Genomic DNA, 67,744 nt, shown 5'->3' on the forward strand with positions numbered 1-67,744 from the left:
AGGCCTGCCACAGATGGATTTGCATATGGTGATGTCATCCAAGCAGTGGGTCAAAGTTGGCTTCAACCCTCGTCTGCATATGAAAATAAAAAAGGGGTGTGCAGGGCATGGCGGCCTTTTGCGGTGCTTGGATGACCCCTAGTTCGCATTAAACACCTCCACCCTCCTTCGGTGTGGGGCTCATGTTGGCTATGCCCCAGCCCCTGAAGCATTCAAGCTGATTTCTTGCAGCAGCTGGGCACTGTAACAGCTCCAGAGCTGCTCTGTAAGGCAAGTAAAAGGGTGTGGGCCCTGCAGCACTACCTGTAGTTTGCATTGTGCGTTGGAAGGCACGAAGTAAGCAGACGGGAGAAGTCAGGATAGTGCGCAAGGGCATAGAAGGGAGCGGCTCAAGAAAAGAGAAGTGGAAACAGACAGCAAACTAGGCTGGAGAGAGACCTGAGACAAAGAGATCTGAATTATACGAGAGATGACCAAGGGAAACACAAATTATGCAGTCAAGTTTCCCACATTTGGGGAAATCGTAGGAGCAGCACACCCAGAGTGCAATGGGTGAGCCTTGCCCTGGGAGAAGCACCTTCCTGATCATAGTATCTCACCTGGCAGGTAAGTAGGAGTTGGGCTAGAGCTGGGGAGGGTCGCTGTTCGGGCACCCCCCTGCCAAGTGAAGGAGATCCAACTGAGGCAGCACAAGGAAACTCTCGAAAAAAGAACAAGGCTAGAGGAAGATCTGAGACAAAGAAATCTGACTTTTACCAGAGCTGACCAGAGGAAAGCACAAACACAGTCCCCCACTACCACAAATAATGCAGTCGAGTTTCCCACATTTGGGGAAATCACAGGGGTCAGCATACCCAGAATGCAATGAATGAACCTCACCCTGGGAGAACAATCTTCATGATAATGGTATCTCCTATGCAAAATAAGTATGATTTGTGATAGGGCTGGGGAGGGCCGCTGCTCAGGCACATCTCTGTCAAGTAAAGGAGATTCAACTGAGGCAGCACAAGGGAACTCTCATCTGGGGACAACAACTGCAGGGAGAACACATATTTTCAGATGAACATGGGAGGGCAGAAGGCTGCCTAATACTGAAGCACCCCCAAACAACAAACCAAATGCAACAACTAGTGCAAGCATTCCTGGGAGAAGGCATGCAGCAGATGGATTTGCATATGGTGATGCCATCCAAGCAGTGGGTCAAAGTTGGCTTCAACCCTCGTCTGCATCTGAAAAGAGAAAAGGGGCGTGCAGGGCATGGCGGCCTTTTGCGGCGCTTGGATGACCCCTAGTTCGCATTACACACCTCCACCCTCCTTCGGTGTGGGGCTCATGTTGGCTATGCCCCAGCCCCTGAAGCATTCAAGCTGATTTCTTGCAGCAGCTGGGCACTGTAACTGCTCCAGAGCTGTTCTGTAAGGCAAGTAAAAGGGTGTGGGCCCTGCAGCACTACCTGTAGTTTGCATTGTGCGTTGGAAGGCACGAAGTAAGCAGACGGGAGAAGTCAGGATAGTGCGCAAGGGCATAGAAGGGAGCGGCTCAAGAAAAGAGAAGTGGAAACAGACAGCAAACTAGGCTGGAGAGAGACCTGAGACAAAGAGATCTGAATTATACGAGAGATGACCAAGGGAAACACAAATTATGCAGTCAAGTTTCCCACATTTGGGGAAATCGTAGGAGCAGCACACCCAGAGTGCAATGGGTGAGCCTTGCCCTGGGAGAAGCACCTTCCTGATCATAGTATCTCACCTGGCAGGTAAGTAGGAGTTGGGCTTGAGCTGGGGAGGGTCGCTGCTCGGGCACCCCCCTGTCAAGTGAAGGAGATTCAACTGAGGCAGCACAAGGAAACTCTCAAAAAAAGAACAAGGCTAGAGGAAGATCTGAGACAAAGAAATCTGACTTTTACCAGAGCTGACCAGAGGAAAGCACAAACACAGTCCCCCACTACCACAAATAATGCAGTCGAGTTTCCCACATTTGGGGAAATCACAGGGGTCAGCATACCCAGAATGCAATGAATGAACCTCACCCTGGGAGAACAATCTTCATGACCATGGTATCTCCTATGCAAAATAAGTATGATTTGGGATAGGGCTGGGGAGGGCCGCTGCTCAGGCACATCTCTGTCAAGTAAAGGAGATTCAACTGAGGCAGCACAAGGGAACTCTCATCTGGGGACAACAACTGCAGGGAGAACACATATTTTCAGATAAACATGGGAGAGCAGAAGGCTGCCTAATACTGAAGCACCCCAAACAACAAACCAAATGCAACAACTAGTACAAGCATTCCTGGGGGAAGGTCTGCAGACGACGGATTTGCATACGGTGATGTCATCCAAGCAGTGGGCCAAAGTTGGCTGGAACCCTCATCTGCATATGAAAAGAGAAAAGGGGTATGCAGGGCATGGCGGCCTTTTGCGGCGCTTGGATGACCCTTAGTTCGCATTAAACACCTCCACCCTCCGTCGGTGTGGGGCTCATGTTGGCTATGCCCCAGCCCCTGAAGCATTCAAGCTGATTTCTTGCAGCAGCTGGGCACTGTAACAGCTCCAGAGCTGCTCTGAAAGGCAAGTAAAAGGGTGTGGGCCCTGCAGCACTACCTGTAGTTTGCATTGTGCGTTGGAAGGCACAAAGTAAGCAGACAGGAGGAGAAGTCAGGAGAGTCCACAAGGGTATAGAAGGGAGGGGCTCAAGAAAAAAGAAGTGGAAACAGACAGCAAACTAGGCTGGAGAGAGACCTGAGACAAAGAGATCTGAATTATATGAGAGCCGACCAGGGGAAACACAAATTATGCAGTCAAGTTTCCCACATTTGGGGAAATCGCAGGGGCAGCACACCCAGAGTGCAATGGGTGAGCCTTGCCCTGGGAGAAGCACCTACATGATCATAGTATCTCACCTGGCAGGTAAGTAGGAGTTGGGCTAGAGCTGGGGAGGGTCGCTGCTCGGGCACCCCCCTGTCAAGTGAAGGAGATCCAACTGAGGCAGCACAAGGGAACTCTCGAAAGAAGAACAAGGCTAGAGGAAGATCTGAGACAAAGAAATCTGACTTTTACCAGAGCTGACCAGAGGAAAGCACAAACACAGTCCCCCACTACCACAAATAATGCAGTTGAGTTTCCCACATTTGGGGAAATCACAGGGGTCAGCATACCCAGAATGCAATGAATGAACCTAACCCTGGGAGAACAATCTTCATGACCATGGTATCTCCTATGCAAAATAAGTATGATTTGGGATAGGGCTGGGGAGGGCCGCTGCTCAGGCACATCTCTGTCAAGTAAAGGAGATTCAACTGAGGCAGCACAAGGGAACTCTCATCTGGGGACAACAACTGCAGGGAGAACACATATTTTCAGATGAACATGGGAGGGCAGAAGGCTGCCTAATACTGAAGCACCCCCAAACAACAAACCAAATGCAACAACTAGTAAAAGCATTCCTGGGAGAAGGTCTGCAGAAGACGGATTTGCATACGGTGATGTCATCCAAGCAGTGGGCCAAAGTTGGCTGGAACCCTCATCTGCATATGAAAAGAGAAAAGGGTTATGCAGGGCATGGCGGCCTTTTGCGGTGCTTGGATGACCCCTAGTTCGCATTAAACACCTCCATTCTCCTTCGGTGTGGGGCTCATGTTGGCTATGCCCCAGCCCCTGAAGTATTCAAGCTGATTTCTTGCAGCAGCTGGGCACTGTAACAGCTCCAGAGCTGCTCTGTAAGGCAAGTAAAAGGGTGTGGGCCCTGCAGCACTACCTGTAGTTCGCATTGTGCGTTGGAAGGCACAAAGTAAGCAGACAGGAGAAGTCAGGAGAGTGCACAAGGGCATAGAAGGCAGGGGCTCAAGAAAAGAGAAGTGGAAACAGACAGCAAACTAGGCTGGAGAGAGACCTGAGACAAAGAGATCTGAATTATACGAGTAGCCAACTAGAGGAAACACAAATTATGCAGTCAAGTGTCCCACATTTGGGGAAATCGTAGGAGCAGCACACCCAGAGTGCAATGGGTGAGCCTTGCCCTGGGAGAAGCACCTTCCTGATCATAGTATCTCACCTGGCAGGTAAGTAGGAGTTGGGCTAGAGCTGGGGAGGGTCGCTGCTCGGGCACCCCCCTGTCAAGTGAAGGAGATCCAACTGAGGCAGCACAAGGAAACTCTCGAAAAAAGAACAAGGCTAGAGGAAGATCTGAGACAAAGAAATCTGTATTTTACCAGAGCTGACCAGAGGAAAGCACAAACACAGTCCCCCACTACCACAAATAATGCAGTCGAGTTTCCCAATTTGGGGAAATCACAGGGGTCAGCATACCCAGAATGCAATGAATGAACCTCACCCTGGGAGAACAATCTTCATGACCATGGTATCTCCTATGCAAAATAAGTATGATTTGGGATAGGGCTGGGGAGGGCCGCTGCTCAGGCACATCTCTGTCAAGTAAAGGAGATTCAACTGAGGCAGCACAAGGGAACTCTCATCTGGGGACAACAACTGCAGGGAGAACACATATTTTCAGATGAACATGGGAGGGCAGAAGGCTGCCTAATACTGAAGCACCCCCAAACAACAAACCAAATGTAACAACTAGTGCAAGCATTCCTGGGAGAAGGTCTGCAGAAGACGGATTTGCATACGGTGATGTCATCCAAGCAGTGGGCCAAAGTTGGCTGGAACCCTCATCTGCATATGAAAAGAGAAAAGGGTTATGCAGGGCATGGCGGCCTTTTGCGGTGCTTGGATGACCCCTAGTTCGCATTAAATACCTCCACCCTCCTTCGGTGTGGGGCTCATGTTGGCTATGCCCCAGCCCCTGAAGCATTCAAGCTGATTTCTTGCAGCAGCTGGGCACTGTAACAGCTCCAGAGCTGCTCTGTACGGCAAGTAAAAGGGTGTGGGCCCTGCAGCACTACCTGTAGTTCGCATTGTGCGTTGGAAGGCACAAAGTAAGCAGACGGGAGAAGTCAGGATAGTGCGCAAGGGCATAGAAGGGAGCGGCTCAAGAAAACAGAAGTGGAAACAGACAGCAAACTAGGCTGGAGAGAGACCTGAGACAAAGAGATCTGAATTATACGAGCGCCGACCAGGGGAAACACAAATTATGCAGTCAAGTTTCCCACATTTGGGGAAATCGCAGGAGCAGCACACCCAGAGTGCAATGGGTGAGCCTTGCCCTGGGAGAAGCACCTTCATGATCATAGTATCTCACCTGGCAGGTATGTAGGAGTTGGGCTAGAGCTGGGGAGGGTCGCTGCTCGGGTACCACCCTGTCAAGTGAAGGAGATCAAACTGAGGCAGCACAATGGAACTCTCGAAAGAAGAACAAGGCTAGAGTAAGATCTGAGACAAAGAAATCTGACTTTTACCAGAGCTGACCAGAGGAAAACACAAAAACAGTCCCCCACTACCACAAATAATGCAGTTGAGTTTCCCACATTTGGGGAAATCACAGGGGTCAGCATACCCAGAATGCAATGAATGAACCTCACCCTGGGAGAACAATCTTTATGACCATGGTATCTCCTATGCAAAATAAGTATGATTTGGGATAGGGCTGGGGAGGGCCGCTGCTCAGGCACATCTCTGTCAAGTAAAGGAGATTCAACTGAGGCAGCACAAGGGAACTCTCATCTGGGGACAACAACTGCAGGGAGAACACATATTTTCAGATGAACATGGGAGGGCAGAAGGCTGCCTAATACTGAAGCATGCCCAAACAACAAACCAAATGCAACAACTAGTACAAGCATTCCTGGGGGAAGGTCTGCAGAAGACGGATTTGCATACGGTGATGTCATCCAAGCAGTGGGCCAAAGTTGGCTGGAACCCTCATCTGCATATGAAAAGAGAAAAGGGGTATGCAGGGCATGGCGGCCTTTTGCGGCGCTTGGATGACCCTTAGTTCGCATTAAACACCCCCACCCTCCTTCGGTGTGGGGCTCATGTTGGCCATGCCCCAGCCCCTGAAGCATTCAAGCTGATTTCTTGCAGCAGCTTGGCACTGTAACAGCTCCAGAGCTGCTCTGTACGGCAAGTAAAAGGGTGTGGGCCCTGCAGCACTACCTGTAGTTTGCATTGTGCATTGGAAGGCACAAAGTAAGCAGACGGGAGAAGTAAGGATAGTGCGCAAGGCCATAGAATGGAGCGGCTTAAGAAAAGAGAAGTGGAAACAGACAGCAAACTAGGCTGGAGAGAGACCTGAGACAAAGAGATCTGAATTATACGAGAGCCGACCAGGGGAAACACAAATTATGCAGTCAAGTTTCCCACATTTGGGGAAATCGCAGGAGCAGCACACCCAGAGTGCAATGGGTGAGCCTTGCCCTGGGAGAAGCACCTACGTGATCATAGTATCTCACCTGGCAGGTAAGTAGGAGTTGGGCTAGAGCTGGGGAGGGTCGCTGCTCGGGTACCCCCCCTGTCAAGTGAAGGAGATCCAACTGAGGCAGCACAAGGGAATTCTCGAAAGAAGAACAAGGCTAGAGGAAGATCTGAGACAAAGAAATCTGACTTTTACCAGAGCTGACCAGAGGAAAACACAAACACAGTCCCCCACTACCACAATTAATGCTGTCGAGTTTCCCACATTTGGGGAAATCACAGGGGTCAGCATACCCAGAATGCAATGAATGAACCTCACACTGGGAGAATAATCTTCATGACCATGGTCTCTCCTATGCAAAATAAGTATGATTTGGGATAGGGCTGGGGAGGGCCGCTGCTCAGGCACATCTCTGTCAAGTAAAGGAGATTCAACTGAGGCAGCATAAGGGAACTCTCATCTGGGGACAACAACTGCAGGGAGAACACATATTTTCAGATGAACATGGGAGGGCAGAAGGCTGCCTAATACTGAAGCACCCCCAAACAACAAACCAAATGCAACAACTAGTGCAAGCATTCCTGGGGGAAGGCCTGCCACAGATGGATTTGCATATGGTGATGTCATCCAAGCAGTGGGTCAAAGTTGGCTTCAACCCTCGTCTGCATATGAAAATAAAAAAGGGGTGTGCAGGGCATGGCGGCCTTTTGCGGTGCTTGGATGACCCCTAGTTCGCATTAAACACCTCCACCCTCCTTCGGTGTGGGGCTCATGTTGGCTATGCCCCAGCCACTGAAGCATTCAAGCTGATTTCTTGCAGCAGCTGGGCACTGTAACAGCTCCAGAGCTGCTCTGTAAGGCAAGTAAAAGGGTGTGGGCCCTGCAGCACTACCTGTAGTTTGCATTGTGCGTTGGAAGGCACGAAGTAAGCAGACGGGAGAAGTCAGGATAGTGCGCAAGGGCATAGAAGGGAGCGGCTCAAGAAAAGAGAAGTGGAAACAGACAGCAAACTAGGCTGGAGAGAGACCTGAGACAAAGAGATCTGAATTATACGAGAGATGACCAAGGGAAACACAAATTATGCAGTCAAGTTTCCCACATTTGGGGAAATCGTAGGAGCAGCACACCCAGAGTGCAATGGGTGAGCCTTGCCCTGGGAGAAGCACCTTCCTGATCATAGTATCTCACCTGGCAGGTAAGTAGGAGTTGGGCTAGAGCTGGGGAGGGTCGCTGTTCGGGCACCCCCCTGCCAAGTGAAGGAGATCCAACTGAGGCAGCACAAGGAAACTCTCGAAAAAAGAACAAGGCTAGAGGAAGATCTGAGACAAAGAAATCTGACTTTTACCAGAGCTGACCAGAGGAAAGCACAAACACAGTCCCCCACTACCACAAATAATGCAGTCGAGTTTCCCACATTTGGGGAAATCACAGGGGTCAGCATACCCAGAATGCAATGAATGAACCTCACCCTGGGAGAACAATCTTCATGATAATGGTATCTCCTATGCAAAATAAGTATGATTTGTGATAGGGCTGGGGAGGGCCGCTGCTCAGGCACATCTCTGTCAAGTAAAGGAGATTCAACTGAGGCAGCACAAGGGAACTCTCATCTGGGGACAACAACTGCAGGGAGAACACATATTTTCAGATGAACATGGGAGGGCAGAAGGCTGCCTAATACTGAAGCATCCCCAAACAACAAACCAAATGCAACAACTAGTGCAAGCATTCCTGGGAGAAGGCATGCAGCAGATGGATTTGCATATGGTGATGCCATCCAAGCAGTGGGTCAAAGTTGGCTTCAACCCTCGTCTGCATATGAAAAGAGAAAAGGGGCGTGCAGGGCATGGCGGCCTTTTGCGGCGCTAGGATGACCCCTAGTTCGCATTACACACCTCCACCCTCCTTCGGTGTGGGGCTCATGTTGGCTATGCCCCAGCCCCTGAAGCATTCAAGCTGATTTCTTGCAGCAGCTGGGCACTGTAACTGCTCCAGAGCTGCTCTGTAAGGCAAGTAAAAGGGTGTGGGCCCTGCAGCACTACCTGTAGTTTGCATTGTGCGTTGGAAGGCACGAAGTAAGCAGACGGGAGAAGTCAGGATAGTGCGCAAGGGCATAGAAGGGAGCGGCTCAAGAAAAGAGAAGTGGAAACAGACAGCAAACTAGGCTGGAGAGAGACCTGAGACAAAGAGATCTGAATTATACGAGAGATGACCAAGGGAAACACAAATTATGCAGTCAAGTTTCCCACATTTGGGGAAATCGTAGGAGCAGCACACCCAGAGTGCAATGGGTGAGCCTTGCCCTGGGAGAAGCACCTTCCTGATCATAGTATCTCACCTGGCAGGTAAGTAGGAGTTGGGCTTGAGCTGGGGAGGGTCGCTGCTCGGGCACCCCCCTGTCAAGTGAAGGAGATTCAACTGAGGCAGCACAAGGAAACTCTCAAAAAAAGAACAAGGCAAGAGGAAGATCTGAGACAAAGAAATCTGACTTTTACCAGAGCTGACCAGAGGAAAGCACAAACACAGTCCCCCACTACCACAAATAATGCAGTCGAGTTTCCCACATTTGGGGAAATCACAGGGGTCAGCATACCCAGAATGCAATGAATGAACCTCACCCTGGGAGAACAATCTTCATGACCATGGTATCTCCTATGCAAAATAAGTATGATTTGGGATAGGGCTGGGGAGGGCCGCTGCTCAGGCACATCTCTGTCAAGTAAAGGAGATTCAACTGAGGCAGCACAAGGGAACTCTCATCTGGGGACAACAACTGCAGGGAGAACACATATTTTCAGATAAACATGGGAGAGCAGAAGGCTGCCTAATACTGAAGCACCCCAAACAACAAACCAAATGCAACAACTAGTACAAGCATTCCTGGGGGAAGGTCTGCAGAAGACGGATTTGCATACGGTGATGTCATCCAAGCAGTGGGCCAAAGTTGGCTGGAACCCTCATCTGCATATGAAAAGAGAAAAGGGGTATGCAGGGCATGGCGGCCTTTTGCGGTGCTTGGATGACCCTTAGTTCGCATTAAACACCTCCACCCTCCGTCGGTGTGGGGCTCATGTTGGCTATGCCCCAGCCCCTGAAGCATTCAAGCTGATTTCTTGCAGCAGCTGGGCACTGTAACAGCTCCAGAGCTGCTCTGAAAGGCAAGTAAAAGGGTGTGGGCCCTGCAGCACTACCTGTAGTTTGCATTGTGCGTTGGAAGGCACAAAGTAAGCAGACAGGAGGAGAAGTCAGGAGAGTCCACAAGGGTATAGAAGGGAGGGGCTCAAGAAAAAAGAAGTGGAAACAGACAGCAAACTAGGCTGGAGAGAGACCTGAGACAAAGAGATCTGAATTATATGAGAGCCGACCAGGGGAAACACAAATTATGCAGTCAAGTTTCCCACATTTGGGGAAATCGCAGGGGCAGCACACCCAGAGTGCAATGGGTGAGCCTTGCCCTGGGAGAAGCACCTACATGATCATAGTATCTCACCTGGCAGGTAAGTAGGAGTTGGGCTAGAGCTGGGGAGGGTCGCTGCTCGGGCACCCCCCTGTCAAGTGAAGGAGATCCAACTGAGGCAGCACAAGGGAACTCTCGAAAGAAGAACAAGGCTAGAGGAAGATCTGAGACAAAGAAATCTGACTTTTACCAGAGCTGACCAGAGGAAAGCACAAACACAGTCCCCCACTACCACAAATAATGCAGTTGAGTTTCCCACATTTGGGGAAATCACAGGGGTCAGCATACCCAGAATGCAATGAATGAACCTAACCCTGGGAGAACAATCTTCATGACCATGGTATCTCCTATGCAAAATAAGTATGATTTGGGATAGGGCTGGGGAGGGCCGCTGCTCAGGCACATCTCTGTCAAGTAAAGGAGATTCAACTGAGGCAGCACAAGGGAACTCTCATCTGGGGACAACAACTGCAGGGAGAACACATATTTTCAGATGAACATGGGAGGGCAGAAGGCTGCCTAATACTGAAGCACCCCCAAACAACAAACCAAATGCAACAACTAGTAAAAGCATTCCTGGGAGAAGGTCTGCAGAAGACGGATTTGCATACGGTGATGTCATCCAAGCAGTGGGCCAAAGTTGGCTGGAACCCTCATCTGCATATGAAAAGAGAAAAGGGTTATGCAGGGCATGGCGGCCTTTTGCGGTGCTTGGATGACCCCTAGTTCGCATTAAACACCTCCATTCTCCTTCGGTGTGGGGCTCATGTTGGCTATGCCCCAGCCCCTGAAGTATTCAAGCTGATTTCTTGCAGCAGCTGGGCACTGTAACAGCTCCAGAGCTGCTCTGTAAGGCAAGTAAAAGGGTGTGGGCCCTGCAGCACTACCTGTAGTTCGCATTGTGCGTTGGAAGGCACAAAGTAAGCAGACAGGAGAAGTCAGGAGAGTGCACAAGGGCATAGAAGGCAGGGGCTCAAGAAAAGAGAAGTGGAAACAGACAGCAAACTAGGCTGGAGAGAGACCTGAGACAAAGAGATCTGAATTATACGAGTAGCCAACTAGAGGAAACACAAATTGTGCAGTCAAGTGTCCCACATTTGGGGAAATCGTAGGAGCAGCACACCCAGAGTGCAATGGGTGAGCCTTGCCCTGGGAGAAGCACCTTCCTGATCATAGTATCTCACCTGGCAGGTAAGTAGGAGTTGGGCTAGAGCTGGGGAGGGTCGCTGCTCGGGCACCCCCCTGTCAAGTGAAGGAGATCCAACTGAGGCAGCACAAGGAAACTCTCGAAAAAAGAACAAGGCTAGAGGAAGATCTGAGACAAAGAAATCTGTATTTTACCAGAGCTGACCAGAGGAAAGCACAAACACAGTCCCCCACTACCACAAATAATGCAGTCGAGTTTCCCAATTTGGGGAAATCACAGGGGTCAGCATACCCAGAATGCAATGAATGAACCTCACCCTGGGAGAACAATCTTCATGACCATGGTATCTCCTATGCAAAATAAGTATGATTTGGGATAGGGCTGGGGAGGGCCGCTGCTCAGGCACATCTCTGTCAAGTAAAGGAGATTCAACTGAGGCAGCACAAGGGAACTCTCATCTGGGGACAACAACTGCAGGGAGAACACATATTTTCAGATGAACATGGGAGGGCAGAAGGCTGCCTAATACTGAAGCACCCCCAAACAACAAACCAAATGTAACAACTAGTGCAAGCATTCCTGGGAGAAGGTCTGCAGAAGACGGATTTGCATACGGTGATGTCATCCAAGCAGTGGGCCAAAGTTGGCTGGAACCCTCATCTGCATATGAAAAGAGAAAAGGGTTATGCAGGGCATGGCGGCCTTTTGCGGTGCTTGGATGACCCCTAGTTCGCATTAAATACCTCCACCCTCCTTCGGTGTGGGGCTCATGTTGGCTATGCCCCAGCCCCTGAAGCATTCAAGCTGATTTCTTGCAGCAGCTGGGCACTGTAACAGCTCCAGAGCTGCTCTGTACGGCAAGTAAAAGGGTGTGGGCCCTGCAGCACTACCTGTAGTTCGCATTGTGCGTTGGAAGGCACAAAGTAAGCAGACGGGAGAAGTCAGGATAGTGCGCAAGGGCATAGAAGGGAGCGGCTCAAGAAAACAGAAGTGGAAACAGACAGCAAACTAGGCTGGAGAGAGACCTGAGACAAAGAGATCTGAATTATACGAGCGCCGACCAGGGGAAACACAAATTATGCAGTCAAGTTTCCCACATTTGGGGAAATCGCAGGAGCAGCACACCCAGAGTGCAATGGGTGAGCCTTGCCCTGGGAGAAGCACCTTCATGATCATAGTATCTCACCTGGCAGGTATGTAGGAGTTGGGCTAGAGCTGGGGAGGGTCGCTGCTCGGGTACCACCCTGTCAAGTGAAGGAGATCAAACTGAGGCAGCACAATGGAACTCTCGAAAGAAGAACAAGGCTAGAGTAAGATCTGAGACAAAGAAATCTGACTTTTACCAGAGCTGACCAGAGGAAAACACAAAAACAGTCCCCCACTACCACAAATAATGCAGTTGAGTTTCCCACATTTGGGGAAATCACAGGGGTCAGCATACCCAGAATGCAATGAATGAACCTCACCCTGGGAGAACAATCTTTATGACCATGGTATCTCCTATGCAAAATAAGTATGATTTGGGATAGGGCTGGGGAGGGCCGCTGCTCAGGCACATCTCTGTCAAGTAAAGGAGATTCAACTGAGGCAGCACAAGGGAACTCTCATCTGGGGACAACAACTGCAGGGAGAACACATATTTTCAGATGAACATGGGAGGGCAGAAGGCTGCCTAATACTGAAGCACGCCCAAACAACAAACCAAATGCAACAACTAGTACAAGCATTCCTGGGGGAAGGTCTGCAGAAGACGGATTTGCATACGGTGATGTCATCCAAGCAGTGGGCCAAAGTTGGCTGGAACCCTCATCTGCATATGAAAAGAGAAAAGGGGTATGCAGGGCATGGCGGCCTTTTGCGGCGCTTGGATGACCCTTAGTTCGCATTAAACACCCCCACCCTCCTTCGGTGTGGGGCTCATGTTGGCCATGCCCCAGCCCCTGAAGCATTCAAGCTGATTTCTTGCAGCAGCTTGGCACTGTAACAGCTCCAGAGCTGCTCTGTACGGCAAGTAAAAGGGTGTGGGCCCTGCAGCACTACCTGTAGTTTGCATTGTGCATTGGAAGGCACAAAGTAAGCAGACGGGAGAAGTAAGGATAGTGCGCAAGGCCATAGAATGGAGCGGCTTAAGAAAAGAGAAGTGGAAACAGACAGCAAACTAGGCTGGAGAGAGACCTGAGACAAAGAGATCTGAATTATACGAGAGCCGACCAGGGGAAACACAAATTATGCAGTCAAGTTTCCCACATTTGGGGAAATCGCAGGAGCAGCACACCCAGAGTGCAATGGGTGAGCCTTGCCCTGGGAGAAGCACCTACGTGATCATAGTATCTCACCTGGCAGGTAAGTAGGAGTTGGGCTAGAGCTGGGGAGGGTCGCTGCTCGGGTACCCCCCCTGTCAAGTGAAGGAGATCCAACTGAGGCAGCACAAGGGAATTCTCGAAAGAAGAACAAGGCTAGAGGAAGATCTGAGACAAAGAAATCTGACTTTTAACAGAGCTGACCAGAGGAAAACACAAACACAGTCCCCCACTACCACAATTAATGCTGTCGAGTTTCCCACATTTGGGGAAATCACAGGGGTCAGCATACCCAGAATGCAATGAATGAACCTCACACTGGGAGAATAATCTTCATGACCATGGTCTCTCCTATGCAAAATAAGTATGATTTGGGATAGGGCTGGGGAGGGCCGCTGCTCAGGCACATCTCTGTCAAGTAAAGGAGATTCAACTGAGGCAGCATAAGGGAACTCTCATCTGGGGACAACAACTGCAGGGAGAACACATATTTTCAGATGAACATGGGAGGGCAGAAGGCTGCCTAATACTGAAGCACCCCCAAACAACAAACCAAATGCAACAACTAGTGCAAGCATTCCTGGGGGAAGGCCTGCAGCAGATGGATTTGCATATGGTGATGTCATCCAAAGCAGTGGGTCAAAGTTGGCTTCAACCCTCGTCTGCATATGAAAAGAGAAAAGGGGCGTGCAGGGCATGGCGGCCTTTTGCGGCACTTGGATGACCCCTAGTTCGCATTAAACACCTCCACCCTCCTTCGGTGTGGGGCTCATGTTGGCTATGCCCCAGCCCCTGAAGCATTCAAGCTGATTTCTTGCAGTAGCTGGGCACTGTAACTGCTCCAGAGCTGCTCTGTACGGCAAGTAAAAGGGTGTGGGCCCTGCAGCACTACCTGTAGTTTGCATTGTGCATTGGAAGGCACAAAGTAAGCAGACGGGAGAAGTAAGGATAGTGCGCAAGGCCATAGAATGGAGCGGCTTAAGAAAAGAGAAGTGGAAACAGACAGCAAACTAGGCTGGAGAGAGACCTGAGACAAAGAGATCTGAATTATACGAGAGCCGACCAGGGGAAACACAAATTATGCAGTCAAGTTTCCCACATTTGGGGAAATCGCAGGGGCAGCACATCCAGAGTGCAATGGGTGAGCCTTGCCCTGGGAGAAGCACCTTCATGATTATAGTATCTCACCTGGCAGGTAAGTAGAAGTTGGGCTAGAGCTGGGGAGAGTCGCTGCACGGGCATCCCCCTGTCAAGTGAAGGAGATCCAACTGAGGCAGCACAAGGGAACTCTCGAAAGAAGAACAAGGCTAGAGGAAGATCTGAAACAAAGAAATCTGACTTTTACCAGAGCTGACCAGAGGAAAGCACAAACACAGTCCCCCACTACCACAAATAATGCAGTTGAGTTTCCCACATTTGGGGAAATCACAGGGGTCAGCATACCCAGAATGCAATGAATGAACCTCACCCTGGGAGAACAATCTTCAAGACCATGGTCTCTCCTATGCAAAATAAGTATGATTTGGGATAGGGCTGGGGAGGGCCGCTGCTCAGGCACATCTCTGTCAAGTAAAGGAGATTCAGCTGAGGCAGCACAAGGGAACTCTCATCTGGGGACAACAACTGCAGGGAGAACACATATTTTCAGATGAACATGGGAGGGCAGAAGGCTGCCTAATACTGAAGCACCCCCAAACAACAAACCAAATGCAACAACTAGTGCAAGCATTCCTGGGGGAAGGCCTGCAGCAGATGGATTTGCATATGGTGATGCCATCCAAGCAGTGGGTCAAAGTTGGCTTCAACCCTCGTCTGCATATGAAAAGAGAAAAGGGGCGTGCAGGGCATGGCGGCCTTTTGCGGCGCTTGGATGACCCCTAGTTCGCATTACACACCTCCACCCTCCTTCGGTGTGGGGCTCATGTTGGCTATGCCCCAGCCCCTGAAGCATTCAAGCTGATTTCTTGCAGCAGCTGGGCACTGTAACTGCTCCAGAGCTGCTCTGTAAGGCAAGTAAAAGGGTGTGGGCCCTGCAGCACTACCTGTAGTTTGCATTGTGCGTTGGAAGGCACGAAGTAAGCAGACGGGAAAAGTCAGGATAGTGCGCAAGGGCATAGAAGGGAGCGGCTCAAGAAAAGAGAAGTGGAAACAGACAGCAAACTAGGCTGGAGAGAGACCTGAGACAAAGAGTTCTGAATTATACGAGAGATGACCAAGGGAAACACAAATTATGCAGTCAAGTTTCCCACATTTGGGGAAATCGCAGGGGCAGCACAACCAGAGTGCAATGGGTGAGCCTTGCCCTGGGAGAAGCACCTTCATGATCATAGTATCTCACCTGGCAGGTAAGTAGGAGTTGGGCTAGAGCTGGGGAGGGTCGCTGCTCGGGCACCCCCCTCTCAAGTGAAAGAGATCCAACTGAGGCAGCACAAGGGAACTCTCGAAAGAAGAACAAGGCTAGAGGAAGATCTGATATAAAGAAATCTGATTTTTACCAGAGCTGACCAGAGGAAAGCACAAACACAGTCCCCCACTACCACAAATAATGCAGTCGAGTTTCCCACATTTGGGGAAATCACAGGGGTCAGCATACCCAAAATGCAATGAATGAACCTCACCCTCGGAGAACAATCTTCATGTCCATGGTATCTCCTATGCAAAATAAGTATGATTTGGGATAGGGCTGGGGAGGGCCGCTGCTCAGGCACATCTCTGTCAAGTAAAGGAGATTCAACTGAGGCAGCACAAGGGAACTCCCATCTGGGGACAACAACTGCAGGGAGAACACATATTTTCAGATGAACATGGGAGGGCAGAAGGCTGCCTAATACTGAAGCACCCCCAAACAACAAACCAAATGCAACAACTAGTACAAGCATTCCTGGGGGAAGTTCTGCAGAAGACGGATTTGCATACGGTGATGTCATCCAAGCAGTGGGCCAAAGTTGGCTGGAACCCTTATCTGCATATGAAAAAAGAAAAGGGGTATGCAGGGCATGGCGGCCTTTTGCGGCGCTTGGATGACCCTTAGTTCGCATTAAACACCCCCACCCTCCTTCGGTGTGGGGCTCATGTTTGCTATGCCCCAGCCCCTGAAGCATTCAAGCTGATTTCTTGCAGCAGCTGGGCACTGTAACAGCTCCAGAGCTGCTCTGTACGGCAAGTAAAAGGGTGTGGGCCCTGCAGCACTACCTGTAGTTTGCATTGTGCATTGGAAGGCACTTAAGAAAAGAGAAGTGGAAACAGACAGCAAACTAGGCTGGAGAGAGACCTGAGACAAAGAGATCTGAATTATACGAGAGCCGACCAGGGGAAACACAAATTATGCAGTCAAGTTTCCCACATTTGGGGAAATCGCAGGGGCAGCACATCCAGAGTGCAATGGGTGAGCCTTGCCCTGGGAGAAGCACCTTCATGATTATAGTATCTCACCTGGCAGGTAAGTAGAAGTTGGGCTAGAGCTGGGGAGAGTCGCTGCACGGGCACCCCCCTGTCAAGTGAAGGAGATCCAACTGAGGCAGCACAAGGGAACTCTCGAAAGAAGAACAAGGCTAGAGGAAGATCTGAAACAAAGAAATCTGACTTTTACCAGAGCTGACCAGAGGAAAGCACAAACACAGTCCCCCACTACCACAAATAATGCAGTTGAGTTTCCCACATTTGGGGAAATCACAGGGGTCAGCATACCCAGAATGCAATGAATGAACCTCACCCTGGGAGAACAATCTTCAAGACCATGGTCTCTCCTATGCAAAATAAGTATGATTTGGGATAGGGCTTGGGAGGGCCGCTGCTCAGGCACATCTCTTTCAAGTAAAGGAGATTCAACTGAGGCAGCACAAGGGAACTCTCATCTGGGGACAACAACTGCAGGGAGAACACATATTTTCAGATGAACATGGGAGGGCCTAATACTGAAGCACCCCCAAACAACAAACCAAATGCAACAACTAGTGCAAGCATTCCTGGGGGAAGGCCTGCAGCAGATGGATTTGCATATGGTGATGCCATCCAAGCAGTGGGTCAAAGTTGGCTTCAACCCTCGTCTGCATATGAAAAGAGAAAAGGGGCGTGCAGGGCATGGCGGCCTTTTGCGGCGCTTGGATGACCCCTAGTTCGCATTACACACCTCCACCCTCCTTCGGTGTGGGGCTCATGTTGGCTATGCCCCAGCCCCTGAAGCATTCAAGCTGATTTCTTGCAGCAGCTGGGCACTGTAACTGCTCCAGAGCTGCTCTGTAAGGCAAGTAAAAGGGTGTGGGCCCTGCAGCACTACCTGTAGTTTGCATTGTGCATTGGAAGGCACGAAGTAAGCAGACGGGAAAAGTCAGGATAGTGCGCAAGGGCATAGAAGGGAGCGGCTCAAGAAAAGAGAAGTGGAAACAGACAGCAAACTAGGCTGGAGAGAGACCTGAGACAAAGAGATCTGAATTATACGAGAGATGACCAAGGGAAACACAAATTATGCAGTCAAGTTTCCCACATTTGGGGAAATCGCAGGGGCAGCACAACCAGAGTGCAATGGGTGAGCCTTGCCCTGGGAGAAGCACCTCCATGATCATAGTATCTCACCTGGCAGGTAAGTAGGAGTTGGGCTAGAGCTGGGGAGGGTCGCTGCTCGGGCACCCCCCTCTCAAGTGAAAGAGATCCAACTGAGGCAGCACAAGGGAACTCTCGAAAGAAGAACAAGGCTAGAGGAAGATCTGATATAAAGAAATCTGATTTTTACCAGAGCTGACCAGAGGAAAGCACAAACACAGTCCCCCACTACCACAAATAATGCAGTCGAGTTTCCCACATTTGGGGAAATCACAGGGGTCAGCATACCCAGAATGCAATGAATGAACCTCACCCTGGGAGAACAATCTTCATGACCATGGTATCGCCTATGCAAAATAAGTATGATTTGGGATAGGGCTGGGGAGGGCCGCTGCTCAGGCACATCTCTGTCAAGTAAAGGAGATTCAACTGAGGCAGCACAAGGGAACTCTCATCTGGGGACAACAACTGCAGGGAGATCACATATTTTCAGATGAACATGGGAGGGCAGAAGGCTGCCTAATACTGAAGCACCCCCAAACAACAAACCAAATGCAACAACTAGTGCAAGCATTCCTGGGGGAAGGCCTGCAGCAGATGGATTTGCATATGGTGATGTCATCCAAACAGTGGGTCAAAGTTGGCTTCAACCCTCGTCTGCATATGAAAAGAGACAAGGGGCGTGCAGGGCATGGCGGCCTTTTGCGGCGCTTGGATGACCCCTAGTTCGCATTACACACCTCCACCCTCCTTCGGTGTGGGGCTCATGTTGGCTATGCCCCAGCCCCTGAAGCATTCAAGCTGATTTCTTGCAGCAGCTGGGCACTGTAACTGCTCCAGAGACGCTCTGTAAGGCAAGTAAAAGGGTGTGGGCCCTGCAGCACTACCTGTAGTTTGCATTGTGCGTTGGAAGGCACGAAGTAAGCAGACGGGAGAAGTCAGGATAGTGCGCAAGGGCATAGAAGGGAGCGGCTCAAGAAAAGAGAAGTGGAAACAGACAGCAAACTAGGCTGGAGAGAGACCTGAGACAAAGAGATCTGAATTATACGAGAGCCGACCAGGGGAAACACAAATTATGCAGTCAAGTTTCCCACATTTGGGGAAAACGCAGAAGCAGCACACCCAGAGTGCAATGGGTGAGCCTTGCCCTGGGAGAAGCACCTTCATGATCATAGTATCTCACCTGGCAGGTAAGTAGGAGTTGGGCTAGAGCTGGGGAGGGTCGCTGCTCGAGCATCCCCCTGTCAAGTAAAGGAGATTCAACTGAGGCAGCACAAGGGAACTCTCATCTGGGGACAACAACTGCAGGGAGAACACATATTTTCAGATAAAAATCTTGGTCATGCTCTGGTTTCTCTTCAGAACGAACAAATCTTTCGCCTTTTACTAAAGATTTCCGTGGAGAGGAGCAAAACCGAGTTTTATCTCAATTTTTGCATGCCCCATCTTTTTGGGGTTTCTTTTATCGGTTTAAAGATAGAATGAGTGTGCTTTAATGTAAGCTCATTTGCATAGAAATGACAGTAAATGTTTGTTTCTTTTCAAACAGAACTTTCTTGACCATGCTACTTGCTTGAAAGATCTGGGAGCACATGGAATACAGTACAAACCATGCTTATAGCAAGGAGAAGACAGGTGAGAAATCTGCTTTCTTTCAAATTGGGCGCTCACTTTGATCTGAATGAGGACTGCTGGCACGGCACTCAGGCGACAGGTGGAATCTTGGTCATGCTCTGGTTTCTCTTCAGAACGAACAAATCTTTCGCCTTTTACTAAAGATTTCCGTGGAGAGGAGCAAAACTGAGTTTTATCTCAATTTTTGCATGCCCCATATTATTGGGGTTTCTTTTATCGGATTAAAGACAGAACGAGTGTGCTTTCTTGTTAGCTTTAATGTAAGTTTATTTGCATAACAATGACAATAAATGCCTGTTTCTTTTCAAGCAGAACTTTCTTGACCATACTAATTGCTTGAAAGATCTGGGAGCACATGGAAAAGAGTACAAACCATGCTTATAGCAAGGGGAAGCCTGGTGAGAAATCTGCTTTCTTTCTTTCAAATTGGGTGCTCACTTTGAGCTGAATGAGGACTGCTGGCATGGCACTCAGGCGACAGGTGGAATCTTGGTCATGCTCTGGTTTCTCTTCAGAACGAACAAATCTTTCGCCTTTTACTAAAGATTTCCGTGGAGAGGAGCAAAACTGAGTTTTATCTCAATTTTTGCATGCCCCGTCTTATTGGGGTTTCTTTTATCAGTTTAAAGATAGAACGAGTGTGCTTTAATGTAAGCTCATTTGCATAGAAATGACAGTAAATGTTTGTTTCTTTTCAAACAGAACTTTCTTGACTATACTAATTGCTTGAAAGATCTGGGAGCACATGGAAAAGAGTACAAACCATGTTTATAGCAAGGGGAAGCCTGGTGAGAAATCTGCTTTCTTTCTTTCAAAGTTGGTGCTCACTTTGAGCTGAATGAGGACTGCTGGCATGGCACTCAGGCGACAGGTAGAATCTTGGTCATGCTGTGGTTTCTCTTCAGAACGAACAAATCTTTCGCCTTTTACTAAAGATTTCCGTGGAGAGGAGCAAAACTGAGTTTTATCTCAATTTTTGCATGCCCCATCTTATTGGGGTTTTATTTTATCGGTTTAAAGATAGAACGAGTGTGCTTTAATGTAAGCTCATTTGCATAGAAATGACAGTAAATGTTTGTTTCTTTTCAAACAGAACTTTCTTGACCACACTAATTGTTTGAAAGATCTGGGAGCACATGGAAAAGAGTACAAACCATGTTTATAGCAAGGGGAAGCTGTCACAACTGAGGGCCTGAGCTGACGGGAGGCAGCCTCAGTTGTAGGGGCTGAGATGTACCGGAACCTGGGAGGTTGTATCAGACCCCTGGACATGTAAGTAACATAAATAATAAATGCCCGAAGGCGTGACCACGACAACTTGGATAAAAGTCAATGATGTTTATTATGACAACTCCGCAACACAGCAGCAGTAAAAGAAAACGTAAAAGTCAGCAAAGAATAAATACAGTTCCTGGGTACTACAGGATGGCAGGAGCCACAGGGCACTGGTAGTGTGAGATAGTTCTTATGATCTTCTAGATGGAAAGTCCTTACCAGGCCCGACTGTAGCAATGGAGATAACCCAGGATTGTGCCAGCTGGTGTTCCAGGAAAAGCTGGGTTGCTGAAGATAAAACAGCTGCTGTGGATACTGGCTGGAACCTGACTGTTGTTAGCACGTAGTGGATACTGGCTGGAACCAGTTAAATAATAAATGAACTTGGGAGCGATGAAATATGAACTGAAATGTAGAACTTGAGAGCGGAGAAATAATAATACCGGTGGAGAGTGGTAAAGTGTAGAAAGGACTAGAGATGAGCGGGTTCGGTTTCTCTGAATCCGAACCCGCACGAACTTCATGTTTTTTTCACGGGTCCGAGCAGACTCGGATCCTCCCGCCTTGCTCGGTTAACCCGAGCGCGCCCGAACGTCATCATGACGCTGTCGGATTCTCGCGAGACTCGGATTCTATATAAGGAGCCGCGCGTCGCCGCCATTTTCACACGTGCATTGAGATTGATAGGGAGAGGACGTGGCTGGCGTCCTCTCCATTTAGATTAGGGTTGAGAGAGAGAGAGAGAGATTGACCCGAGGCTGTGATACTGTAGAAGAGAGTGCAGAGTTTAGTGACTGACGACCACAGTGACCACCAGACAGTGCAGTTGTTTGTTTTATTTAATATATCCGTTCTCTGCCTGAAAAAAACGATACACACAGTGACTCAGTCACATACCATATCTGTGTGCACTGCTCAGCCCAGTGTGCTGCATCAATGTATATATATATATCTGACTGTGCTCAGCTCACACAGCTTATAATTGTGGGGGAGACTGGGGAGCACTGCAGTGCCAGTTATAGGTTATAGCAGGAGCCAGGAGTACATAATATTATATTAAAATTAAACAGTGCACACTTTTGCTGCAGGAGTGCCACTGCCAGTGTGACTAGTGACCAGTGACCTGACCACCAGTATATATAATATTAGTAGTATACTATCTCTTTATCAACCAGTCTATATTAGCAGCAGACACAGTACAGTGCGGTAGTTCACGGCTGTGGCTACCTCTGTGTCGGCACTCGGCAGCCCGTCCATAATTGTATATACCACCTAACCGTGGTTTTTTTTTTTCTTTCTTTATAGTCATACTAGTTACGAGTATACTATCTCTTTATCAACCAGTCTATATTAGCAGCAGACACAGTACAGTGCGGCAGTTCACGGCTGTGGCTACCTCTGTGTCGGCACTCGGCAGCCCGTCCATAATTGTATATACCACCTAACCGTGGTTTTTTTTCCTTTCTTTATACATACATACTAGTTACGAGTATACTATCTCTTTATCAACCAGTCTATATTAGCAGCAGACACAGTACAGTGCGGTAGTTCACGGCTGTGGCTACCTCTGTGTCGGCACTCGGCAGCCCGTCCATAATTGTATATACCACCTAACCGTGGTTTTTTTTTCTTTCTTTATACATACATACTAGTTACGAGTATACTATCTCTTTATCAACCAGTCTATATATTAGCAGCAGACACAGTACAGTGCGGTAGTTCACGGCTGTGGCTACCTCTGTGTCGGCACTCGGCAGCCCGTCCATAATTGTATATACCACCTAACCGTGGTTTTTTTTTCTTTCTTTATACATACATACTAGTTACGAGTATACTATCTCTTTATCAACCAGTCTATATATTAGCAGCAGACACAGTACAGTGCGGTAGTTCACGGCTGTGGCTACCTCTGTGTCGGCACTCGGCAGCCCGTCCATAATTGTATATACCACCTAACCGTGGTTTTTTTTTCTTTCTTTATACATACATACTAGTTACGAGTATACTATCTCTTTATCAACCAGTCTATATTAGCAGCAGACACAGTACAGTGCGGTAGTTCACGGCTGTGGCTACCTCTGTGTCGGCACTCGGCAGCCCGTCCATAATTGTATATACCACCTAACCGTGGTTTTTTTTTCTTTCTTTATACATACATACTAGTTACGAGTATACTATCTCTTTATCAACCAGTCTATATATTAGCAGCAGACACAGTACAGTGCGGTAGTTCACGGCTGTGGCTACCTCTGTGTCGGCACTCGGCAGCCCGTCCATAATTGTATATACCACCTAACCGTGGTTTTTTTTTCTTTCTTTATACATACATACTAGTTATGAGTATACTATCTCTTTATCAACCAGTCTATATATTAGCAGCAGACACAGTACAGTGCGGTAGTTCACGGCTGTGGCTACCTCTGTGTCGGCACTCGGCAGCCCGTCCATAATTGTATATACCACCTAACCGTGGTTTTTTTTTCTTTCTTTATACATACATACTAGTTACGAGTATACTATCTCTTTATCAACCAGTCTATATATTAGCAGCAGACACAGTACAGTGCGGTAGTTCACGGCTGTGGCTACCTCTGTGTCGGCACTCGGCAGCCCGTCCATAATTGTATATACCACCTAACCGTGGTTTTTTTTTCTTTCTTTATAGTCATACTAGTTACGAGTATACTATCTCTTTATCAACCAGTCTATATTAGCAGCAGACACAGTACAGTGCGGTAGTTCACGGCTGTGGCTACCTCTGTGTCGGCACTCGGCAGCCCGTCCATAATTGTATATACCACCTAACCGTGGTTTTTTTTTCTTTCTTTATACATACATACTAGTTACGAGTATACTATCTCTTTATCAACCAGTCTATATATTAGCAGCAGACACAGTACAGTGCGGTAGTTCACGGCTGTGGCTACCTCTGTGTCGGCACTCGGCAGCCCGTCCATAATTGTATATACCACCTAACCGTGGTTTTTTTTTCTTTCTTTATACATACATACTAGTTACGAGTATACTATCTCTTTATCAACCAGTCTATATATTAGCAGCAGACACAGTACAGTGCGGTAGTTCACGGCTGTGGCTACCTCTGTGTCGGCACTCGGCAGCCCGTCCATAATTGTATATACCACCTAACTGTGGTTTTTTTTTCTTTCTTTATACATACATACTAGTTACGAGTATACTATCTCTTTATCAACCAGTCTATATATTAGCAGCAGACACAGTACAGTGCGGTAGTTCACGGCTGTGGCTACCTCTGTGTCGGCACTCGGCAGCCCGTCCATAATTGTATACTAGTATCCAATCCATCCATCTCCATTGTTTACCTGAGGTGCCTTTTAGTTGTGCCTATTAAAATATGGAGAACAAAAATGTTGAGGTTCCAAAATTAGGGAAAGATCAAGATCCACTTCCACCTCGTGCTGAAGCTGCTGCCACTAGTCATGGCCGAGACGATGAAATGCCAGCAACGTCGTCTGCCAAGGCCGATGCCCAATGTCATAGTACAGAGCATGTCAAATCCAAAACACCAAATATCAGTAAAAAAAGGACTCCAAAACCTAAAATAAAATTGTCGGAGGAGAAGCGTAAACTTGCCAATATGCCATTTACCACACGGAGTGGCAAGGAACGGCTGAGGCCCTGGCCTATGTTCATGGCTAGTGGTTCAGCTTCACATGAGGATGGAAGCACTCAGCCTCTCGCTAGAAAAATGAAAAGACTAAAGCTGGCAAAAGCAGTAGCACCGCAAAGAACTGTGCGTTCTTCGAAATCCCAAATCCACAAGGAGAGTCCGACTCCAATTGTGTCGGTTGCGATGCCTGACCTTCCCAACACTGGACGTGAAGAGCATGCGCCTTCCACCATTTGCACGCCCCCTGCAAGTGATGGAAGGAGCACCCGCAGTCCAGTTCCTGATAGTCAGATTGAAGATGTCAGTGTTGAAGTACACCAGGATGAGGAGGATATGGGTGTTGCTGGCGCTGGGGAGGAAATTGACCAGGAGGATTCTGATGGTGAGGTGGTTTGTTTAAGTCAGGCACCCGGGGAGACACCTGTTGTCCGTGGTAGGAATATGGCCGTTGACATGCCTGGTGAAAATACCAAAAAAATCAGCTCTTCGGTGTGGAAGTATTTCACCAGAAATGCGGACAACAGGTGTCAAGCCGTGTGTTCCCTTTGTCAAGCTGTAATAAGTAGGGGTAAGGACGTTAACCACCTCGGAACATCCTCCCTTATACGTCACCTGCAGCGCATTCATAATAAGTCAGTGACAAGTTCAAAAACTTTGGGTGACAGCGGAAGCAGTCCACTGACCAGTAAATCCCTTCCTCTTGTAACCAAGCTCACGCAAACCACCCCACCAACTCCCTCAGTGTCAATTTCCTCCTTCCCCAGGAATGCCAATAGTCCTGCAGGCAATGTCACTGGCAATTCTGACGAGTCCTCTCCTGCCTGGGATTCCTCCGATGCATCCTTGCGTGTAACGCCTACTGCTGCTGGCGCTGCTGTTGTTGCTGCTGGGAGTCGATGGTCATCCCAGAAGGGAAGTCGTAAGCACACTTTTACTACTTCCACCAAGCAATTGACTGTCCAACAGTCCTTTGCGAGGAAGATGAAATATCACAGCAGTCATCCTGTTGCAAAGCGGATAACTGAGGCCTTGACAACTATGTTGGTGTTAGACGTGCGTCCGGTATCCGCCGTTAGTTCACAGGGAACTAGACAATTTCTTGAGGTAGTGTGCCCCCGTTACCAAATACCATCTAGGTTCCACTTCTCTAGGCAGGCGATACCGAGAATGTACACGGACGTCAGAAAAAGACTCACCAGTGTCCTAAAAAATGCAGTTGTACCCAATGTCCACTTAACCACGGACATGTGGACAAGTGGAGCAGGGCAGGGTCAGGACTATATGACTGTGACAGCCCACTGGGTAGATGTATGGACTCCCGCCGCAAGAACAGCAGCGGCGGCACCAGTAGCAGCATCTCGCAAACGCCAACTCTTTCCTAGGCAGGCTACGCTTTGTATCACCGGTTTCCAGAATACGCACACAGCTGAAAACCTCTTACGGCAACTGAGGAAGATCATCGCGGAATGGCTTACCCCAATTGGACTCTCCTGTGGATTTGTGGCATCGGACAACGCCAGCAATATTGTGTGTGCATTAAATCTGGGCCAATTCCAGCACGTCCCATGTTTTGCACATACCTTGAATTTGGTGGTGCAGAATTTTTTAAAAAACGACAGGGGCGTGCAAGAGATGCTGTCGGTGGCCAGAAGAATTGCGGGACACTTTCGGCGTACAGGCACCACGTACAGAAAACTGGAGCACCACCAAAAACTACTGAACCTGCCCTGCCATCATCTGAAGCAAGAAGTGGTAACGAGGTGGAATTCAACCCTGTATATGCTTCAGAGGTTGGAGGAGCAGCAAAAGGCCATTCAAGCCTATACAATTGAGCACGATATAGGAGGTGGGATGCACCTGTCTCAAGCGCAGTGGAGAATGATTTCAACGTTGTGCAAGGTTCTGATGCCCTTTGAACTTGCCACACGTGAAGTCAGTTCAGACACTGCCAGCCTGAGTCAGGTCATTCCCCTCATCAGGCTTTTGCAGAAGAAGCTGGAGACATTGAAGGAGGAGCTAACACGGAGCGATTCCGCTAGGCATGTGGGACTTGTGGATGTAGCCCTTAATTCGCTTAGCAAGGATTCACGGGTGGTCAATCTGTTGAAATCAGAGCACTACATTTTGGCCACCGTGCTCGATCCTAGATTTAAAGCCTACCTTGGATCTCTCTTTCCGGCAGACACAAGTCTGCTGGGGTTCAAACACCTGCTGGTGAGTAAATTGTCAAGTCAAGCGGAACGCGACCTGTCAACAACATCTCCTCCTTCACATTCTCCCGCAACTGGGGGTGCGAGGAAAAGGCTCAGAATTCCGAGCCCACCCGCTGGCGGTGATGCAGGGCAGTCTGGAGCGACTGCTGATGCTGACATCTGGTCCGGACTGAAGGACCTGACAACGATTACGGACATGTCGTCTACTGTCACTGCATATGATTCTCTCCCCATTGAAAGAATGGTGGAGGATTATATGAGTGACCGCATCCAAGTAGGCACGTCACACAGTCCGTACTTATACTGGCAGGAAAAAGAGGCAATTTGGAGGCCCTTGCACAAACTGGCTTTATTCTACCTAAGTTGCCCTCCCACAAGTGTGTACTCCGAAAGAGTGTTTAGTGCCGCCGCTCACCTTGTCAGCAATCGGCGTACGAGGTTACATCCAGAAAATGTGGAGAAGATGATGTTCATTAAAATGAATTATAATCAATTCCTCCGTGGAGACATTGACCAGCAGCAATTGCCTCCACAAAGTACACAGGGAGCTGAGATGGTGGATTCCAGTGGGGACGAATTGATAATCTGTGAGGAGGGGGATGTACACGGTGATATATCGGAGGATGATGATGAGGTGGACATCTTGCCTCTGTAGAGCCAGTTTGTGCAAGGAGAGATTAATTGCTTCTTTTTTGGTGGGGGTCCAAACCAACCCGTCATATCAGTCACAGTCGTGTGGCAGACCCTGTCACTGAAATGATGGGTTGGTTAAAGTGTGCATGTCCTGTTTATACAACATAAGGGTGGGTGGGAGGGCCCAAGGACAATTCCATCTTGCACCTCTTTTTTCTTTTCTTTTTCTTTGCGTCATGTGCTGTTTGGGGAGGGTTTTTTGGAAGGGACATCCTGCGTGACACTGCAGTGCCACTCCTAGATGGGCCCGGTGTTTGTGTCGGCCACTAGGGTCGCTTATCTTACTCACACAGCTACCTCATTGCGCCTCTTTTTTTCTTTGCGTCATGTGCTGTTTGGGGAGGGTTTTTTGGAAGGGACATCCTGCGTGACACTGCAGTGACACTCCTAGATGGGCCCGGTGTTTGTGTCGGCCACTAGGGTCGCTTATCTTACTCACACAGCTACCTCATTGCGCCTCTTTTTTTCTTTGCGTCATGTGCTGTTTGGGGAGGGTTTTTTGGAAGGGACATCCTGCGTGACACTGCAGTGCCACTCCTAGATGGGCCCGGTGTTTGTGTCGGCCACTAGGGTCGCTAATCTTACTCACACAGCTACCTCATTGCGCCTCTTTTTTTCTTTGCGTCATGTGCTGTTTGGGGAGGGTTTTTTGGAAGGGCCATCCTGCGTGACACTGCAGTGCCACTCCTAGATGGGCCCGGTGTTTGTGTCGGCCACTAGGGTCGCTTATCTTACTCACACAGCGACCTCGGTGCAAATTTTAGGACTAAAAATAATATTGTGAGGTGTGAGGTATTCAGAATAGACTGAAAATGAGTGGAAATTATGGTTTTTGAGGTTAATAATACTTTGGGATCAAAATGACCGCCAAATTCTATGATTTAAGCTGTTTTTTAGGTTTTTTGGAAAAAAACACCCGAATCCAAAACACACCCGAATCCGACAAAAAAAATTCGGTGAGGTTTTGCCAAAACGCGGTCGAACCCAAAACACGGCCGCGGAACCGAACCCAAAACCAAAACACAAAACCCGAAAAATTTCCGGCGCTCATCTCTAGAAAGGACACCGGCCCTTTAAGGGAAGCTGTACTCTGCTGGAAGCTGAGCTGGAAGCAGGTAATGTTGTAGCTGGAAACAGATGAATCCACAATGGATTGGAGAGTCAGGCTACACCGCAGGTGGAATGCTGGTGCGGGTCTCTATGGTGGAAGTCTTGAGACAGGAGCTGGAACCTGGAAGACAATCACAGGAGAGAGACAAACAGGAACTAGGTTTGACAACCAAAGCACTGACGCCTTCCTTACTCAGGCACAGTGTATTTATACCTGCAGCAAGGAAGGGATTGGCTAGGCAATTGTGCAGATTATCAATACTGAGAACAGATTGGTGGAAATGATCAGCTGACAGAATCCAAGATGGCTGCGCCCATGCAGACACTTGGAGGGAAGTTTTGGTTTGTAATCCATGTGGTAATGAAAACAGTAATGGCGGCGCCGGCCACCGGAGACAGGAGGCGCCAGGCTGACAGATGCACATCCAACCACGCGGACACGGCGGAGGCCGCGGGAGACGCCATGCCAGGTGTAATATGGCGTTTACTGTGACAGCGTCCCAGAGTGACAGGAGAGAATACAGGAATGTACACATCAGGATAACAGATGGGATCCGGTCCTGGAGCGCTGAGCCAGCCTTAGGAGGCATCTGATGGGTAAGAAATGGCGTCCAGATACCCGGATCGTGACAGCACCCCCCCCTTTAGGAGTGGCCCCAGGACACTTCTTTGGCTTTTGAGGAAACTTGGAATGGAATCTCCGGACCAAGGCAGGAGCATGGACATCAGAAGCATTGGTCCATGAACGTTCCTCAGGACCATAACCCTTCCAGTCAATAAGATATTGTAGTTGACCGTAACGGTGACGTGAGTCCAGGATCTTGGCCACTTCATACTCAACGCCTCATTGAGTTTGGACTTTCGGAGTTGGAGGAAGTGAGGAATGAAACCGATTCAAGATCAGCGGTTTCAACAGGGAAACATGGAATGTCCTGGGTATTTTTAAGAAGGGAGGCAACTGGAGTCTGTAAGCAACAGGATTGATGACTTGTTCAATCTTGAAAGGACCGATATAGCGAGGTGCAAACTTCATACTGGGAACTCTTAACCTCAAATTCTTCGTGGATAACCATACCCGATCACCCACCTTGAGAGCAGGAACTGCTCGACGCTTCTTATCCGCAAACTTCTTGTACCTGAACGATGCCTTGAGCAGAGCTGATCGTACGCTCTTCCAGATATTGGCAAACTGATGCAAGGTGATATCCACTGCGGGAACAGAAGTTGCTGGAAGCGGTTGGAACTCAGGGACTTTAGGGTGGAATCCAAAGTTAGTGAAGAATGGTGTTGAAGCAGATGAAGAATGATACTGGTTGTTATGACAGAACTCGGCCCAGGGAAGTAATTGAACCCAGTCATCTTGAGAGGAGGACACATAGATGCGGAGGAAGGCCTCCAAGTCCTGATTCACCCTCTCGGTTTGACCATTGGTCTGAGGATGGTAAGCCGTGGAAAACTTTAGCTTGACTTGGAGGACTTGACATAAACTTCGCCAGAATTTGGCTGTGAATTGAACTCCTCGATCTGAGATAATTTCTTCAGGAAGACCGTGGAGTCGGAAGATCTCTTGTATGAATACTTGAGCCAACTTGGAAGCTGACGGAAGACCGGTGAGAGGAATGAAGTGTGCCATCTTGGTGAACCGGTCAACTACCACCCAGATGGTATTGAACTTGTTGCACATGGGTAAGTCTGTAATGAAATCCATCGACAAGTGGGTCCATGGTCGACGGGGAACGGATAGTGGAACCAGTTGCCCCGCAGGCGACTGGCGGGATACTTTATGTTGGGCACACTTTGGGCAAGATGCAATAAACTCCAAGACGTCCTTTTTCAGAGTTGGCCACCAATAGGACCTAGAGATAAACTCCAGGGTTTTTTGGATACCTGTATGTCCGGCAAAACGGGAAGCATGGGCCCAATGCATGAGCTTCTTCCTTAGCATCGGCTTCACAAAACTTTTCCCTGATGGGGGCGTAGAGTCCATCCCTACCGTGGAGAATGCCAACGGACTTATAATAGGATGCTTGTCTGAAGACTCTGACTCATTTTCTTGCTCCCATGAGCGGGAAAGGGCATCGGCCTTGCGATTCTGAGAGCCCGGACAGAACTGGAGTTTAAAGTCGAACCTGGAAAAGAAAAGTGCCCATCTGGCCTGACGAGGGTTGAGACATTGTGCGCCTTTCAAATATAGAACGTTCTTGTGGTCTGTAAGGATGGTGATTGAATGAGAAGCTCCCTCCAACAGATATCTCCACTCCTCTAGAGCGAGCTTGATGGCTAGCAACTCCTGGTCGCCAATGGCATAGTTGCGCTCCGCTGGGGAGAACTTCCGTGAAAAGAAACTGCAAGGATGTAAATGGCCATCTTTAGCCCTCTGAGATAACACCGCTCCTACTCCAACGGAGGAGGCATCCACCTCTAGGATGAAAGGAGAGTCGATGTCAGGCTGTTTCAGGACAGGCGCAGAGATGAACCTCTGTTTTAAAAGATGAAAAGCTTGCATGGCTTCTTCAGACCACTTGGACGGGTTAGCACCCTTCTTGGTGAAAGCAGTAATAGGCGCCACAATGGTGGGAAAGTCTCGTATAAACTTTCGGTAATAATTGGCGAACCCTAAGAACCTCTGGACCCCTTTGAGGGTTAAGGGTACTGGCCAATTCTGAATTGCTTGTAGTTTCTCAGGATCCATCTCTAGTCCGAAACCGGACACAATGTACCCTAGAAACGGAATGGACTTGACTTCAAAGACGCATTTCTCTAATTTGCAATAGAGATGATTGACACGGAGACGGGACAGAACCTCCTTTACCCAAAAACGATGTTCCTCTAAATTGTTGGCAAAAATGAGGATATCATCTAGATAGACCACGACATGACGGTATAGAATGTCTCTGAAGATCTCATTGACGAAATGCTGGAAGACAGCTGGAGCATTGCTCAATCCGAAGGGCATGACGAGGTACTCATAATGTCCGTCACGGGTGTTAAATGCGGTCTTCCACTCGTCACCCTCACGGATCCGGATGAGATTGTATGCACCTCGCAAGTCCAGCTTTGTAAAGATGGTAGCTCCGCTAACTCTGTCAAAGAGCTCAGTAATCAGGGGTAAAGGATAACGGTTCTTGATGGTAATGTCGTTCAAACCTCTGTAGTCGATGCACGGCCGCAGACCACCATCTTTCTTTTTTACAAAAAAGAAGCCTGCGCCGGCTGGAGAAGAAGAAGGTCGAATGAACCCCTTTGCTAGGTTCTCTTTAATATATTCCTCCATAGAATGCGTCTCAGGCAGAGACAACGGATAAGTTCGGCCTCGAGGTGGAACCTTCCCTGGAACGAGATCAATCGGACAGTCCCATTCTCTATGAGGAGGAAGGATATCAGCAGAAGCTTTACTGAACACATCCGTGAAATCTTGATATGGAGGAGGTGGAACATCAGACGACCTGGGGGAGGAAGAACAGACAGGCAATACTTTAAACAAACATGTCTCAGCACAGGAGGAACCCCATGCCAGGATTTGCGTAGTCGTCCAATCAATTGTAGGATTGTGAAGACGGAGCCATGGAAGGCCCAGGACCACAGGATGTGTGGCTCTTGGAATCACTAAAAAAGAAATAAGTTCGGAATGAAGAACTCCCACTCTCAGACGAACTGGTAGAGTCCTTAAAGAAATAACTGCATCAAAAATTTTGCTGCCATCCACGGCAGTTAAAGAAATGGACGAAGGAAGTCTCTCGGTGGGTAGGGACCACCGTTTAACATAGGCTTCGGTAATAAAGTTCCCAGCTGCTCCGGAATCAAGGAGGGCAATGACGTTCCGATAACGTTGAGCAACTTGAAGCGAGACTGGGAGATTACAATCTTGAGAAGATGGAGAGGAGATCATTACTCCTAGCCGGCCCTCTCCTTGGCGAGCTAGGATTTGAAGTTTCCCAGACGTTTGGGACAGGCATTAATGGTGTGAGACGGAGCTGCACAATAGAGACAGAGAAACTCGGAGAGACGTCTTCGGCGCTCAGCAGGGGTTAAACGGGAACGGCCAAGTTGCATGGGCTCATCTTTAGATGGTGACAGTTGACGAGGAGGAGGAGCAGAAGATTTTGGAGCAGATGATCTTCCACGCTCAGTTGCTCTCTCTCTGAAACGTAAATCAACTTTCGTGCAGAGTGAGATTAGCTCATCTAACTTAGAAGGTAAGTCTCTGGTAGCTAACTCATCTTTAATACGCTCAGATAAGCCATGCCAGAATGCAGCATACAGGGCCTCGTCGTTCCATGCCAGTTCGGATGCCAGGATCTGGAACTGTATCAGATATTGTCCTACAGTACGTGACCCCTGGCGTAAACGGAGAATCTCGGATGAAGCTGAGGTTACCCGGCCTGGCTCGTCGAAGATGCGCCTGAATGTTGACACGAAGGCAGTGTAGGAAGATAGCAGGGTGTCGGACCTCTCCCATAACGGTGATGCCCAATCAAGGGCTGAGCCACTGAGAAGAGAAATAATGTAGGCAATTTTTGTACGGTCACTGGGAAAATTGCCAGGTTGTAGCTCAAACTGAATCTCACACTAGTTGAGAAATCCCCTGCAGAATCTTGGAGATCCGTCAAATTTTGCTGGCGTTGGAAGATGAAGACGTGGAGCAGAAATGGGTAAGGTGGGTGGGGTTATAGCTGGAGTCACTGTGGTTGACGCACCAGACGCGCCTGATCCACGGAGAGTTGTCTGAATCCCATCCAGCCGAGTAGAGAGATCCTGGAGACAGCGGATGATGTGGCCCTGTGCAGCCTCCTGATGTTCTAGTCGGGCTGCCAGTTCTTGCATCGGCCTGGCCGCTTGATCCTGGTCTCCGGCTGGATTCATTTGGTCAGTGCTTACTGTCACAACTGAGGGCCTGAGCTGACGGGAGGCAGCCTCAGTTGTAGGGGCTGAGATGTACCGGAACCTGGGAGGTTGTATCAGACCCCTGGACATGTAAGTAACATAAATAATAAATGCCCGAAGGCGTGACCACGACAACTTGGATAAAAGTCAATGATGTTTATTATGACAACTCTGCAACACAGCAGCAGTAAAAGAAAACGTAAAAGTCAGCAAAGAATAAATACAGTTCCTGGGTACTACAGGATGGCAGGAGCCACAGGGCACTGGTAGTGTGAGATAGCTCTTATGATCTTCTAGATGGAAAGTCCTTACCAGGCCCGACTGTAGCAATGGAGATAACCCAGGATTGTGCCAGCTGGTGTTCCAGGAAAAGCTGGGTTGCTGAAGATAAAACAGCTGCTGTGGATACTGGCTGGAACCAGACTGTTGTTAGCACGGAGTGGATACTGGCTGGAACCAGTTAAATAATAAATGAACTTGGGAGCGATGAAATATGAACTGAAATGTAGAACTTGAGAGCGGAGAAATAATAATACCGGTGGAGAGTGGTAAAGTGTAGAAAGGACACCGGCCCTTTAAGGGAAGCTGTACTCTGCTGGAAGCTGAGCTGGAAGCAGGTAATGTTGTAGCTGGAAACAGATGAATCCACAATGGATTGGAGAGTCAGGCTACACCGCAGGTGGAATGCTGGTGCGGGTCTCTATGGTGGAAGTCTTGAGACAGGAGCTGGAACCTGGAAGACAATCACAGGAGAGAGACAAACAGGAACTAGGTTTGACAACCAAAGCACTGACGCCTTCCTTACTCAGGCACAGTGTATTTATACCTGCAGCAAGGAAGGGATTGGCTAGGCAATTATGCAGATTATCAATACTGAGAACAGATTGGTGGAAATGATCAGCTGACAGAATCCAAGATGGCTGCGCCCATGCAGACACTTGGAGGGAAGTTTTGGTTTGTAATCCATGTGGTAATGAAAACAGTAATGGCGGCGCCGGCCACCGGAGACAGGAGGCGCCAGGCTGACAGATGCACATCCAACCACGCGGACACAAGCTTTGGTATAACCCCATGGTTCTTAATGTGACCCCAGCATCCTCTAGGTCCTCTAGGTCGTATGAGAAAATAGGATTTTAATACCTACCGGTAAATCCTTTTCTCTTAGTACGTAGAGGATGCTGGGCACCCGTCCCAGTCCATACTGTGTCTGCAGTTATTACTTGTGGTTATACACATGTTGTGTTACGGTTCTGGTCAGCTTTTTGCTGCAATTGTTCATGCCGTTGGCTTGTGTTCTGTTGAATGCCACGTTCTGCGGCATGCTTAAGGTGTGAGCTGGTAAGATGCTCACCTTAGTTTAACAATAAATCCTTTCCTCGAAATGTCAGTCTCCCTGGGCACAGTTCCTATAACTGGAGTCTGGAGGAGGGGCATAGAGGGAGGAGCCAGTCCACACCCTTTGAAAGTCTTAAAGTGCCCATGTCTCTTGCGGATCCCGTCTATACCCCATGGTTCTTAATGTGACCCCAGCATCCTTTACGGACTAAGAGAAAAGGATGCCCTTGTGTACTATCCTGACTTCTCCTCCCGTCTGCTTACTTTGTGCCTTCCAACGCACAATGCGAACTACAGGTGGTGCTGCAGGGCCCACACCCTTTTACTTGCCTTACAGAGCAGCTCTGGAGCTGTTACAGTGCCCAGCTGCTGCAAGAAATCAGCATGAATGCTTCAGGGGATTGGGCATGGCCAACATGAGCCCCACACCAAAGGAGGGTGGGGGTGTTTAATGCGAACTAGGGGTCATCCAAGCACTGCAAAAGGCCGCCATGCCCTGCATGCCCCTTTTCTCTTTTTATATGCAGATGAGGGTTCCAGCCAACTTTGGCCCACTGCTTGGATGACATCACCGTATGCAAATCCGTCTGCTGCAGACCTTCCCCCAGGAATGCTTGTACTAGTTGTTGGATATGGTTTGATATTTGATGGTGCTTCAGTATTAGGCAGCCTTCCGCCCTCCCATGTTCATCTGAAAAGATGTGGTCTCCCTGCAGTTGTTGTCCCCAGACGAGAGTTCCCTTGTGCTTCCTCAGTTGAATCTCCTTAACTTGACGGGGGAGGGGCTGCCCGAGCTGCCACCCTCCCCAGCCCTATCCCAACTCATACTTATTTTACATATTAGATCTCTTGATCATGAAGATTGTTCTCACAGGGTTAGGTTCATCCATTATATTTTAAAATAGGAAGGTACAAATTACATATTTGAATTGCATCTATGTGCTGGATTCAAATGCCCCCCCCCCCCCTTCCTTTCTCAATTGTGCCCGTCAGCAGCTATTCTAAGGTTGCTGCCAATGGGTGTGACACATTAATTTCTTCTGTGGGGTACACTGGACTCCACAAGGATTCACATTGGGGTGTAGAGTAGGATCTTGATCTGAGGCACCAACCGGCTCAAAGCTTTTGACTGTTCCCAAGATGCTCAGCGCATCCTCCTCTATAACCCCGCTTCCATGAACAGGGAGCTCAGTTTGTAGTTGGTGCCTTCAGTAGCAGGCCACTTAACAGGGGCCTGCCTCAGGCAGCCTATTCTTAGCTATTAATTTTGACAAGAAAAGAAGAACTTGTTTTATGAGAATCTACAAGGGCTGCAGCAGGCTAGGTCTAATAGACATCTTTACTGCAGCTTCATCACTCCCAGCGGCGCTGTATACTCCCGTGCCCTGGTTGCTGGGTCACTGCAGCGGAGGCTCCGGTTTCTTCCTAAGGTCAGTCACACACACACCGCCCTTCCGGATCACGAGGCCGCTGATTAAGGGGAGCGTGGCCGTAGGGGGTGGGCCGTGTGCGCACTGGGGTGGACACTGATTACTGGGCAGCCGCTCCACTAGCCACCAGGTACAGTTAAGGAGCACAGGTCTGGGGGTTTTTCTCCTATATTAACCCAATTTTGTACTGCCCGCAGCGCATTGTGATAGGTAATAGGGCCTGATTCAGGTTGGATTGCAATCACAATAAGCGATCCAACTGCAAAAATTGCTAAGAGCATACGCATGTGCCTGCATGCGATCGCCTCTGCCTGTCAATCGGGGCAGGGGGGGAGAGTGGGGTCAGCAACACTCCATTTCCAAGTCAGGGATGGAGCAGTGCGGGGGCAAGGCTTCAAAATGGGGTCTGCAATGGAGGAGACACAGGGGGCGTGGTCACAGCGGCTGTATGACATCACATTCAGCCGCTGTAATCACAAAAATGGTGGCGGCTTCCTGCGCGCACATACAGTCTGCACCAGCAGGAGGCTACACCATTGTTTATGATCACGCTGAACTGCAGTGCGACTGCAATTACAGCATGGTCAAGAAGGGAGGTGTCATACTGGGTGGCCATGCCCTGTCACTGTGCAGGAGCCAGCACCGCTTACACACTAGTCCCCGGGTGCAGCCCCCAACCCCCGGGACACCCGGAGCAACAAAATGTAGATTCAGGCCACCAGGCCACGCCCCTACCTATGAAATAATGCCTCCTTTTTACCATTGCGCTGCTTATTTGCACGCACTGCATTACAATCTCCCTCGCCACCTCTCTGGGTGTCACCAGTGATAGTGACACCTCTGAAATGCTTGTAGCAGCTGGTCCAAAGATCTATGCCTCAAGCCCTGAGTGTTTGCCCTTGTGACTTGTTGATCATCATAGCGAAGCAGATGCTTACAGAAAACTGCAGGGGCTTAGATTGAAAATAAAAAAAATTGATGGGTATAAGGTAGAGAGGAGCGGGTTCGGTTCTCCGAGAACCGAATTCCCCACGAACTCCACGTGGTTTACACTGGTCTGAGGCAGGCTCGGTTGTTCCCGCCTGACTCGGAAAACCTGAACAAGGGAAAATGTCATCATCCCGCTGTCGGATTCTCGCGAGATTCGGATATTATATATAGAGCTGCGCGTTGCCGCCATTTTTACTCGTGCATTGAAGAGAGAGCGGAGAGGACGTGGCTATGTTCTCTCAGTGGAAATCTCAATATCAGTGCTCAGTATCAGTGGTTACTTATTGCTGCTCAGTAATACTAGTAGTGTGTCTCTCCTGCTCAGTGTCAGTTCTCAGTAGTATCCTCATCAGTGCTCAGTATCACTGTTCATTGTCTTGTGCTGCATTGTGTTGCTCAGCATACTACAGTACATTACTAATAGTCCAGTGCTGCATCTTGCTGCTCAGTGTCAGTTCTAGTATCCTCATCAGTGCTCACTATCACTGCTCATTGCATTGTGGTGTTCTGTATACTACAGTAATATAGTAACATATAGTAACATAGTTTTTGAGGTTGAATAGAGGCAAATTGCCCATCGTGTTCAACCTGTTTTAAGTTGTGATGATTCTACATACTTGCTGAATAATGTTTTATGACTAGTTAGCTACTATAACTCATGTTACCCCCGGATTAACCATGTTGATATTTTAAGTATTATAACCTTGGATAGCTTTTTCATTCAGAAATGTATCCATTCCTTTTTTAAATCCAATTACAGAGTCCGCCATTACCGCCTTCCCTGGCAGGGAATTCCACATCCTGATTGCCCTAACAGTGAAGAACCCTTTCCTCCATTGCATTCTGAACTTTCCTCCAGTCGCAGCGAGTGACCACGTGTTCTTTTAATAAATAATTCCTCTGATAACTCTTTGTTATGTATCTTTACATATTTGAAGATATTAATAATATCTCCTCTTAGGCACCTCTTTTCTAGTGTATACATATTCAGCCTAGTAAGTCTTTCCTTATAGTCCAGTACTTTTAGGCCTTTAATCAATTTAGTCTTCAGGATCTCTCGGACTTCCATGAGCAGCAGAGTAGTGCAATGGAAGGATGCTGGGCCCATAACCCAGAGGTCGATTAATCGAAACTATCCTCTGCTATGTGCATTTTTTTTTATAATTAAAGTAATCAAAAACTGGGATTGATATTTTGGCTCTTTTATTTTTACTTAAAGTACAATAACTTTTATCATTTTAATTTGTTTTAATAGTATATTGACAGCATTGTTTTCTTTAAAAAATCCACTTAATTTTCTTTACCCTATTACTGAAATGGTAATTGACAAAAACAAACTACATTGTCACCAGAAGAGCAATGCAAAATGTACAAGTGATATATTAAAATCATCTTCCATCTTGAATTTCAATGATGCATTGGGACAACAATTTTGTGAGAAACATCTTCACCCATAAAGAAAGATTTTCTTAATTCCTTATCTGTGTGCTGATTAGATATTACCTTGTTTTCACATTAAACAGACTTCCACATGAGAAAGCAGCAAGGATGCAGTAACGTTTATGTGTCCTGGTGTAAACCTGTATTTTTTCAGTAGACATTGAAATGAGGATGCATCTTGCTGCCTTTCCAATGTAGCAAGTTTAATTCAGTAATAGGTGAAAAAACATTCCTACAAAGGTGTTAATCAGAGACTTGGCTTTGTGGACACTTTTCAGAGAGCAAATTTGTTAGCATAAAAATAAAGTCAGAAAATGAAGAGCTGTTTAATCACTCAATTGGACTTTTCTGCCAGCATAGTTTTTTTTTCTCTGCAACCCACTGCTAAATTGTGCTTCCTAGCTGTTTTTTATAAAATCACTTAATCAAATCTAACTCTGATTACATCAGAGAAGGCCAGGTACCCTACACCATAAGAGGGGGTTTGAAATTTTGACTTGTCTACTTAAAGATCACCAAAATCTGATCACAAGGTCAATTACATCCCTGGGTGGGATTGAACCACCAACCTTTTGGTTAATAGCCAAACATGCTAACCGATTGCACCACAGAGACACCTCGTAAAAGTCCATTCTGACAAAGGCTAATAAGCATTCATCTAGAACGTTTCCTAGAAAAACTTTAAAAAGTCAATAATCTGGAGAGTTTTTGTAAGAAACACATTGCTACTTTCCCATGATGAGTGAGTGCTTCAGGATCTCTTGCACTTACATGAGCAGCAGAGTACTGCAACGGAAGCATGCTGGGCCCATAACCCAGATGTAGGCAGATTGAAACTATCTTCTGCTATATGCATTGTTTTTTGTTAATTAAAGTAATCCAAAACTGGGATTGATATTTTGGCTCTTTTATTTTTACTTAAAGTACAATAACTTTTACCATTTTAATTTGTTTTAATAGTAAATTGACAGTATTGTTTTCTTTCAAAAATCCACTTAATTTTCTTTACCCTATTATTAAAATGGTAATTGACAAAAACAAACTACATTGTCACCAGAAGAGCAGTACAAAATGTACAAGTGATATATTAAAATCATCATTCCAGCTTGAATTTCAATGATGCTTTGGTGCAACAATTTTGTGAGAAACATCTTCACCCATAAAGAAAGATTTTCTTAATTCCTTACCTGTGTGCTGATTAGATATCACCTTGTTTTCACATTAAACAGACTTCCCCATGAGGAAGCAGCAAGGATGCAGTGACGTTTATGTTTCCTGGTGTCAACCTGTATTATTTCAGTAGACATTGAAATGAGGATGCATCTTGCTGCCTTTCCAATGAAGCAAGTTTAATTCAGTAATAGGTGAAAAACCATTCCTACAAAGGTGTTAATCAGAGACTTTACTTTGTGGACACTTTTCAGAGAGCAAATTTGTTAGCATAAACATAAAATCAGAAAATGAAGAGCTGTTTAATCACTCAATTGGACTTTTCTGCCAGCATAGTTTTTTTTCTCTGCAACCCACTGCTAAATTGTGCTTCCTAGCTGTTTTTTTATAAAATCACTTAATCAAATCTAACTCTGATTACATCAGAGAAGGCCAGGTACCCTACACCATAAGAGGGAGTTTGACATTTTGACTTGTCTACTTAAAGGTTACCAAAATCTAATCACAAGGTCAATTACATCCATGGGTGGGATTGAACCACCAACCTTTTGGTTAATAGCCAAACATGCTAACCGATTGCACCACAGAGACACCTCGTAAAAGTATATACTGACAAAGGCTAATAAGCATTCATCTAGAACGTTTCCTAGAAAAACTTTAAAAAGTCAATAATCTGGAGAGTTTTTGTAAGAAACACATTGGTACTTTCCCATGATGAGTGAGTGCTTCAGGATCTCTTGCACTTACATGAGCAGCAGAGTACTGCAACGGAAGCATGCTGGGCCCATAACCCAGAGGTAGGCAGATTGAAACTATCCTCTGCTATATGCATTGTTTTTTGTTAATTAAAGTAATCCAAAACTGGGATTGATATTTTGTCTCTTTTATTTTTACTTAAAGTACAATAACTTTTACCATTTTAATTTGTTTTAATAGTATATTGACAGTATTGTTTTCTTTCAAAAATCCACTTAATTTTCTTTACCCTATTATTAAAATGGTAATTGACAAAAACAAACTACATTGTCACCAGAAGAGCAGTACAAAATGTACAAGTGATATATTAAAATCATCTTTCCAGCTTGAATTTCAATGATGCTTCGGTGCAACAATTTTGTGAGAAACATCTTCATCCATAAAGAAAGATTTTCTTAATTCCTTACCTGTGTGCTGATTAGATATCACCTTGTTTTCACATTAAACAGACTTCCCCATGAGGAAGCAGCAAGGATGCAGTGACGTTTATGTTTCCTGGTGTCAACCTGTATTATTTCAGTAGACATTGAAATGAGGATGCATCTTGCTGCCTTTCCAATGAAGCAAGTTTAATTCAGTAATAGGTGAAAAACCATCCCTACAAAGGTGTTAATCAGAGACTTGGCTTTGTGGACACTTTTCAGAGAGCAAATTTGTTAGCATAAACATAAAATCAGAAAATGAAGAGCTGTTTCGTCACTAAATTGGACTTTTCTGCCAGCATAATTTTTTTTCTCTGCAACCCACTGCTAAATTGTGCTTCCTAGCTGTTTTTTTATAAAATCACTTAATCAAATCTAACTCTGATTACATCAGAGAAGGCCAGGTACCCTACACCATAAGAGGGGGTTTGAAATTTTGACTTGTCTATTTAAAGATCACCAAAATCTGATTACAAGGTCAATTACATACCTGGGTGGGATTGAACCACCAACCTTTTGGTTAATAGCCAAACATGCTAACCGATTGCGCCACATAGACACCTTGCAAAAGTAGATACTGACAAAGGCTAATAAGCATTTATCTAGAACGTTTCCTAGAAAAACTTTAAAAAGTCAATAATCTGGAGAATTTTTGTAAGAAACACATTGGTACTTTCCCATGATGAGTGAGTGCTTCAGGATCTCTTTCACTTACATGGGCTATTAACCAAAAGGTTGGTGGTTCAATCCCACCCAGGGATGTAATTGACCTTGTGATCGGATTTTGGTGATCTTTAAGTAGACAAGTCAAAATTTCAAACCCCCTCTTATGGTGTAGGGTACCTGGCCTTCTCTGACGTAATCAGAGTTAGATTTAATTAAGTGATTTTATAAAAAACAGCTAGGAAGCACAATTTAGCAGTGGGTTGCAGAGAAAAAAATAACATTTTAAACCTACCGGTAAATTTTTTTTCTCGTAGTCCGTAGAGGATGATGGGGACTCCGTAAGGACCATGGGGGATAGACGGGCTCCGCAGCAGACATGGGCACTTTAAGAAAGACTTTAGATCTGGGTGTGCACTGGCTCCTCCCTCTATGCCCCTCCTCCATACCTCAGTTAGAGAAACTGTGCCCAGAGGAGACGGACAGTACGAGGAAAGGATTTTTGTTAATCCAAGGTCAAGATTCATACCAGCCACACCAATCACACCGTATAACTTGTGATATACTACCCAGTTAACAGTATGAAAACAACATAGCATCAGTCCAAGACCGATGAAAACTAACATATAACCCTTATGTAAGCAATAACTATATACAAGTCTTGCAGAAGTAGTCCGCACTTGGGACGGGCACCCAGCATCCTCTACGGACTACGAGAAAAAGATTTACCGGTAGGTTTAAAATCTTATTTTCTCTTACGTCCTAAAAGATGCTGGGGACTCCGTAAGGACCATGGGGATTATACCAAAGCTCCCAAACGGGCTCCTGCGGATGACTCTGCAGCACCGATTGAGCAAACAGGAGGTCCTCCTCAGCCAGGGTATCAAACTTATAGAACTTTGCAAAGGTGTTTGAACCCGACCAAGTAGCAGCTCGGCACAGCTGTAGTGCCGAGACCCCTCGGGCAGCTGCCCAAGAAGAGCCCACCTTCCTAGTGGAATGGGCCTTGACTGAATTAGGCAATGGCAATCCCGCCATAGAATGCGCCTGCTGAATCGTGTTACAGATCCAGAGAGCAATAGTCTGATTTGAAGCAGGGGTGCCAATCTTGTTGGCTGCATACAGGACAAACAGTGCTTCTGTTTTTCTGACTCTAGCCGTTCTGGCCACGTAAATTTTCAAAGCCCTGACCACATCAAGGGACTCGGAATCCTCCAAGTCACGCGTAGCCACAGGCACCACAATAGGTTGGTTCATATGAAAGAATGAGTCCACTTTTAGCAGGAATTGAGGACGGGTCTGCAATTCCGCTCTATCCATATGGAAAACCAGATAGGGGATTTTATGTGATAAAGCTGCTAATTCCGACACTCGCCTAGCGGAAGCCAAGGCTAATAACATGACCACCTTCCAAGTGAGATATTTAAACTCCACCATTTTAAGTGGTTCAAACCATAACCTTAACACCACGTTAAGGTCCCAAGGGACCACCGGAGGTACAAAAGGAGGCTGAATATGCAGTACTCCCTTCACAAAAGTTTGTACTTACTTCAGGAAGAGAGGCCAATTCCTTTTGAAAGAAAATGGATAAGGCCAAAATCTGAACCTTAATAGAGCCTAATTTTAGGCCCAAATTCACTCCAGTTTGTAGGAAGTGAAGGAAGTGGCCCAGGTGGAATTCTTACGTATGAGCATTCCTGGCCTCACACAAAGAAACATATTTTCGCCATATACAGTGATAATGTTTAGATGTCACGTCCTTCCTAGCCTTTATTAGCGTAGGAATGACCTCATCTGGAATACCCTTTTCCGCTAGGATCCGGCGTTCAACCGCCATGCCGTCAAACGCAGCCGCGGTAAGTCTTGGAACAGACAGGGCCCCTGTTGCAACAGGTCCTGTCTTAGAGGAAGTGGCCACGGATCTTCTGTGAGCATTTCCTGCAGATCTGGATACCAGGTCCTTCGCGGCCAATCTGGAACAATGAGAATTGTTCTTACTCCTCTTTTTCTTACTATTATCAACACCTTGGGTATGAGAGGTAGAGGAGGAAATACATAGACCGACCGGAACACCCACGGTGTCACTAGGGCGTCTACAGCTACTGCCCGAGGGTCTCTTGACCTGGTGCAATACCTCTGTAGCTTTTTGTTGAGGCGGGACGCCATCATGTCTATCTGGAACAGTCCCCACCGACTTGCAATCTGTGCGAAGACTTCCTGATGGAGTCCCCACTCTCCTGGATGTAGGTCGTGTCTGCTGAGGAAGTCTGCATCCCAGTTGTCCACTCCCGGAATGAACACTGCTGACAGTGCGCTTTGATAAAGCTAAATATTTATCTTATTTAAAACCCTTTGTGAGGTCTAAGAACACTGTACGCTATTTGCGTATGGAGTACCGTAAGGGTACGCTCGTTGCGTAACAATCGCTTAGCCGTGGTCGAGACGCTCAAGCGTCACGTTCGCTCACGGCCAAGAGATCACAGGCAGGCACGCTATTGGCTGCTGACTAACGTAATGGTTCGCTATAGCGTAACGGACGCTGTATCGGGAGCGGGCTGCTCGAGCGATACAGACGCTCACGAGAATACGCTGTTGGTATCGGGCACACTTATAGGTGAGCGACTACCGTAATGCTACGCTATCAGCGTAGCAGACGCTCGAGACCACGAGGAGATCACGAGCGGCGCCGACGCTCACAATGTTAAACCTTTATGTCTAAACCACAAACAATGTAATTTGCTGTAAAACCTTAGTGTAGAGATAGGGTGTAAATGCAACACTGTATAACCTTATTAACTCAAAAGCTGTTCGAGCGTCACCGACGCTCTGAGAATACTTAACACTATAAGAAATACAGAAATACCGTGCTTAGGGTCCAACGCCTAATATATATATTATGAATGTTATACTTGCAAAAGAATTAATACAATACAAGTCATACACTACAATATAACATAGACTAACTAACCAGGTAACTACACAGTAAATACAATACAAGTACGTTTAAGAGAAAATGAGAGAAAGAGAAGAGAGAGAGAGAAAGATATGGCCCATAATAACAAGAAAAGACAATATGATTACGGAGAAAACTTACGCACAAAGGAAACGATCGCATGCGCCTCTGGACATCCAGCTCCCGATTTTCAGCAATGATAACCGATGAAGAGTGAGTGCTGGATGTGATCGGCCTGTCTATTTATGCCCCACACACAATACAATTCAATGGTCCCTACAATCTCATTGTTCATTGGACACAGGAATTCGTCTTCGCATTATAACAAAAGGTCATAGGTTGATTCATACAGGTGGGCTGTGACTATTTCCAACAGCTCAGGTGGGAGGGAAACTGGGTTTCCCGCCGCATGGATAAGTAAGTGCAAATACAGTAAATGTTCATAAACTTCTTATGTCCATAACTATTCGCACGAGCGATTGATCCGCTTCAAACCAACACCGGAATATTGCTAATTAAATACTCTTCCGATGGATACTAAACACCACTGTATTACTCCTGTCTGACCCTTCGTATCAAACAATGAGGGATCTCTCTGTCCAGGAACATACTACATTAACTAAACTTTCAGAATCTATCAAAGGGACCATAATCTACAAAATGCATTATATGGTGAAAATATGTAACGAAAGAGTCGCCCGCTAGACGCACACAATCTCTACCGTAAATGTGCATACCGTGCGCCTGCGGGTGCCCGCAACAGCGAGTATGCGCACGCACGGGAGAGCGCACGCATGCGCAGCAGGGACACATATGAGGTGCAAATATGGCAGTGTGCATCGTGATATTTTTCTGACTTTGACAGTCCACCCTTTGGCAGTCAACAATAACTGCCACTTCCTAAAACATTTCAAAAAGAGAAAAATATATGTCAGGGGTTAATACATTTACATGGTTGGGTAGGGGAGGAGAGGAGAAGGTAGGAAAAGGGTATGACCTAGTGAGATAGCAGAAGCATGTGTGTATGAATCCATGTTTGGGGGGTCATGTATCATCGTGCCGTACGTGTTTTAAATCAAGCTTCGAGGTATTGCGAAGTATACATTTGAATTCCTTCTTATCCCGTGGTACGGGTCTGTGGATGGGCTGTCAAACTTTACCGAGCTTTTTTCGGATTTTGGTTGTAACAAAAATGGGGAGCACATTTTAGTTGATGATACATGAATGGGGGAATATGTGATTGCTGATATCTGTGCCTGTATTCCCTATACTATGTGTGTAATTACCTGAAGGTTGTAGAGATGAAGAAAATACATAATTACGGTAAATGCAGTGGTATTCTATGTCAGGTTAATGAACATTCGTCGATTGAGGTCTTGTTTGGTGTCTGTTGAATGCAGTCTTCTTTGTGCTTTTGCCCATAAGGTGCGAGCAAAAAGCTTTGTCAATGTCCATAGATTTACAAAAGTGTTGGGCTAGCGTAATTTTAAAATTTCTAGGGAAACTGGGGATCTATGGCATAGTTCATCAAAAATCTGTGTATAAGGTTGTCAAAACTTCTTCTTTAATCCATCTGTTGTCTGTATATCGGCTCATCAAATTCCTCGTCCAAGTGGGTCTTTTTACCTCAGAGGAAAACGGAAAAACAGATGAAAGAAACGGACCGTAGAAATCGCATTACAATTTCCTCACTCCTTAAACTCATCACCCTGGTACTTCGTTTGCACTTCGTTAAAGCCTGACCGCATCTAAATATCAAGCCAATCGTTATGATAACACCTAAGATACATAGGAGAAACTTCCCTACATCCATTATAACTCCTTGAGCCCATTCTCCTAAACCGGAGAACCAATTTCGCGGGTTCAACCATGACACCCAACTAGTCAGCTCATTACTCACAGCAGCAAGGGTGAGATTGTGTCTCCTGCGAAATTCCCACTTCAATTGGAGAATATCGTCCATCTTTTGGTCTATGACCTCGACCGGGTCCTCGGTACTATTCGTTATATATGTGCAGCATTTCACGCCGTACTGTGTTGCCAGTGTGACACAATATCCACCTGTTACTGCTGTGAGATAATTGAGAATCATTCTATGCTGAACTAGTTCTGTTTTATAAGCTTGAAGTTCTCTTCCAGTATACCTAAATGTGTCATCATACATTTCTGTGATATTGTCTAACAAATTTGCGAGCGCAGATATGTATTTATAATTCAACACTCCTCTGGCGGTGCGAGTGAGGTCTAACGCAAGTAGAAACTGAATCCCGGTTGATTCATGGATCATGTCAGAGGCCGGGTGCTCTGTTCTTTCTATCAGGTGCCGTTTAACTACGTGCTCGTAATGGGTGTGAGTATAAGGAGTTTGGGCAACACGGTGTATGTCTTTCATTTTGGCATGTGATACAGTCATTACCTCAAGCAATACTTTTCCAATATAACACAATCCTTCAGAGTTTGGGGCAAGCCACTTATACTGAAACAACAAGAGAGGCTGCGCTGTGTGTCAGTAGTTAAGTACAAAAAGAGCAAACGTGTACTATAAAGGTATTAAATTTATTAAAAATGACATGTGGTTAATAAAACAAACTTAAAATAAAAGCACACCTGTATCTGTCTCAAAGGTATATGGAGTAGTGATAACTGGTATATGGTATATGGCAATAAAGGTCCAATATAAAGTTCAGAAAAAAGAAACTCAATGCGGTGCAGTCCCAGAGAAATGGTTACCTCGTATATGTCACCCGGCAGATGGTGATGTGTGTGTATAGTACCTCTCCGATTGGGCTGGTATAAATTTCGGCCGAGCGTCCCCGGCCAAAACAATCCTGCTTTGCCCAAATTGTTGCACAGCGGAGGGACGATATCTAGTAGACAGCCTGTCAGTAGTCACTCGTCGCGGTGAGGAGATGGTATAAGCTTGCGGCTGGATGGAAGCAAAGTCCGGTAATGCTCACCAGTTGCAGTGGTGAGATGGACGGCAGCCTGTACGGTGACGAGCCGGTAATAGGCTGAAATTGGAAACCAAGGAGGGTTTGCACGGCAGTGTAACACCTTGGACCAGGTGTGCTAGTTTGGAGGCGGAGCCACTTATACGCCTTCCTCCCGCATATGAAATATGCATCATCGGGGAGAACATATGGGACGGAGTAGGACATAACCATATTACACATTTTCCATGTGAAATCTCCTAACCCTAATTCTCCCATCTGTCTAGTACACGTATCAGCTTGTACGATATGTGCACAGTATCCTGGTGATACCTCTCCAACTCTCGTAATCCTACTTCCTAGGGTATACCTATACCGGAAAGATTTTCCTCTACTGGCTATGTGGCGTATAAGCTCTGTATCTGTCGGCATTCTATCTGCTCTATATGAAAAGGTCATGGTTTGGTTACTCCATGACACTTCCCAATTTCCCGGCTTTCGGGGATTGGAAATGTTAAAACATATGAGGGATCTATCCACATGATATTGGTGGAGCTTCAAACTAGGAGGACTGGAGATATTAAACCTCCTGTCCACCGGTCTCCCACCACTTAGCTCAAGTACCTCCCCTATCGTTAAAGGAAATGGTACTAGTCCTGATTTGCTATGACCTTGAGGTACTTGAGAGCATACCCAACAATCTGTTTGATTTAACACGCTACCCACTAAGGAGTGATAGTCACTCAAGGGATGCCGGTCCATGTGGATATTAAAACTGGATTGGCATTTCTTAATGCACCCATCCTCGACTACGTTGTCACAGAGCCTACAGATACAGTTTTCTTCAGCTAACAATCCTTCACAATTCCTTCTATTGTCAATGCTATCGGATCGTTTTCTGATACTCGCCTTTGCTTGTTGATTATGTTGTTCTCGGAAAACTACGCCTCCATCTCTGTCATCAGAACCCATTCCAGAATCTCTCTCGACCTCCATGGTACTCTCGCCGGAACAGACTGCTCTGGTCAACATCATGGTCAACAGGAAAATCCGGATCACAGTCTCTTGGGGCAAGTCCATCTTATAGGAGGAAACGAAGAAGAATGAGAAGGGGGGGGAAATAATTTGAGGGAGAGGGGATGGGAAGTTGGAGAAAAACAATAAAAGGGAACAGGGAATCGACAACTGCTTTTGATCTTGTGATTTTCAATGCTCAGGTGCCGCCTCAGTCCTCCTGGAACAGACACTCCAGTGATACAACGTCCTCTACCGTCTGTTCCTTATCACGGGACCTCTCTGGATCAGCAACCTTCTTACAATGGGACGAATGAACCCAAGTCTCTCTCTCGGCAACTTTCAATGCTGTAGTGCTAGTCAATAAGACTTGGTATGGTCCTTCCCATCTGTCAATAAGGCAACCTGAGCGTAGAAAATTTCGTATCATTACATACTCCCCAGGTTCAATGTCATGACAATTACTATCTGGTAAATCAGGAATCACCAACTTCAAATTATTATTTTGATTCCTTAGCTGTTTACTCATATTAACCAGGTACTTTACAGTCACTTCATTGTTACACTTCAAATCATCCTGAGGGTTAATCATAACATGCGGTTGTCGACCAAACAAGATTTCAAAAGGGGACAGATTAAGAGGGGACCTGGGAGTGGTTCTGATGCTGTACAGTACAATGGGTAAAGCTTCTGGCCATGTCAATCCTGTTTCTGCCATAACTTTGCTCAAATTATTTTTAATAGTGCTATTCACTCTTTCCACCTTCGCACTCGCCTGTGGACGGTATGGAGTGTGCAGCTTGCTATCAATTCCCATCAACTTACACATTCCTTGAAAGACATCACCTGTAAAATGGGTACCCCTATCACTTTCGATAATTCTAGGGATACCATATCTACATACAAATTCCTGCACAATTTTCTTAGCAGTAAACATAGCGGTATTTGTGGCCGCCGGGAATGCTTCAACCCAATTTGAGAACACATCTATACAAACAAGTACATATTTCAAATTTCGACAAGGGGGTAATTGAATGAAGTCAATCTGTATTGCCTGGAAAGGACCGCCTGCAGGTGGGATATGAGATGGTTCTGTTGGTATTGCCTTTCCGATATTCTTTCTCAAACAGGTAAGGCATGACATTGCTCTCTTACTTGCATGAGATGAAAATCCTGGGGCGCACCAATATGCTCTTACCAACTTGCACTTTCCTTCCTTGCCCAGATGAGTCAGCCCGTGAGCTGCCTCAGCTAAACATGGAAGATATGCTCTGGCGGCCACCGGTTTACCTTGTCCATCCGTCCAGAGTCCTGAGGACTCCTGGCCATATCCCTTCGCCTTCCAGACTGCCTTTTCCTGTGTGGAACACAAATTTTGCATTTCACACAACTTCTGTGTGTTGATGGTATTAAATACCATCAGTTGTGTGGTGTCTGTCTGTCTGGGGGTACCAGCTGCTAACTTAGCTGCTTCGTCTGCTCGGCTGTTACCAAGTGATACTGGGTCCTGGCTATATGTGTGTGCTTTACACTTGATAACAGCCACTCTGTCGGGTTCCTGTATCGCTGTTAGAAGCCTTTTGATGTGAGCTGCATGCGCTACCGGTGTACCAGCTGCCGTCATGAAATTTCTGAGGCGCCATAGGGCTCCGAAATCATGGACTACCCCGAATGCGTATCTAGAGTCGGTGTAGATATTGGCTGATTTGCCCTTAGCCAATTCACATGCTCTGGTTAGGGCGACCAGTTCAGCAACCTGGGCTGAGTGAGGTGGGCCTAGCGGTTCCGCTTCTATGGTGCCTTGGTCATCTACGACTGCGTATCCAGTACACAAGTCTCCCGAGTCTGACTGTCTGTGACAACTACCGTCCGTGTAGAAAGTTAGATCTACATTTTCCAGCGGGTTGTCACTGATGTCAGGCCTTGCGGTAAAATTTTGGGTCAAATATTCCATACAATCATGTGTGTCCTTCTGTGTGTTAAATTCTCCTTCCCCACCACTCTCATCCTCCACCCTTTGTGCCTGTCCAGGCACACCTGGGAGATATGTTGCAGGATTTAATGCACTGCATCTCCTTATGGTGATGTTTACGGGGGCCATTAGTGCCAATTCCCATCTTGTAAACCGCGCTGATGAGACGTGCCTGGTTTGGGCAGAATTTAGCAAGGCTGACACTGCATGTGGTGTATGAATTGTGAGGTTGTGACCTAGCACTACATCTTCGCTTTTCGTTACTAGCAATGCTATCGCAGCGACGCTTCGCAAGCATGTGGGGAGGGATCGCGCTACCGTGTCTAGCTGAGCGCTGTAGTATGCTACTGGCCTGCTGGCATCACCGTGCTTTTGGGTTAAGACGCCTGCCGCGCAACCAGCACTCTCTGTTCCGTACAGCTCAAAGGGTTTCCCATAGTCTGGCATACCTAATGCTGGTGCCTGCGTTAGGCACTGTTTAAGTCTCTCAAATGCCATCTCGGACTCGTCTGTATGCGAAATCCGATCAGGTTTGTTTGAGGAGACCATCTCCTGCAGAGGTAACGCTAGAATGGAAAACCCTGGGATCCAGTTACGGCAATACCCACACATTCCTAAAAATGTTCTGATCTGTTGCTGGGTTTTTGGCAGAGTCATGTCTCTAATTGCTGGAATTCTATCAGTGGTCAGGTGTCTCAGTCCTTGTGTTAGACAGTGTCCCAAATATTTTACCTTAGTTTGGCATAATTGCAACTTGTCTTTGGAAACCTTGTGTCCTGTGTCTGAAAGATGAAACAGGAGCTGTTTCGTATCCTTCAGGGATGCTTCCAATGAATCAGAACACAGTAGTAGATCATCCACGTACTGTATTAATACTGATCCACTCTCTGGTTGGAAAGACTGTAAACAATCATGCAAAGCCTGGGAAAATATACTTGGACTGTCTATGAAACCTTGTGGTAATCGAGTCCATGTGTATTGGACTCCTCTGTATGTGAATGCAAACAAATATTGGCTGTCAGGGTGCAGAGGTACCGAAAAGAAAGCGGAGCAGAGGTCAATAACAGTGAAAAATTTTGCAGTGGGAGGGATTTGCATAAGGATGACAGCTGGATTTGGCACTACGGGGAACTGACTCTCAACTATTTTGTTGATCCCCCTTAGATCCTGCACTAGCCGGTAACCCCTCCCCCCACTCTTTTTCACAGGGAAGATGGGACTATTGGCAGTGCTGGACGTTCTTACCAGAATACCCTGTTGTAGCAAGCGCTCTATTACGGGATACACTCCTAACTCCACCTCTGGCTTCAGAGGGTACTGTGGGATTTTTGGAGCTATCCTACCATCTTTTACTTGTACAACTACTGGAGCTACGTTTGCCATTAATCCAGTGTCCTGTCCATCTTTAGTCCAAAGTGACTCTGGTATCTGGGATGTCATTTCTTCTACTTGGGATGGAGTCCTATTTGTCATAATGGTATGTGACATTAATTTTGATGGGGAGTCTAACATGTCTCGCACTTCCTGAGCGTGATTCTCAGGTATGTCCAAGAATACACCTTCAGGAGTACAATAAATGACGCACCCCATTTTACACAATAAGTCTCTTCCCAGGAGATTAGTCGGTGCCGATGCAGCCAGCAAAAAGGAATGCTTGGTATGTAAAGGCCCTACTGTAATCTCGGCTGGTTTGCTAACAGGGTAGTGCTGGACTACTCCCGTTACCCCTATGGCTGGAATTGTCTTACCAGTGGTTCTCATGCCCACTGTCGAATTTATCACTGATTTGGCCGCCCCTGTGTCTACAAGAAAGTTTAATGATTTACCAGCTACATTGATTGCAATTTCAGGTTCACTCCCAAGGCTTGCAATCAATTTTACTGGCTGCAGATTACAGGTATGGCCACACCCCTATTGGGTATGGTGACCTCCCTGAATCCCGCTGGCAGCAACTACTTGTGAAGGGGTTAAATGGGAACTGCCAGGAGTTTGCCAGTCTCTGTTCGGGGGGTATCTTTTTGTTTCTCCTGCATGTGGCTCATAACTCCGTCTCTGCGGACCTTGCTCCCAATGTCGTGTGTCGTGTCGTTGTCTAGGGGGTTGGTAAGATCTTTGCGAATTTTTCGCTCTACAGTCTCGTGCTATGTGTCCCTGTTTATGACAAAAATAACATGTTACCACATTTGACTTACCCACAGGGTTTGGTGATATAAACACAGGCTGTTTTGTGGTCAGGGCCTGTATACTTACTGACATTAACTTATCACCTTGCGACTCCCTGTGTCTGGTGATATTCCGGTCGTGATCAATAGCAGCCTCTCTCAAAGTAGCCACTGACAGACCTCGCCAACATGGTTGCGTGGTCTGTACCCTTGTCTTTAATGCTTCTTTTAAACCATCCATTAGCACAGATACTGCTACTTCTTGATGGTTTGCATTGGTCCTAATGTCCTCTATGCCAGTGTACTTTGCCATTTCTAATAATGCCCGGTGAAAATAATCAGCAGCTGTTTCTGTCTCTTTTTGTTTAATGGAAAAAATTCTATTCCATTTGGCTACAGCTGGGAAATACTCCTTTAACTGTAAATTTATTCTTTTTACGTTATCTTTGTTGTACACATCTGTAAGAGGTACATCCAGATCCAATCCACAGTCAGCTAAAAATTGAGCTGAGTCGACATTGGAGGGTAAACATGCCCTCAGCAATATCTGCCAGTCTTTGTTATTGGGCTCTAAAGTGTTTCCTAGGTCTCTGATGTATTTTTGGCTAGCAACTAAGTCTTTTCTGGGGTCAGGGAATTCAGACACTATGGTCCTTAATTCCATTCTGGAAAATGGGCTATACATGGCAATGTTCCTGATAGGAGTGACTCCTGATGTGTCAGTTTTCCCATTTGGAACAGCTATTACCCTAACAGGATTAAGTCTACTAACATCATTCTGTGTAGATTCTACAGCCTGTGGTGAAATGGTTTCAGCATAGTGTAAGGTGCCGTACTTACCCGTTGATACGACCTCACCTGTCCCTCCGCTAGGGGGCTTTGTTACTAATCTTATGGGTTGGGCCGTGCCTACTGTCGTTTCTGATATAGTGGCTGCTAGAGAGAGCGCCGATATTGTTGCCGATTCGTCCTCTTGATCACACTCCTGGAGAAAGTTCAAAACAGGGTACAACTTGCACGGGTTAATACTTGCATTGGTTAACTTATTAACATTATCCTTAACATTTATACAGTTGCTAAGTGCCTGTTTGTTACCCCCTGATGCGTCATTCTCCGCAACCAATTTCTCTCCTGATATGTATGGTGGCGGCGGGGCCGTGGCTATCAGTTTCCTGATAGGGCCAGATCCCGCCGCCAGAGCCAATCCTCTCTGTATTTCACCCTCCTGTTGCCATAGCTGCAAATAATCATAATGTTGGATTCGTCTCTTTGTTGATTTAATGAGACATATCCTCCTCCTTAAATTCATTAACACTTCTAGGCTGAAGCTACCTACTCTTGGGAATTTCTCCCCGTCATGTACTGTCATTCTCTCCCATTCATCACATAAAATTTCTGTATGTAAACCATATTTTTCACACATTACATACCTTGCCGACCCGACTGGTCGGTTTACTGAATCAACCCGAACCGAGGTTGATCGCCCCCTTCCTGAACAACTGGCCCCCATAATTTGCAGGTGTTGCTTGCTCTACCTCTGACCTTTATCTCAGGGTCTTCAGCGAACCCTTACAAAAAACCAAAATATTAAAAGATAGGTTGACGGTGAAGTTTACCGAGCACCTCACTCACTCGCCCACGCCGACCAATACGCCCACACACTGATATAGCGCTGGCGTACTCGACCCAGGGCCCCTATGAACCTCTATTTACTGGAACATGCGAGAGATATCCGAAGAACACTTACTCTTTCCAGTAACTATTGGTTGTTGGACAATTCCTGAGTGACCAGCGAACTTCCCTTCAGAAAATAAAAAATTACACAAATCACGTCAGAATGTACAAATAGTTTTATGACCGGGTTTGTACACAAATGGTACTGGTCAGACTAACTTAATGCACACAATTACGTGCGGTACAATCATTCAGCACATAAGCAACTAATCTTATGTACGGAGCGACAAGTGGAATCGACATTCAGCAGCTGCGAATTCCTTCAGCCTGAGCTTTTTATGGCCTATATGGGTGTCGCACCAACCCTTCTTGGTGTTGTGCCTTGTCTCTATAGCGGACTTCCTTGTCTGCTGTACTTGGACCTCCTGGTCTGTTATGCGACCTCCTGGTCTGTTACAGTATGACCTCCTGGTCTGCTACACTCTAATGCTCAAATTTTATGTTTAACCAGAGATGCCTCCCTAGCCACCACGTATGTCACTTACACGTATGTACTTCACGAGAACTCGATGATTTCTGTGGTTCAATCCCCAAAATTGTAAAAACAAACACTCACTCACCACATACACACTTTTGTTTCTATTTCTATTTCTGCGCAGAAATTTTTCTTTAGACCAGATGTGTTGTAAATTTGGAGAAGGATCTGTTAATTTAAATTTCGGATTTAAAATAGATTTGCGCTATTTATCGCCTGTTGCGCTATTTATCGCTTGTTGCGCTATTTATCGCCTGTTGCGCTATTTATCGCTTATTGCGCTATTTATCGCTTATTGTGCTATTTAAAAATCAACACTATCGTGTGATTTGAGTTACGTGGGCGTACCCAGACGCTCCGTTGCGTAATTTACGCTACGTGCGTCGGCCTTTGCGTACGCGAGTCTCAGCCTTTTGTTAGAGACACGTGTATACAAAACCAATGTCCACCGTAACACAACTAACACGTTTTATCAATGTAGATGATCCTCGATCGTCTACCGTGCAACACACCAATCTCTCCTTTTACCTTTAGGTAGAGCTGCGTGTGTGCTTTACACTTTATCCCTTAACGCATTACTTTTACACTTTAACTATGAAATAGCGACAAATCTCTCTTAGCACGTTTTATCAATTATAAAATGGCAAACAGGAGAGTGATATATGAAAATACACGAATGAAAAAGAAATGCAGATATGCGTGTGTGCGTACGCAAGATAGAAATAAACAGTTTTAAAAGACACTAGTGTGTTGTTCTTACCTCCGGTTCCCGGATTCCTTCAGCACCCTTTACTAAGCGAAACAGACGCTTAACCCGTCAGCACTGCGAAGAATATGATCTCCCACCCTTTGCTGATGGATAATGTCTGCTGAAATTACCTAGCAGAGATATGTGAAGGACAGGACGAGCCGCCAATTGATAAAGCTAAATATTTATCTTATTTAAAACCCTTTGTGAGGTCTAAGAACACTGTACGCTATTTGCGTATGGAGTACCGTAAGGGTACGCTCGTTGCGTAACAATCGCTTAGCCGTGGTCGAGACGCTCAAGCGTCACGTTCGCTCACGGCCAAGAGATCACAGGCAGGCACGCTATTGGCTGCTGACTAACGTAATGGTTCGCTATAGCGTAACGGACGCTGTATCGGGAGCGGGCTGCTCGAGCGATACAGACGCTCACGAGAATACGCTGTTGGTATCGGGCACACTTATAGGTGAGCGACTACCGTAATGCTACGCTATCAGCGTAGCGGACGCTCGAGACCACGAGGAGATCACGAGCGGCGCCGACGCTCACAATGTTAAACCTTTATGTCTAAACCACAAACAATGTAATTTGCTGTAAAACCTTAGTGTAGAGATAGGGTGTAAATGCAACACTGTATAACCTTATTAACTCAAAAGCTGTTCGAGCGTCACCGACGCTCTGAGAATACTTAACACTATAAGAAATACACAAATACCGTGCTTAGGGTCCAACGCCTAATATATATATTATGAATGTTATACTTGCAAAAGAATTAACACAATACAAGTCATACACTACAATATAACATAGACTAACTAACCAGGTAACTACACAGTAAATACAATACAAGTACGTTTAAGAGAAAATGAGAGAAAGAGAAGAGCGAGAGAGAAAGATATGGCCCATAATAACAAGAAAAGACAATATGATTACGGAGAAAACTTACGCACAAAGGAAACGATCGCATGCGCCTCTGGACATCCAGCTCCCGATTTTCAGCAATGATAACCGATGAAGAGTGAGTGCTGGATGTGATCGGCCTGTCTATTTATGCCCCACACACAATACAATTCAATGGTCCCTACAATCTCATTGTTCATTGGACACAGGAATTCGTCTTTGCATTATAACAAAAGGTCATAGGTTGATTCATACAGGTGGGCTGTGACTATTTCCAACAGCTCAGGTGGGAGGGAAACTGGGTTTCCCGCCGCATGGATAAGTAAGTGCAAATACAGTAAATGTTCATAAACTTCTTATGTCCATAACTATTCGCACGAGCGATTGATCCGCTTCAAACCAACACCGGAATATTGCTAATTAAATACTCTTCCGATGGATACTAAACACCACTGTATTACTCCTGTCTGACCCTTCGTATCAAACAATGAGGGATCTCTCTGTCCAGGAACATACTACATTAACTAAACTTTCAGAATCTATCAAAGGGACCATAATCTACAAAATGCATTATATGGTGAAAATATGTAACGAAAGAGTTGCCCGCTAGACGCACACAATCTCTACCGTAAATGCGCATACCGTGCGCCTGCGGGTGCCCGCAACAGCGAGTATGCGCACGCACGGGAGAGCGCACGCATGCGCAGCAGGGACACATATGAGGTGCAAATATGGCAGTGTGCATCGTGATATTTTTCTGACTTTGACAGCTTACATGATTCTCCGCCCAGCGAAGAATTCTGGTGGCTTCCGCCATCGCCACTCTGCTCCTTGTGCCGCCTTGGCGGTTTACATGAACTACTGCGGTGACGTTGTCTGACTGGATCAGAACTGGTTGGTCGCGAAGTAAGGTCTCCGCTTGACATAGGGCGTTGTATATGGCCCTTAGCTCCAGGATGTTGATGTGAAGACAAGTCTCCTGACTTGACCAAAGACCTTGGAAATTTCTTCCCTGTGTGGCTGCTCCCCAACCTCGGAGGCTCGCGTTCGTGGTCACCAGGATCCAGTCCTGAATGCCGAACCTGCGGCCCTCTAGAAGGTGAGCACTCTGCAGCCACCACAGGAGAGATACCCTGGCCCTGGGGGACAGGGTGATCAACTGATGAATCTGTAGATGTGACCCGGACCACTTGTCCAGTAGGTCCCATTGCAAGATCCTCGCATGGAACCTGCCAAAGGGAATGGCCTCGTATGATGCCACCATCATTCCCAGGACTCGAGTGCAGTGATGCACTGACACCTGTTTTGGTTTCAATAGGTTCCTGACCAGAGTCATGAGTTCCTGGGCCTTTTCTATCGGAAGATAACCCCTTTTCTGGTCCGTATCCAGAATAATGCCCAAGCAAAGTCAGACGAGTCGTAGGAACCAACTGCGACTTCGGGATATTGAGAATCCAGCCGTGTTGCTGTAACACCTTCAGTGAAAGTTATACGCTGTTCAGCAACTGCTCTCTTGATCTCGCTTTTATGAGGAGATCGTTCAAGTACGGGATAATTGTGACACCTTGCTTTCGCAGGAGCACCATAATTTCCGTCATTACCTTGGTGAAAATTCTCGGAGAAAATTCTGGAGAGACCAAACGGCAACGTCTGAAATTGGTAATGACAATACTGTACCGCAAATCTTAGGTACGCCTGATGAGGTGGATAAATGAGTACATGAAGGTCCAGAGATATCATAAAATCCCCCCCTTCTAGGCTGGCGATGACCGCTCTTAGCGATTCCATCTTGAACTTGAACCTTTTCAAGTATAGGTTCAGGGATTTTAAATTTAATATGGGTCTGACCAAACCGTCCGGTTTTGGGACTACAAACAGGGTCGAATAATTTCCCTTTCCTTGTTGAAGCAGGGGAACCTTGACCACCACCTGTTGAAGATACAATTTGTGAATTGCATTTAACACTATCTCCCTTTCCTGGGGAGAAGATGGTAGGGCCGATTTGAAAAACCGGCGAGGAGGCACCTCTTCGAATTTCAGCTTGTAACCCTGAGAAACAATTTCTATTGCCTAGGGATCCACCTGCGAATGAACCCAGATGTGGCTGAAAACTCGAAGACGTGCCCCCAACTGGGCGGACTCCTTTAGCGGAGCCCCAGCGTCATGCGGTGGATTTTGTAGAGGCCGGGGAGGACTTCTGTTCCTGGGAACTAGCTGTGTTGTGCAGCTTCTTCCCTCTGCCCTTACCTCTGGCAAGAAAGGACGCACCTCGTACTTTCTTGTTTCTCTGTGATCGAAAGGACTGCATTTGATAATGTGGTGCTTTCTTAGGCTGTGAGGGAATATAAGGCAAAAAATTTGATTTACCAGCTGTAGCTGTGAAGACTAGGTCCGAGAGACCTTCCCCAAACAATTCCTCACCCCTGTAAGGTAAAACCTCCATATGCCTTTTTGAGTCGGCATCACCTGTCCATTGCCGGGTCCATAGGACTCGTCTAGCAGAAATCGACATAGCGTTTATTCTAGAACCCAGTAGACTAATGTCACTTTGAGCATCTCTCATATATAGGACAGCATCTTTTATATGCCCTATGGTCAATAACATAGCATCCTTATCTAGGGTCTCAATCTCTGCTGATAAGGTATCTGTCCATGCTGCCACCGCGCTACAACCCCGGCCGACGCAATTGCCGGTCTGAGTAAGGTACCAGAATGTGTGTAAATGGACTTTAGGGTAACCTCCTGCTTGCGGTCAGCATGGTCCCTGATGGTAGCCGTATCCTGGGATGGCAGCGCTACCTTTTTGGATAAGCGTGTCAATGCTTTATCCACCCTAGGGGAGGATTCCCACCGTATCCTGTCCATTGGCGGGAAAGGATACGCCATAAGAATCCTTTTGGGAATCTGCAGCTTTTTGTCTGGAGATTCCCAAGCTTTTTCACATAATTCGTTCAACTCATGTGAGGGGGGAAAGGTTATCTCAGGTTTCTTTCCCTTATACATGTGTACCCTTGTGTCAGGGACAGGGGACTCTGTGATGTGCAAAACATCTTTTATTGCAATAATCATATATCGAATACATTTAGCCAATTTTGGCTGTAACTTTGCATCATCGTAGTCGACACTGGAGTCAGAATCCGTGTCGGTATCTGTGTCAACTATTTGGGATAGTGGGCGCTTTTGAGACCCCGAAGGTCCCTGCGACATAGGGACAGGCATGGGTTGACTCCCTGACTGTTCCCTAGCTTCAGCTTTGTCTAATCTCTTGTGTAATAAGTTTACATTAGCACATAAAACATTTCACATATCCATTCAGTCAGGTGTCGGCGTTGTCGATGGAGACACCACATTAATTTGCTCCTGCTCCTCTCTAGGAGAGCCTTCTACCTCAGACATGTCGACACACGTGTACCGACACACCATACACTCAGGGAATCCTCTTATCTGAGGACAGTTCCCCAACAAGGCCCTTTGGAGAGACAGAGAGAGAGAGTATGCCAGCACACACCCCAGCGCTATATGACCCAGGAAAAAAACACAATAATTTTATGTTTACCCAGTAGCGCTGTATTTCCATATATATATGCGCCTAATTATGTGCCCCCCTCTTCTTTAAGACCCTCTTTCTACCGTGGTATAAGCAGGGGAGAGTCCGTGGAGCTTCCCCTCAGCGGTGCTGTGGAGAAAATGGTGCTGGTGAGTGCTGAGGGAGAAGCCCCACCCCTTCAGCGACGGGCTTCTGTCCCGCTCAAATATAGTAAAAAAATGGCGGGGGCTCTTATATATATATATATACAGTGCCTAGCTGCATATATATTTATTTTGCCAAAGAGAGGTCTATATTGCTGCCCAGGGCGTCTCCCCTGAGCCCTTCACCCTTACACTGACTGCCGTGTGTGAGGTGTATGGGAGCAATGGAGCACAGCTTTACTGCTGTGCGTTACCTCAGTGAAGATCATGAAGTCTTCCGCCGGCTCTGAAGTCTTCTTTTCTTCTCATACTCACCCGGCTTCTATCTTCCGGTTCTGCGAGGGGGACGGCGGCGCGGCTCTGGGACGGACGGCGAGGGTGAGACCTGCGTACCGATCCCTCTGGAGCTAATGCTGTACAGTAGCCTAAGAAGCAGAGCCTATCAACTCACAGAAGTAGGTGTGCATCTCTCCCCTCCGCCCCTCGATGCAGGGAGTCTGTTGCCAGCAGGCTCCCTGAAAATAAAAAAATCTAACAAATATACTTTCTGTCAGGAAACTCAGGAGAGCTCCCTGAAAAGCACCCAGTCTCCTCTGGGCACAGTAGTAAACTGAGGTCTGGAGGAGGGGCATAGAGGGAGGAGCCAGTGCACACCCAGATCTAAAGTCTTTCTTTAAGTGCCCATGTCTCCTGCGGAGCCCGTCTATCCCCCATGGTCCTTACGGAGTCCCCAGCATCCTCTAGGACGTAAGAGAAAAATTATGCTGGCAGAAAAATCCAATTGAGTGATTAAACAGCTCCAGAGCTGCTCTGTAAGGCAAGTAAAAGGGTGTGGGCCCTGCAGCACTACCTGTAGTTTGCATTGTGCATTGGAAGCCTAGTTTGCTGTCTGTTTCCACTTCTTTTTTCTTGAGCCCCTCCCGTCTATACCCTTGTGCACTATCCTGACTTCTCCTCCCGTCTGCTTACTTTGTGCCTTCCAATGCACAATGCAAACTACAGGTAGTGCTGCAGGGCCCACACCCTTTTACTTGCCTTATAGAGCAGCTCTTGAGCTGTTACAGTGCCCAGCTGCTGCAAGAAATCAGCGTGAATGCTTCAGGGGCTGGGGCATGGCCAACATGAGCCCCACACCGAAGGAGGGTGGAGGTGTTTAATGCGAACTAGGGGTCTCGCACAATGCGAACTACAGGTAGTGCTGCAGGGCCCACACCCTTTTACTTGCCTTACAGAGCAGCTCTGGAGCTGTTACAGTGCCCAGCTGCTGCAAGAAATCAGCTTGAATGCTTCAGGGGCTGGGGCATATCCAACATGAGCCCCACACCGACGGAGGGTGGAGGTGTTTAATGCGAACTAGGGGTCATCCAAGTGCCGCAAAAGGCCGCCATGCCCTGCACGCCCCTTTTCTCTTTTCATATGCAGACGAGGGTTGAAGCCAACTTTGACCCACTGCTTGGATGACATCGCCATATGCAAATCCATCTGCTGCAGGCCTTCCCCCAGGAATGCTTGCACTAGTTGTTGCATTTGGTTTGTTGTTTGGGGGTGCTTCAGTATTAGGCAGCCTTCTGCCCTCCCATGTTCATCTGAAAATATGTGTTCTCTCTGCAGTTGTTGTCCCCAGATGAGAGTTCCCTTGTGCTGCCTCAGTTGAATCTCCTTTACTTGACAGAGATGTGCCTGAGCAGCGGCCCTCCCCAGCCCTATCCCAAATCATACTTATTTTGCATAGGAGATACCATGGTCATGAAGACTGTTCTCCCAGGGTGCGGTTCATTCATTGCATTCTGGGTATGCTGACCCCTGTGATTTCCCCAAATGTGGGAAACTCGACTGCATTATTTAATGCGAACTAGGGGTCATCCAAGCACCGCAAAAGGCCGCCATGCCCTGCATACCCCTTTTCTCTTTTCATAAGCAGACGAGGTTTGAAGCCAACTTTGACCCACTGCTTGGATGACATCACTTGCTGCCTTTCCAATGAAGCAAGTTTAATTTAATAATAGGTGAAAAACCATCCCTACAAAGGTGTTAATCAGATACTTGGCTTTGTGGACACTTTTCAGAGCACAAATTTGTTAGCATAAAAATAAAGCCAGAAAATGAAGAGCTGTTTAATCACTCAATTGGATTTTTCTGCCAGCATATTTCTTTTTCTCTGCAACCCACTGCTAAATTGTGCTTCGTGGCTGTTTTTTTTATAAAATCACTTAATCAAATCTAACTCTGATTACATCAGAGAAGGCCAGGTACCCTACACCATAAGAGGTGGTTTGAAATTTTTACTTGTCTACTTAAAGATCACCAAAATCTGATAACGAGGTCAATTACGTCCCTAGGTGGGATTGAACCACCAACCTTTTGGTTAACAACTGAACACGCTAACTGTTTGCGCCTCAGAGACACTTTGCGAAAGTACATACTGACAAAGGTTAATAAGCATTCATCTAGAACGTTTCCTAGAAAAACTTTAAAAAGTCAATAATCTGGAGAGTTTTTGTAAGATGTTCCTTCCATCAACCAATGAAGAAACACATTGGTACTTTCCCATGATGAGTGAGTGCTTCAGGATCTCTTGCACTTACATGTGCAGCAAAGGACTACAATGGAAGCATGCTGGGCCTATAACCCAGAGGTAGGCAGATTGTAACTGTCCTCTGCTATATGCATTTTTTTTGTTAATTAAAGTAATCCAAAACTGGGATTGATATTTTGGCTCTTTTATTTTTACTTAAAGTACAATAACTTTTACCGTTTTAATTTGTTTTAATAGTATATTGACAGTATTGTTTTCTTTCAAAAATCCACTTAATTTTCTTTACCCTATTATTAAAATGGTAATTGACAAAAACAAACTACATTGTCACCAGAAGAGCAATACAAAATGTACAAGTGATATATTAAAATCATCTTTTCAGCTTGAATTTCAATGATGCATTGAGGTAACGATTTTGTGAGAAACATCTTCACCCTTAAATAAAGATTTTCTTAATTCCCTACCTGTGTGCTAATTAGATATCACCTTGTTTTCACATTAAACAGACTTCCACATGAGAAAGCAGCAAGGATGCAGTGGCTTTAATGTTTCCTGGTGTCAACCTGTATTATTTCAGTAGACATTGAAATGAGGATGCATCTTGCTGCCTTTCCAATGAAGCAAGTTTAATTTAGTAATAGGTTAAAAACCATCCCTACAAAGGTGTTAATCAGAGACTTGGCTTTGTGGACACTTTTCAGAGAACAAATTTGTTAGCATAAAAATAAAGCCAGAAAATGAAGAGCTGTTTAATCACTCAATTGGATTTTTCTGCCAGCATTTTTCTTTTTCTCTGCAACCCACTGCTAAATTGTGCTTCCTAGCTGTTTTTTTTATAAAATCACTTAATCAAATCTAACTCTGATTACATCAGAGAAGGCCAGGTACCCTACACCATAAGAGGGGGTTTGAAATTTTGACTTGTCTACTTAAAGATCACCAAAATCTGATAACAAGGTCAATTTTGTCCCTGGGTGGGATTGAACCACCAACCTTTTGGTTAATAGCCTTATACACTAACTGATTGCGCCACAGCGACACTTTTCAAAAGTACATACTGACAAAGGCTAATAAGCATTCATCTAGAACGTTTCCTAGAAACATTTTAAAAAGTCAATAATGTGGAGAGTTTTTGTAAGATGTTTCTTCCATCAACCAATGAAGAAACACATTGGTACTTTCCTATGATGAGTGAGTGCTTCAGGATCTCTTGCACTTACATGTGCAGCAGAGTACTGTAATGGAAGCATGCTGGGTCCATAACCCAGAGGTAGGCAGATTGAAACTATCCTCTGCTATATGCATTGTTTTTATTAATTAAAGTAATCCAAAACTGGGATTGATATTTTTGCTCTTTTATTTTTACTTAAAGTACAATAACTTTTACCATTTTAATTTGTTTTAATAGTATATTGACAGTATTGTTTTCTTTCAAAAATCCAATTAATTTTCTTTACCCGATTATTAAAATGGTAATTGACAAAAACAAACTACATTGTCACCAGAAGAGCAATACAAAATGTACAAGTGATATATTAAAATCATCTTTCCAGCTTGAATTTCAATGATGCCTTGGTGCAACAATTTTGTGAGAAACATCTTCACCCATAAAGAAAGATTTTCTTAATTCCTTACCTGTGTGCTGATTAGATATCACCTTGTTTTCACATTAAACAGACTTCCCCATGAGGAAGCAGCAAGGATGCAGTGACGTTTATGTTTCCTGGTGTCAACCTGTATTATTTCAGTAGACATTGAAATGAGGATGCATCTTGCTGCCTTTCCAATGAAGCAAGTTTAATTCAGTAATAGGTGAAAAACCATTCCTACAAAGGTGTTAATCAGAGACTTGGCTTTGTGGACACTTTTCAGAGAGCAAATTTGTTAGAATAAACATAAAATCAGAAAATGAAGAGCTGTTTAATCACTCAATTGGACTTTTCTGCCAGCATAATTTTTTTTCTCTGCAACCCACTGCTAAATTGTGCTTCCTAGCTGTTTTTTATAAAATCACTTAATCAAATCTAATTCTGATTACATCAGAGAAGGCCGGGTACCCTACACCTTAAGAGGGGGTTTGAAATTTTGACTTGTCTACTTAAAGATCACCAAAATCTGATAACAAGGTCTATTACGTCCCTCTGTGGGATTGAATCACCAACCTTTAGGTTAATAGCCATACACACTAACTGATTGCGCCACAGCGACACTTTGCAAAAGTACATACTGACAAAGGCTAATAAGCATTCATCTAGAACGTTTCCTAGAAAAACTTTAAAAAGTCAATAATCTGGAGAATTTTTGTAAGAAACACATTGGTACATTCCCATGATGAGTGAGTGCTTCAGGATCTCTTGCACTTACATGGGCTATTAACCAAAAGGTTCCCACCCAGTGATGTAATTGACCTTGTGATCAGATTTTGGTGATCTTTAAGTAGACAAGTCAAAATTTCAAACCCCCTCTTATGGTGTAGGGTACCTGGCCTTCTCTGACGTAATCAGAGTTAGATTTAATTAAGGTGCGCAAGGGCATAGAAGGGAGCGGTTTAAGAAAAGAGAAGTGGAAACAGACAGCAAACTAGGCTGGAGAGAGACCTGAGACAAAGAGATCTGAATTATACTAGAGCCGACCAGGGGAAACACAAATTATGCAGTCAAGTTTCCCACATTTGGGGAAATCGCAGGAGCAGCACACCCAGAGTGCAATGGGTGAGCCTTTCCCTGGGAGAAGCACCTTCATGATCATAGTATCTCACCTGGCAGGTAAGTAGGAGTTGGGCTAGAGCTGGGGAAGGTCGCTGCTCGGGTACCCCCCTGTTAAGTGAAGGAAATCCAACTGAGGCAGCACAAGGGAACTCTCGAAAGAAGAACAAGGCTAGAGGAAGATCTGAGTCAAAGAAATCTGACTTTTACCAGAGCTGACCAGAGGAAAGCACAAACACAGTCCCCCACTACCACCAGGAAACATTAACGCCACTGCATCCTTGCTGCTTTCTCATGTGGAAGTCTATTTAATGTGAAAACAAGGTGATATCTAATTAGCACACAGAAAAGAAAATTAAGTGAATTTTTGAAAGAAAACAATACTGTCAATATACTATTAAAACAAATTAAAATGGTAAAAGTTATTGTACTTTAAGTAAAAATAAAAGAGCAAAAATATCAATCCCAGTTTTGGATTACTTTAATTAACAAAAAAAATGCATATAGCAGAGGATAGTTTCAATCTTTCTACCTCTGGGTTATGGGCCCAGCATGCTTCCATTGCAGTACTCTGCTGCACATGTTAGTGCAAGAGATCCTGAAGCACTCACTCATCATCGGAAAGTACCAATGTGTTTCTTCATTGGTTGATGGCAGAAACATCTTACAAAAACACTCCAGATTATTGACTTTTTAAAGTTTTTCTAGGAAACGTTCTAGATGATTGTTTATTAGCCTTTGTCAGTATGTAGTTTTGCAAAGTGTCGCTGTGGCGCAATCAGTTAGTGTGTATGGCTATTAACCAAAAGGTTGGTGGTTCAATCCCACCTAGGGATGTAATTGACTTTGTTATCAGATTTTGGTGATCTTTAAGTAGACAAGTCAAAATTTCAAACCCCCTGTTATGGTGTTAGGTATTTAGACTTCTCTGATGTAATCAGAGTTAGATTTGATTCAGTGATTTTATAAAAACAGCTAGGAAGCACAATTTAGCAGTGGGTTGCAGAGAAAAAGAAATATGCTGGCAAAAAAATCCAATTGAGTGATTAAACAGCTCTTGGATGGTTTTTCACCTATTACTAAATTAAACTTGCTTCATTGGAAAGGCAGCAAGATGCATCCTCATTTCAATATCTACTGAAATAATACAGGTTGACACCAGGAAACATTAACGCCACTGCATCCTTGCTGCTTTCTCATGTGGAAGTCTGTTTAATGTGAAAACAAGGTGATATCTAATTAGCACACAGGTAAGGAATTAAGAAAATCTTTATTAAAGGGTGAAGATGTTTCTCACAAAATCGTTGCCCCAATGCATCATTGAAATTCAAGCTGGAAAGATGATTTTAATATATCACTTGTACATTTTGTATTGCTCTTCTGGTGACAATGTAGTTTGTTTTTGTTAATTACCATTTTAATAATCGGGTAAAGAAAATTAATTGGATTTTTGAAAGAAAACAATACTGTCAATATACTATTAAAACAAATTAAAATGGTAAAAGTTATTGTACTTTAAGTAAAAATAAAAGAGCAAAAATATCAATCCCAGTTTTGGATTACTTTAATTAACAAAAAAAAATGCATATAGCAGAGGATAGTTTCAATCTGCCTACCTCTGGGTTATGGACCCAGCATGCTTCCATTACAGTACTCTGCTGCACATGTAAGTGCAAGAGGTCCTGAAGCACTCACTTATCATGGGAAAGTTCCAATGTGTTTCTTCATTGGTTGATGGAAGAAACATCTTACAAAAACTCTCCACATTATTGACTTTTTAAAATGTTTCTAGGAAACGTTCTAGATGAATGCTTATTAGCCTTTGTCAGTATGTACTTTCGCAAAGTGTCGCTGTGGCGCAATCAGTCTGTGTGTATGGTTATTAACCAAAAGGTTGGTGGTTCAATCCCACCCAGGGACGTAATTGACCTTGTTATCAGATTTTGGTGATCTTTAAGTAGACAAGTCAAAATTTCAAACCCCCTGTTATGGTGTAGGGTACCTGGCCTTCTCTGATGTAATCAGAGTTAGATTTGATTCAGTGATTTTATAAAAACAGCTAGGAAGCACAATTTAGCAGTGAGTTGCAGAGAAAAAGAAATATGCTGGCAAAAAAATCCAATTGAGTGATTAAACAGCTCTTCATTTTCTGGCTTTATTTTTATGCTAACAAATTTGTTCTCTGAAAAGTGTCCACAAAGCCAAGTCTCTGATTAACACCTTTGTAGGGATGGTTTTTCACCTATTACTAAATTAAACTTGCTTCATTGGAAAGGCAGCAAGATGCATCCTCATTTCAATATCTACTGAAATAATACAGGTTTACACCAGGAAACATTAATGCCACTGCATCCTTGCTGCTTTCTCATGTGGAAGTCTGTTTAATGTGAAAACAAGGTGATATCTAATTAGCACACAGGTAAGGAATTAAGAAAATCTTTATTTAAGGGTGAAGATGTTTCTCACAAAATCGTTGCCCCAATGCATCATTGAAATTCAAGCT

The 67,744-nt window shown here is 46.1% G+C and overlaps 34 non-coding genes and 6 pseudogenes across 34 annotated transcripts; 5 read left to right on the plus strand and 35 right to left on the minus strand.

Moving 5' to 3' along the window:
• Positions 1–451: 451 nt before the first annotated feature.
• Positions 452–614, minus strand: LOC135047449 (U1 spliceosomal RNA). Its single transcript, XR_010239490.1, has one exon. It is a non-coding gene; the product is annotated as a U1 spliceosomal RNA (small nuclear RNA).
• A 152-nt stretch (positions 615–766) lies between these two features.
• Positions 767–930, minus strand: LOC135047492 (U1 spliceosomal RNA). Its single transcript, XR_010239526.1, has one exon. It is a non-coding gene; the product is annotated as a U1 spliceosomal RNA (small nuclear RNA).
• A 671-nt stretch (positions 931–1,601) lies between these two features.
• On the minus strand, positions 1,602–1,764 carry LOC135047450 (U1 spliceosomal RNA). The gene has a single exon (XR_010239491.1). It is a non-coding gene; the product is annotated as a U1 spliceosomal RNA (small nuclear RNA).
• A 152-nt stretch (positions 1,765–1,916) lies between these two features.
• On the minus strand, positions 1,917–2,080 carry LOC135047496 (U1 spliceosomal RNA). Its single transcript, XR_010239530.1, has one exon. It is a non-coding gene; the product is annotated as a U1 spliceosomal RNA (small nuclear RNA).
• Positions 2,081–2,774: 694 nt separating this feature from the next.
• Positions 2,775–2,916, minus strand: LOC135047461 (U1 spliceosomal RNA; annotated as a pseudogene).
• A 152-nt stretch (positions 2,917–3,068) lies between these two features.
• On the minus strand, positions 3,069–3,232 carry LOC135047475 (U1 spliceosomal RNA). Its single transcript, XR_010239510.1, has one exon. It is a non-coding gene; the product is annotated as a U1 spliceosomal RNA (small nuclear RNA).
• A 683-nt stretch (positions 3,233–3,915) lies between these two features.
• On the minus strand, positions 3,916–4,067 carry LOC135047535 (U1 spliceosomal RNA; annotated as a pseudogene).
• A 152-nt stretch (positions 4,068–4,219) lies between these two features.
• On the minus strand, positions 4,220–4,382 carry LOC135047452 (U1 spliceosomal RNA). Its single transcript, XR_010239493.1, has one exon. It is a non-coding gene; the product is annotated as a U1 spliceosomal RNA (small nuclear RNA).
• A 671-nt stretch (positions 4,383–5,053) lies between these two features.
• Positions 5,054–5,216, minus strand: LOC135047527 (U1 spliceosomal RNA). Its single transcript, XR_010239559.1, has one exon. It is a non-coding gene; the product is annotated as a U1 spliceosomal RNA (small nuclear RNA).
• A 152-nt stretch (positions 5,217–5,368) lies between these two features.
• LOC135047505 (U1 spliceosomal RNA) lies at positions 5,369–5,532 on the minus strand. Its single transcript, XR_010239539.1, has one exon. It is a non-coding gene; the product is annotated as a U1 spliceosomal RNA (small nuclear RNA).
• A 671-nt stretch (positions 5,533–6,203) lies between these two features.
• LOC135047455 (U1 spliceosomal RNA) lies at positions 6,204–6,366 on the minus strand. The gene has a single exon (XR_010239497.1). It is a non-coding gene; the product is annotated as a U1 spliceosomal RNA (small nuclear RNA).
• A 153-nt stretch (positions 6,367–6,519) lies between these two features.
• On the minus strand, positions 6,520–6,683 carry LOC135047518 (U1 spliceosomal RNA). Its single transcript, XR_010239551.1, has one exon. It is a non-coding gene; the product is annotated as a U1 spliceosomal RNA (small nuclear RNA).
• A 671-nt stretch (positions 6,684–7,354) lies between these two features.
• Positions 7,355–7,517, minus strand: LOC135047451 (U1 spliceosomal RNA). The gene has a single exon (XR_010239492.1). It is a non-coding gene; the product is annotated as a U1 spliceosomal RNA (small nuclear RNA).
• A 152-nt stretch (positions 7,518–7,669) lies between these two features.
• Positions 7,670–7,833, minus strand: LOC135047493 (U1 spliceosomal RNA). Its single transcript, XR_010239527.1, has one exon. It is a non-coding gene; the product is annotated as a U1 spliceosomal RNA (small nuclear RNA).
• Positions 7,834–8,504: 671 nt separating this feature from the next.
• LOC135047453 (U1 spliceosomal RNA) lies at positions 8,505–8,667 on the minus strand. The gene has a single exon (XR_010239495.1). It is a non-coding gene; the product is annotated as a U1 spliceosomal RNA (small nuclear RNA).
• Positions 8,668–8,819: 152 nt separating this feature from the next.
• Positions 8,820–8,983, minus strand: LOC135047508 (U1 spliceosomal RNA). The gene has a single exon (XR_010239541.1). It is a non-coding gene; the product is annotated as a U1 spliceosomal RNA (small nuclear RNA).
• Positions 8,984–9,677: 694 nt separating this feature from the next.
• On the minus strand, positions 9,678–9,819 carry LOC135047462 (U1 spliceosomal RNA; annotated as a pseudogene).
• A 152-nt stretch (positions 9,820–9,971) lies between these two features.
• Positions 9,972–10,135, minus strand: LOC135047486 (U1 spliceosomal RNA). The gene has a single exon (XR_010239521.1). It is a non-coding gene; the product is annotated as a U1 spliceosomal RNA (small nuclear RNA).
• Positions 10,136–10,818: 683 nt separating this feature from the next.
• Positions 10,819–10,970, minus strand: LOC135047466 (U1 spliceosomal RNA; annotated as a pseudogene).
• Positions 10,971–11,122: 152 nt separating this feature from the next.
• On the minus strand, positions 11,123–11,285 carry LOC135047463 (U1 spliceosomal RNA). The gene has a single exon (XR_010239503.1). It is a non-coding gene; the product is annotated as a U1 spliceosomal RNA (small nuclear RNA).
• A 671-nt stretch (positions 11,286–11,956) lies between these two features.
• LOC135047528 (U1 spliceosomal RNA) lies at positions 11,957–12,119 on the minus strand. The gene has a single exon (XR_010239560.1). It is a non-coding gene; the product is annotated as a U1 spliceosomal RNA (small nuclear RNA).
• Positions 12,120–12,271: 152 nt separating this feature from the next.
• On the minus strand, positions 12,272–12,435 carry LOC135047507 (U1 spliceosomal RNA). Its single transcript, XR_010239540.1, has one exon. It is a non-coding gene; the product is annotated as a U1 spliceosomal RNA (small nuclear RNA).
• Positions 12,436–13,106: 671 nt separating this feature from the next.
• On the minus strand, positions 13,107–13,269 carry LOC135047456 (U1 spliceosomal RNA). Its single transcript, XR_010239498.1, has one exon. It is a non-coding gene; the product is annotated as a U1 spliceosomal RNA (small nuclear RNA).
• A 153-nt stretch (positions 13,270–13,422) lies between these two features.
• On the minus strand, positions 13,423–13,586 carry LOC135047520 (U1 spliceosomal RNA). Its single transcript, XR_010239553.1, has one exon. It is a non-coding gene; the product is annotated as a U1 spliceosomal RNA (small nuclear RNA).
• A 672-nt stretch (positions 13,587–14,258) lies between these two features.
• Positions 14,259–14,421, minus strand: LOC135047467 (U1 spliceosomal RNA). Its single transcript, XR_010239504.1, has one exon. It is a non-coding gene; the product is annotated as a U1 spliceosomal RNA (small nuclear RNA).
• A 152-nt stretch (positions 14,422–14,573) lies between these two features.
• Positions 14,574–14,737, minus strand: LOC135047495 (U1 spliceosomal RNA). The gene has a single exon (XR_010239529.1). It is a non-coding gene; the product is annotated as a U1 spliceosomal RNA (small nuclear RNA).
• A 698-nt stretch (positions 14,738–15,435) lies between these two features.
• LOC135047465 (U1 spliceosomal RNA) lies at positions 15,436–15,571 on the minus strand (annotated as a pseudogene).
• Positions 15,572–15,723: 152 nt separating this feature from the next.
• LOC135047504 (U1 spliceosomal RNA) lies at positions 15,724–15,887 on the minus strand. Its single transcript, XR_010239538.1, has one exon. It is a non-coding gene; the product is annotated as a U1 spliceosomal RNA (small nuclear RNA).
• Positions 15,888–16,502: 615 nt separating this feature from the next.
• LOC135047468 (U1 spliceosomal RNA) lies at positions 16,503–16,665 on the minus strand. Its single transcript, XR_010239505.1, has one exon. It is a non-coding gene; the product is annotated as a U1 spliceosomal RNA (small nuclear RNA).
• A 152-nt stretch (positions 16,666–16,817) lies between these two features.
• LOC135047497 (U1 spliceosomal RNA) lies at positions 16,818–16,981 on the minus strand. Its single transcript, XR_010239531.1, has one exon. It is a non-coding gene; the product is annotated as a U1 spliceosomal RNA (small nuclear RNA).
• A 661-nt stretch (positions 16,982–17,642) lies between these two features.
• LOC135047471 (U1 spliceosomal RNA) lies at positions 17,643–17,805 on the minus strand. Its single transcript, XR_010239508.1, has one exon. It is a non-coding gene; the product is annotated as a U1 spliceosomal RNA (small nuclear RNA).
• A 152-nt stretch (positions 17,806–17,957) lies between these two features.
• On the minus strand, positions 17,958–18,121 carry LOC135047502 (U1 spliceosomal RNA). The gene has a single exon (XR_010239536.1). It is a non-coding gene; the product is annotated as a U1 spliceosomal RNA (small nuclear RNA).
• Positions 18,122–18,792: 671 nt separating this feature from the next.
• Positions 18,793–18,955, minus strand: LOC135047470 (U1 spliceosomal RNA). Its single transcript, XR_010239507.1, has one exon. It is a non-coding gene; the product is annotated as a U1 spliceosomal RNA (small nuclear RNA).
• Positions 18,956–19,099: 144 nt separating this feature from the next.
• On the plus strand, positions 19,100–19,215 carry LOC135047480 (U5 spliceosomal RNA). Its single transcript, XR_010239515.1, has one exon. It is a non-coding gene; the product is annotated as a U5 spliceosomal RNA (small nuclear RNA).
• Positions 19,216–19,485: 270 nt separating this feature from the next.
• On the plus strand, positions 19,486–19,601 carry LOC135047479 (U5 spliceosomal RNA). The gene has a single exon (XR_010239514.1). It is a non-coding gene; the product is annotated as a U5 spliceosomal RNA (small nuclear RNA).
• A 286-nt stretch (positions 19,602–19,887) lies between these two features.
• Positions 19,888–20,003, plus strand: LOC135047482 (U5 spliceosomal RNA). The gene has a single exon (XR_010239517.1). It is a non-coding gene; the product is annotated as a U5 spliceosomal RNA (small nuclear RNA).
• Positions 20,004–20,277: 274 nt separating this feature from the next.
• On the plus strand, positions 20,278–20,393 carry LOC135047484 (U5 spliceosomal RNA). Its single transcript, XR_010239519.1, has one exon. It is a non-coding gene; the product is annotated as a U5 spliceosomal RNA (small nuclear RNA).
• Positions 20,394–38,952: 18,559 nt separating this feature from the next.
• On the minus strand, positions 38,953–39,026 carry TRNAN-AUU (transfer RNA asparagine (anticodon AUU)). Its single transcript has one exon. It is a non-coding gene; the product is annotated as a tRNA-Asn (tRNA).
• A 22,689-nt stretch (positions 39,027–61,715) lies between these two features.
• LOC135047473 (U1 spliceosomal RNA) lies at positions 61,716–61,894 on the plus strand (annotated as a pseudogene).
• A 3,252-nt stretch (positions 61,895–65,146) lies between these two features.
• On the minus strand, positions 65,147–65,309 carry LOC135047529 (U1 spliceosomal RNA). Its single transcript, XR_010239561.1, has one exon. It is a non-coding gene; the product is annotated as a U1 spliceosomal RNA (small nuclear RNA).
• Positions 65,310–67,744: the final 2,435 nt, after the last annotated feature.

This window comes from Pseudophryne corroboree, unplaced genomic scaffold (assembly GCF_028390025.1).
Source record: "Pseudophryne corroboree isolate aPseCor3 unplaced genomic scaffold, aPseCor3.hap2 scaffold_934, whole genome shotgun sequence".
NCBI classification, from domain to species: Eukaryota; Metazoa; Chordata; class Amphibia; order Anura; family Myobatrachidae; genus Pseudophryne; species Pseudophryne corroboree.